The sequence below is a fragment of the Cynocephalus volans genome, chromosome 5 (assembly GCF_027409185.1).
Source record: "Cynocephalus volans isolate mCynVol1 chromosome 5, mCynVol1.pri, whole genome shotgun sequence".
NCBI lineage: Eukaryota > Metazoa > Chordata > Mammalia > Dermoptera > Cynocephalidae > Cynocephalus > Cynocephalus volans.
Genome location: NC_084464.1, coordinates 128408680 through 128480768, shown reverse-complemented (window position 1 = coordinate 128480768; position 72089 = coordinate 128408680). Strand labels below are relative to the sequence as shown.

Sequence of the window (72089 nt, the reverse complement as noted above, 5' to 3'; positions counted from 1 at the left end):
CAGTTCATAATAAAGTAGTTCTTTATGTCCAGTCAATTTTTTATGGATGCAACATATAATCAATTTCTGTTCTTGGATTCCTTGAAGATATATATATGTATATAGGAGGTATGCAAGTAAGGTGGTAAGATTCTGAGCCAGACTTCCTCATCACCAAAAAGTTTGAAGTACTAACTTTGATGTACTAACTTCTCTTAGTTCATGCTTGCCAGTTCACTACTTTAATGATGTCTTAATGTAGAACATTTTTAATGTTAACCAATTTTTCAATTTTTTCCTTCATTATTTATTCTTTTTTTCTGGTTTTAGATAAAATTTCTATACCAAGATTATAAAGATATTCAAACTCTTGGCAGCTTTTTGTGTGTGTGTGTGTATGTGTAAACTCAATTTTTCCCCAATGTTCCATTTGTCTTGCATGAGTACTATAATGTCTTCATTGCTTAGGTTTATAATAAGACCTGCTGCTATCTAGTATTGTAACTCATCCAAATTTGTTCTTCATTTTCAAGATCATCTTAGCTATTCTTGACCCTTTGCAGTTCCCTACAAATTTGAGAATTGGTTCATTAATATTTACCAGTGGGAAAAAAATGTTGGGTACTGGATTGGGATTCTATTAATCTATAGAGAAAATTAGGGAGAATTTGTATCTTTACAATACTGAGCTTTACCCCAGTTATTAGGTTGAACCATATGAAGTAGTTAATACTCAACTGTTTTATCTATAGAAATAGCCGTTTCATGTGATTAAACCTAATTTTATATTTTTAATTTTTTCCAATGGTATTTTGTAGATTTCTGTGTTGACTTTTTAAAATGTCTTTCATTGGAACTATCATATGTTTGATTATTTTGTTATTGCTAGTAACTATTGATTTTTCAATTTAATTTTCCACTTTATTTTTACTGGTATATTTAAAAACATGTGAAGTTTTATGTAACTTTGTGTCCAAAGATCGTGCTATATGCATTTATCAATCCTATTATGTTTTGTGGCGTTTTTCTTTTATATTCTATATAAAGAGTTTACTGTGTAAATACTGAGTTTATTCCTTTTAAATCATGACATATTAATTTTGTCTTATGGCGTTGCTGTACAGAGTCGAATAAAAGTGATAAAATGAGGTTTAAGATTTTGATAGACAACTTTTGTCAGATGGCACCTGCCCTTATATTCTTTGCTTGCTACAAATTTTTTTCATGAATGGATATTGAGTATCATTAGACAATTTTTGCATCTATTTAGAAAATCATGATTTTTCTACATTTTTCTGTTACTGTTAAAAATACATTATTTGATTTCCAAATAGTATATTAACCTTCCATCTCTGGAATGAACCAAATTGGCTATAATGTATCCTCTTTTTAAATACATTATTGCATTTGATAAACTAATAAGATTTACAGCTTTGCACCTATACTTTTGAGCAAGATTGCCCTGCAGTTTTCTTTTGGCTGTAAAGGACATGCTGGCTTGGACAGTGAGTTGAAAAGTGCCTCTCTGGAAGATTTTGTACAAACTTGGCATAATTCCTTTCTTATATGTTTGTTAGACTTCACTAATGAAGTCATATTTTTTCCAAGAACCAATTTTTGACTTTGAAATTCTATTTTAGTTTAATTTTCTATTTCATTAATTTCTTCTCTTTTCTTTCTCTTTCTAATTTATTTTCATCTGCTCTCTTATTTTTATTCACATCAAGAGATGAAAATTCAGGTAATTTATATACCTTAAAGACTATAGATTTATTTCAGGTGTGGTTTTACCTATATACTACAAGTTTTAATATACCATATTTTTATTAATAAATATAATTTTGTAATTTTCATTGTAAATTTTTCTTTGCCCATTTTAATATAGTATTTAATTTCCAAATATACAGTTTGCTAGTTATGTTTCTGTTATGAATTCATTGTGATGCAGAAAAACATTTCTGTATAATTTTGATCCATTAGAATTTGTTGAGACTTGTTTTTTGGCCTAACATGTTTTGGAAATATCCAATGTTCACTCACTTGAAGCAGGTGTCTTACAAGATACTTATAGTGATGCATTGCTCTTTGTCAAGTTTGATAATTTGGAGGGTTTTGTTTCAACTTTGTTTTAGTATTCACTTTAAGTAGTGCATTAATGAGATATTAATGTTTAATATAGGAACTTTACTACTTCCTGAAAATGGCCAGAACCTAAAAACATTTCAAATCCATTTATCCTCTCCCACTTATGTACCATTATCTTAATGTACTATGATAAATATTATTATAAATGATTATTATTTTATAAAGCAAAATTAGTTTAGATGTACCTACATATCTATTTTTCCATTCCTCTTCATTTCATTCTGCATCTCTAAATTACCGTCTGGTATATTTTCCTTATTCTTAAAGGAATCCTTTTAGAAATTGCTTTCTTCCAGATCTGTGGTGAAAAATTCTCTCAATTTTTGTTTGTCTAAAGTATTCTGATTTTATCTTTATTTTTAAAGAACATTTTAATAAATTATATTGAATATTTTATGAAGTTGTATATTCATGTATACACATGTGTATGTGTACGTATGCATATATATAGTTAAATTTTCTTTTAGAGCTTTTTAGTTTTTATTCAATTTCTTCTGACTTCCAGTTTTAATGTTTAGAAGAAAGAAAATTTTATTGTTAATACATTTTAGATAATATTTTTTTCAATTATAAATTATTTCCTTGCCTTTTCTGTAATTTTACTTTTATATGCCTGGACATATTTGCTTTAATAAATCTGCTTGGAATTTGTAGTTCTTTTAGAACTTGTAGCTTGAAGTCTTTCCTTGTTTTGGAAAATATGCAGTTACTAACTTTTCAAATATTGCTTCTGTTCCTTTGTGTAAATTTTCCCGTTTGAAATTTTTCTCAATTTAGAATAATCCTTTTCTCTATGGGCCATAGGTCTCTTCCACAATTTTCTGTACTTTCCATTCTCTGTTCTCTTATGTACATATTTTCTTCTGTCTCATCTTACAGTTCATAATTTAGTTTTTTTTTTGGTTTTTGGTTTTTGGTTTTCTGCTATATCTACTATGCTGTTAAATTGACCTATTGAGATCTTAACTTGTTTTTTGCATTTTTATTATCGAAACTTCCATTTGATTGGTTTTTATATTTTAAGCTGTCTTCTGAAGTTTGTGACTTGCCCTTTATTATCATAGCTATTTTAAAGTTCATGCCTGATAGCTCCAACATATGGATCTCTTTCGGGTCGTGTGTGTGTGTGTGTGTGTGTGTGTGTGTGTGTGTGTGTGTGTGTGTGTGTGTGTGTGTGTGTGTGTGTTTCCTCTAGCTTTCCAGCTAATTGCTATTTTCTCATTTGCATGGTTACTTTGGATTGTGTGCTGGACAGTACAAGTAAAAATTGTAGAGATAATTTCTCCCTATGGATGGTATTATCTTACTCCAGGGAGAATTTATTTTTACTCCTGGAAGTCAGGCTAGAAAAACGTCATCTTAATACAAATAGAGATTATGATTATTCAAAGATGGATTTAAGTCTTTGTAAAGACTTACTATTTGTTGACTCAAATCCACCTTGTGTTCTTTTGTGGTACTAAAAAAAAAAAAATATATATATATATATATATATATATATATATATATATATATATATATAATGTCCCTATTTAGTTAGTTGTTAACTATAATTTTTTCTTCTAATCCACAATTCTACCAATAACTCTTCTCATCTTCTCAAAATTTGAGTCACAGTTTCAAAATCATCTATTGCTTTGAGTAGAAAAATATTTACACATATCATAGTCACCACATGGCTTCGCACTTTTTCCTGGATTTTTATCTCACGATTTTCCAAAACTTGTTTTCTCTCTGATGCCATTGAACATATGTCTTTAAATTTTTATGAAGTTTTTATAGTTATTCTCAGCAAAAAAGAATTAGCCTGCCATTTAGTACTTAAAAACTTTAATTTGGATTGAATCAAAAGAAACTTTTACTTTTTGTTCGTTTCTTTTATCCTTGGACTCTGACATGAGTTCTATCCAAGAAGGTGTTTTAGTTACTGTATTAGTCCATTTCTGTTGCTTATAGCAAAGTACCTGAAACTGTGTGACTTATAAAGAAAATGAAATTTATTGCTTACAGTTTCTGAGTCTGGGAAGTCCAAAGTCCATCTGGTGGTGGTAACAGCGACACAGGGGTCTCACATTGCAAGATGGTGGAAGCAGAGAGTGCAAGAGAGATAGAACCCCCTTATCTTTTAAAGCCCTAGGAACCATGCCCCGCCACCATTTTTAATCCATTCACTACTGCATGGTCCTACAATCCAATCACCTCTTCAAGGCCCCATGTTCCAATTATTATAATAGGATTTCCCACCCTGTTAACAGTCACAGTGGGGGCTAAGTTTCTAATACATAAAACTTGGGGGACACAATTCAAGCTTCAATGAGTTTTTGGGGGACATACTTCAATCCATTACAGTGGTGGTGACAGTGATGTCAGGGTATCACATTGTGAAATGGCAGAGCAGGGAGAGAAAGACAGACTCTCTTCTCTCTTTCTTTTAAAGCCCTCAGAACCACACACCTGACCACCATTTTTAACCCATTCGCTATAGCACAGTCCTACAATCAAATTACCTCTTCAAGGCTCCACCTTTTAATTACCATAATAGGATCACCCACCCTTTTAACAGTCACAATGGGGGCCAAGTTCTGAGACATACAACTTTGGGAACACAATTCAAGCTTCAGTGTGTTTTTGGAGGGACATAATTCAATCCACTATGGTTACTATGGCAAATTCTTAATCCGTTTCTTATTCCATGTGAATTTTTAAAAACTCTAGTCATATAAATGCAATAAACATTAATCGAATGTATTTTGTTACGGAATTCTCAGAAATTGCTATTAAATAACCCTCTACACGTTATGTTGGCTTATTTTACCCAGTCTCTGAGCTTCCTCTGTGAAAAAGAACTGATGCGAGGAGAAGCAAGTAGAATAGAAATAATACATAGGAGAAATGCAATAAGAATAAATCTGATGGAAGTAGGAGAGGGATTTCTATAATTTTTAAAAATTATAATTCAAGTTTTAGCCTTTTCTGTTGCTGTTCAAGCAATTTTCCAGCCAGGCACAATATAGAAGATATTGTGGGGATTAATTCTATTATGCTAAAATTATAGATTCTGGTGAGTAAACTATTCAGTAAATTATATAGTAACTCTAAGGAACATAAGAAAACACATTTGAACTAATTTGTTTTGCTAATTATGCTCTTTTAGATCATGACGTTTTTTGGCAACTAAAAGAGATGTCACCAAGGACTTTCTAATTGCCATAGAATTTTGTGAGGCAGCAAGATATCACCCATACTTTGAAAGTGCAGCAGAATTTCTAGTGGGTTTCATGCATAGGCCACTCACAGACCAAGATGTTCAAATTCTCACAAATGACTTCAGAATATGGAAAAAGCACTTTTGGCCTCGGTAAAACTCATCTCAAGCATAAATACAGTCACAGGTATGATTATGAACTATAACATGAATAAAACTTAAATGAATCAAAGTCATATAAGATCTGAATATATTTAATAGTTTATTCAATGAGAATTATTAAGTATCTACTATATTTTAGGTAAATTGAATACCGTTATGACAATTAATGAAGCTTGCCTTTCTAAGACCTTGCCTTGGGTTGAATGTGTCCCCCAAACTCAATTCCCACTGTTACTGTTGAGGTTGGGAAATCCATTGATGGTAATTGAAAGGTGGGGCCTTGAAGAGGTGATTGGATTGTAGGACTGCGCTATAGTGAATGGATTAAATATGGTGGTCAGGTGTGTGGTTCTGAGGGCTTTAAAAGAAAAGCATATGAGAGGTTAGTTGCTCTCTCTGCTCCACCATTTTCTACCATGTGAGACCCCTGGATCACTGCTGCCACCACCAAGACCCTCACCAGATGTGTTCCCTGAACTTTGGACTTCCCAGCCTCCAAAACTGTAAGCAATAAATTTAGTTTTCTTTTCACATTACCTAGTTCTCTTTTGTTGTAAGTAACAGAAACAGACTAATACAAACCTCATATCTTAATAGATAAAAAATATATATAGTAGTGGATTGAATTATGTACCCCCAAAGCTCCGTGAAGCTTAAATTGTGTCCCCCAAGTTCTATGTATTAGAAACTTGGCTCCCACTGTGACTGTTAAGAGGGTGGGAAATCCTATTATGGTAATTGGAAGGTGGAGACTTGAAGAGGTGATTAGACTGTAGGACCGTGAGGTGGTGGATGGATTAATAATGGAGGTTAGGAGTGTGGTTCTGAGTGCTTTAAAAGAAGAGAGTATGTCTTTCTTGCTCTCTCTGCTCTTTCTTCTTCCACCGTCTTGTAATGTGAGACCCCTCGGTTGCTGTTGCTACCACCAGATGGACTTTGGACTTCCAGGCCTCGGAAATTGTAAGCAATAAATTTCATTTTCTTTATAAATCACCCAGTTTCAGGTACTTTGTTATAGGCAATGGAAATGGACTAATACAAATATATATAAATTATCACAATGTATTTTCATCAGTGCAATAATATAAGTATACTCAAAATTTACTTTTATGACAAAGCATATGAAAAAGAAAGGGGGAGGGTGTTAAAATCATTTCCTATATAAATGAGAAAGTACTTGTTTTGATTGTTCTGGGTTTTCCCACCCACCCCCCTCAGTTTTTCAGAATGCTGTCTGTCTTCAGCCTCCTGCTCTTTTCACTCCTTCCAGATGAAACATCAGAGCGCATTGTTTGAATTAGCACTGTGCAGATTATTGTTATCTGCAGCCAAGACCTCACTGCTGAACATTAACGCTGAGACATTTTCACTTCAATATCTCACAAATATTTTACATTATGCATATCATGTCATGATTTCCCCATAAGTTGTTTCTTCTAAATTATGAGTTTCTAGCATTTTGCCTCCTTCTCAAAATTGATTTTGTTCCCCCCTCTCCAATATCTGAATTTCCCTAGAGCAAATTTTTATTGCTGTAGGGAATAAAACATTTTTTATTTTATCTCATTTCAATCACTATTCCTCTAAGAGGTCTAAACAGATTTTGTTTAAAGTATCCTCAACATATCATGCAGCTACTGCAGTAGTAACGTTTCTAAAATAAGTATCTTTACATGTTTTTTCTTAAATTTTTATTGTTTTCCTAATAGCATTCTTGTTTTGAGATTAAGATTCAAACCCATTAGGCTGTGAAAATCAGGCCTTTCACATTATTGATGTGTCACTTTCCCTTGCCTCCTTGAACCCTTGTGGTCAAACTACAGGAGTTCCCTAACATGTTGTGCTACTTGGAATCCACCTCCTCTCATTCTTTGAATGACTGGTTCCTGCTTCTCTTTCAATTCCTCTGTAGGTTTATTTCCTCTGACTGCAAGGTAGCTGAGGACGGAGACACTAGCCAGGGAAAGGAAGAAAGGAAGATTTTATTAGCAAGTGGCAAGCAGACTTGCTGGGCTGAGCCAAAAAAATGAAATCAGTGCTGAGAGGCAGTCGGGAGTCTGCTTATACAGGGTTAAGATTGGCATCTGGCCTAACCTAGGAAGAAAGTCACAATGTTCCATTCCAGGTACAGCTTGCTCATGGGAACAGAGACTTGGGGAGACAGAAACCTGGGCTTTGGAGGGAAACAGTTACAATGTTACACTCTAGGTACAGCTTGCTCAGCCTGCCAGTGGGAAGAGTAAATTTAGGAAGAGAAACTTAGAGGAAGGAAACTTAGAAAAATAAAACCGAAGGGTGGTGCCTTTCCACAATTACTTGAAGTTGATAGACAAGCAAACAGAGGGGACATTGGTGGGGGGTAGGGGAGGAGGGAGAAGGGAGGAAGGTTTTGGTGAGGGGCAATAATAATCAGCCACAATGTATATCAACAAAAATAAAAAAATAAAAAAAATAAAAGTCAGGTTCTCAGTTCCAGGGACCTAACACTGACTACTACCCTACTGTTCCACTGGTTAACCTATGTCAACATCAAGTATTATCACTCCTTATATAAAGATGGAATCTCAATATTGCCCTTCTAATACTGTGCAATAATCATATAATGATTTCCTTGCTAGTTTCTCCTTATGGACTAGAAAGCATATAATTTTTGTTATTGTTTTTACTCCAGTACCAAGGCTAAACACTAACTGGCTGGGCCTAGGTCAAGTGCCCAATTATTGACCCATAATTGAAATACAGGAGAAAGTGAATGGGTAAAACATTGACATTCCCATTTAGATCATGAGCCTAAAGCAGGGGAAGAGAAGTGGTTTTCTTAAAGATGAGAATATGTAACTGAGGGAGCCACTGTAAGTAGCACAGTCTCACATTTGAACTGACTACAGAAATGCTAAGAGCTTTTAAGCAAGAAATGATGTGATTTCTCAGTTTAAAAACTTAAAGACTAGGGATATTGGAGAGTGATTTTAAAAGTCTGAATCTGGAGCACTTGCTAGGGCTCACAAGGACATTGATATGGCAATAGAAGTGGGAATCAATATGACAGGATAAATTTGAATGGGCATACAGCCATCATCAGATCAAGAGGACTTGGCAATCACATAGTGGGAGAGGCGGAACGATGGCTCGGTGATTTTCGGTTTTGTTGGTGGAGTGTGAAGTGGCATATCATCCACCAAGATGGTGGATATAATCAGTAATAGAGAGGGTTGGGGTGGAAAAAGAAAGACCAGGTGTAGAGAAGGCAGTTATATAATATTTATTGAGCCATCTATTAAATAATGGTTATGAGGCTCACGGTCTTCACACATCACTTTTTAAAATGGCCATAATAACAATATGAAATGGTCGACATTATCCTCATTTTTGAGAAATAGAATCTATTGAAATTAAATAACTGCCCAAAGTCATACACCTTGAATTAAATCTGAACCAAATTTTAGCTAGGAGCTGTCTAACTTTAATTCCTTTTTCCACTATGCAGTATTGCCTTCCTTAAAAATTTTAAACTATCAATAGATTAATGCATATTATATGAGGGTACTTCAAAAAGTTCATGGATAGATTTGTATTGTCTTTTGATTCTATTAAAACTTTTTGAAGTACCCACATACACTTAAATCTCAGCATTTTAGAATTAGAGAACTGTGTAGATTAATTAGTTTCAGTCCATCTTTTTAGGGACTGACTCTATAAGGCCCAGGGGTATTGAGTTGCCAAATATCACACAGTTTTAGTATCAATTGGACAAGAACTAGGCCTCCTTCCTCCCAGGAAAACATTCACTTCAATAAATGAAACATTGTAAGCAGGAGTAGCTAGGGTCTTACCATGAATCTTAAAATTCTTTATTTGAAATAAAATAATAATACTTAGAAATTATCCTTTATTTATTCCATTCAATATTGTGGCTAAAGCATTGTTTGATAATTTTTGAATATGTATGATCCTCAATTAAAGTAATTCATTCTTCATTTATGCTGTCAGACTGCCCAACCCAATGCATTTTCTTATATACCTTGCCAAATCTAATTGCCAAGTACAGCTACCAATATATTGGAAATTCTATAATTAGAAAATTTAATTTAATTTATTTTGTAAACTTTCAGATTTCTAAATTGTACTCATATTTTTATTAACTAACTGGAAACATAAATGTTTCTATTTTTATAGGAAGTGGCTTTTTAACAATTCAGAAGGTGGTCATGAATTCTTCAAAACTATTTCAGGCCACTGGATGGTTTCTCATTTAAAGGCTACTCAATACCTATTCTTTAGTAGTGTAAATTTATGTTATGTCTTAGTTTAATTCCATAAAAAAAGCAATTAAATGCTATAATTGCTATTTTATGAAAGTTTCTATGGTTCCTTTTATCCCCTTTGTGTCTTTGCACTTATGAATTTACCAGCCGATAATCCCTTCTGCCACCCCATTTTAGTTATACATCTGGTGAAAGTCTAATTAATTCTGTACAATGCCTGAGTTACACATGAATATGCAAATTTCTATGTGCAAGGCAGGTTATAACACTTAAGGTTTTGATTTTTTCTCAGTGCTTGCTCATAGGCTGCCTGGTAAATGGCAATTTTTTTCTTTGGTAGATTATTCTCACAAGATACAACTTTGGATACAGGAATAGAGATTTTAAGCACTTTGTATTCTAGGACTGAGTTAAAAGTTCCTTGTAATATGATCACAGTTGTCAACCCACATAGTGAAAGAGGCTTAGAGTCTGAGTATTGGAAGAATCATTTAACCATCCAGTTGGAAACTTCTGAGCTACTCCAGTGCGAATAACTCAAAACTTTGAACATGTAATTTTTCTTTCTTTTTCTTTCTTTTTTTTTTGCTACTGTTGGAGACCCTACATAGAAAAAAGCATACATTAAAGTGTACAAGGAGGAGGTTAAAGTTTAATTCCCTCCACACTGAAAAGATACTTTGAGACTGGAGAAGGAAGTGGTTAGGTCCATCTGGTAATCAGAGATAGTTATTAATGAGGGGGACTTACATATAGAAAAGACTCACAGTGAAGAATCACATCTATAGCAGGTTAGAGCTCTAGCTTTCTAAGGTTAGATGATGTTTATATAGTGAAAGTCCCTGTTACTAGGAATAACTTCAAGGAAGTATCTTATGAAAAATAAGTTGAAAACATTATTCACCAGGTGTCTTCTGATTCATGAAGCAGGGTGTCTTGTGATGTTAGTGCTCAGACCAATGATGCCACTTGCTGTAATAAATCATTCACTCCCTGAAACCTATGTTCCCTTTACATTTGGTTAAAGTGTAATAAGCCAGTGAAGCAAAGGAATGAGGTTAAACAGAATTCAACATGGGAGGTGGGGCACAAAATGATGTTGATTTTTTTTCACCCTCTAACATAAAGGTAAGAGTTAAAAATTATCTAAAACTTACCATCTTCAGGTCTTTGCTGATATCACTAATAAAATAATTATATGAGGAAAAGTATCTTTTGATGGCTATTGGCACCAGTTATACTTTTCCCTATAATGTGTCATGCCTCTATTTTCCCTCAAATCTCAATATTCTTTAGTTGCTTTCCATCCAAAATTGTCCCTTATGAAATAATATAACTCTTTAAAATACTATCATTGTTCCTTAGGTGAAGGCGCTATTAAGCATGGTCCAGTGTTAAGAAGTTAAATAACAGGTTAATCAACATCTATATAAAAATGAGAGAAATAAAAACAATTTAAAAAATGGAAAAAAGTATGCAACAAGTAAGTCAAAAATGAATTGTCTTTGTACATAAAGAAATATTATTAATCAATAAGAAAAATACCAATAGTCCAGTGGAAAATTGGGTAAGGAATATGAAAAGGCAGTTTACAAGAAAAAATAATGCATGTGGCTTTTTATGTTTAAAATAGGTATGATCAAAAAATTGAGACAAGAGTATTAACAAGTTTATGAGAATATATGCACTTTCCATCACTGTTGGAAAAAAAGGAATATTGGTGATATTTTTAAAAATTTTATAATTCCACATGTAGTATTTTATCATTCATATACTATTGTACTATGGAAAAATAAACTCTACAAAGTTGCTCATTGACACATGCTTGTTTGAAAAAGAATAAATGCACAAAACTATCATTGAAATGTTCTTGATAAGCATACGAAGATACTTCAAAAAGTTCGTGGAAATGGGATCAAAAGATATTAAGAATCTTTCCATAAACTTTTTGAATACCCCTCATGTAGGTATTATCATAAATTAAAACAAGATAATTTTATGCTCACTATGAAAAAGAATGGGTAGGCTATTATTTACTGATAGATTAAAATCAAGTTTTAAAAACTTTGTTTTTTAAAAAAAATTTTTTTAATTGTGTATTTCTATTTGTATTTTTTAAAAGATTGGATAAATTCATATCATGCAATACACACATACATATATACATACTGAAAAAACAGGAAGGGTGGAAGACTTGCTTTTCAATATCTACCTTTTGTCTTATTTTACCTCTACACCAAGAATGGGAAATTAATAGTAGGAAAAGAGTAAAGATTTTCATCTTGTTTACAAGTTGTCAGCTTCCTACTTATTTTTGCTAGGCAGAATAATGAATCACAGACTTGGTGTACAAAATTTCTTCAGGGCAAATTCTTTACAGGCTCCAACACATCCTATTGAGGATGTAGAGAGTGTAGTTTTAATTATTTCTCTATTGCTGCAGTCCTTGGCATACAAAGTATATATGCATATTGAATGATCAGAGCTATTCTGAAAAATACTAAAACCCATACAATTTCCTGCAACTTTGCCTGAAAGTATAGCAAGAATTCCTGCTGAAGCTCTTAAGCATGAATTAACAGATGGTATTTCACAGAGTCCTCTCTCTCATACATATCTAAGATATTTTTTTCCTGACTGCTCAATAATTGTGACAAGAATTTTCTAAGGATTCTTCAAGATTTGCTATGAGATCACATTTTATTACTACATTCTAACATGATTGTTAATTATATTTTTAATACTTACCAGGCATATTATTACAATTCTTATAAAGCAACCTCTCCAGTCTTTCGTGCACAAAAGCAGACTTGCAGTAACTTCAACAGCCATTGGAAACTGTATTATCCAAAAAGAAGTTTAAATTTTCTTAAAATAATACATTAACCATGAGCATAACCCTCACAAGTATTCTTATATTTGTTTACCAATTAAATTATTCTTTTTCACCTATTATTCACTGATAAGTGTACCTTTTCAGTACAACAGAAATAACTGCATATGTAACTTTTCCAGAAGTAAATTTACTTTCTTCTCTGATTAATCAGTGTCCATTGTTACTATATCAACTTGGATATTTTAGGGTTTTTTTCTTAAAATATCTATTTGTCTTTATATAACATAATTCTCATTTAGTGAAGTTATAAATTCTGCTTTACAGCATATATACAGTAACAAGTAGATTAATACAATGTTTATTACACCACACATCAGTTAATATTACCATGCTATTTTTCCTACATTTCCACACAAAAAAATACTCTTTCCACATATGCCATATATTTCCTGTTACCAAGATAGTTACTACAGGCTACTGCTTAGTAAACTCTGGGTTTCATCTGGCCTGAGAGCATCACGATAGCCTAGCCACTAAGAAACACATTTTCACCAACATAAGTGCTTTTGTGTCATTGAGAAGCTTCACCCATCTGCCTTACATGGGGACAACGCATACCAATTTTGGTTAAAAACAGTGTGATTCAGAGGTACATGCATTCCTTTTAAATTCATGGCATTTTAGAAATGAGGGAGTACCAGTTATAACCATATTTTTCCAATGACTTTTTATCAAATTTAAGTATGCTCTAAAGTTCCCCAAAATGTAACCTTCTAGTTTGAGTCTCCAGCACACCTGGCCACTGTCCTTTAACTATTAAAGATTCTGTTATAATCAGAAAGTTCTTCCACCACGTGGACACATGCTATGGAAAGTTGAATAATGGCCTCCAAATATGTCCACATCTGTTATGGATTAAACTGTTTCCTCCCAGAATTTATGTATTAAAGTCTTAACCCCAAGTACCTCCGAATCTGACATTAAATGGAAATATTTGGTAATATTACAAAAGTAATAATAAAAATAAAGCAATAAAAAACCTAAGAAAACATGTGGCCATTTTGGTGGAGACTCTTGAGCCTACATAAAACTTTCATTTTGGCAGGCATAGCCCTGTTTCAGTTTAGCATATAGGTTCTAGTCTATTTTTGTGGGCTTTAGTTCCAATGACAATTTAGTTTCTGCAGTCCTTACGATGTTATTGTGGTCTGTTTGGTTCTTCTGGTGCTATTGGGCTCCCACTCAATCTCTGCTGTAGCCATCTGTGGGGGTTGAAATCACTTCCCTGATCCTCCTCTTGTCACTGAGCAACCTTCTGGGTGGGGGGAAAAGTTGCCACGGGCCCCTCACCAGATGTGCCCCCTGACCTTGGACTTCTCTGCCTCCCAAACTGCAGGAAATAAACCTCTTTTCTTTATACATTACCTAGTTTCAGGTATTCTGTTATAAGCAACAGAAAACAGACTAATACACCTCCCTACCCCACTGCCAGGGTTCTCTAACATTAGGATGGTTCTTCCTTCTTTGCATTGTTCTAGTATTGCTTATATGTTTAGTTCTCCTCTATGTAATAATAAAAGACAAATTATAAAAGGTCAAATTGAAGATAAAATGTATCTGTCACACATCACATTACTTTCTGTCATTAGGATTTACATTTTTAAGTAATACATTGTTCAATATCTCAAAGACAATATCTTTTCTACCCTGTTCACCACTGTAGGCCGGTGCTGATGCAACACCAGGAATGATGTTACTGCTCAATAAATATTTATTGAATGAAGTCTGAGGCTTGGCCAGGATTTTCAGAGAGTTTTCTGGTAACTCACAGAGATTAAAATAAACACAAAGTACATGCCTACAGGGAAGGGCTGGGCCTGCGTGAATTCATAGCTTGCATATTCCTGAAGGGCTCATAATTCATAGCGCAGGGGCTCTGAATCAGCCATCTCCTGTGCATCACTCCTGAATTCTTTGGGCCTCTTCCCTGCCTGCAGGCCCTGCTGCTACGAGCACTTCCACACAGGCTTTGACCTGCTTCCTGTAAGTGGAACTCCACAGCTTAATTTCACTCACTCCTGTACTGTTTACCTACTGCCTGGGCTTTTATACCTTTGTTGCTACCTGGGACACCTGCAAAAATCCACTTGGCACACAGGATTGTGCAACAGGAATTGCAAAAGAATTTCTACCCTTTGGGCACCTTTGACCAGTGGATGATGAGAGCAAGTGGGTAAATCCTTCTCACTTCCATCCCTCAAGTCCAGTGATTCTGAGATGTCATTCATACTATCCTCATTAGGCCCACGACAACATTAAGCATGCATACCCTTAATGGAGGCAAGCCAATAATATCTCCTTGTATTAGGTTTTCTTCCTTTTCTGTTTTTAATCTCTCCTTTTCTTTCACTGTGTAACCTCCAAGTAAACTACCTGTGCACAAGTCTTTGGCTCAGACCCTGCTAATGTGGAATTTGGTTGACAAGTCTGACATAAAAGTCTGAGATTTTGCATTCACTGAAATTTAAAAGATATTTGGTGAAGTCTCAAATATCACCAAAATGCCTTCCAATTCTATCTAGAACTGTTTACTTTTTCATTTCATGTCTTTGAAATCTCACCAATTAGAAATTAATTTGAATCAACAGCCATCTTTCTTTAAAACACAAGTACCACGGTAAGGACATAAAATTTATTATTATAGTTAATATTAGAGACAAACAGGCAGAAGACAGAGACATAAATAAATTCAGAAAGAAGGCAAGTCTCACTAAAATTTCTGGAAACTGATACGTAATCAACATTGTTTATATGGGAGATAATTAACAAGGCAGGTACCCTATTATCTTTGGAAAGGCATTCTTAGCTCCACCTGTCATTACTAGGAAAGGGAATTAAATGTGTTTATTGGCAGAGGTGTAATAACTGAGATGACTTCCTCCTCCATTTCCCAATAAAAGTCCTGTCATAATCTCAATCTCCAGTTTACGCACCATGGCTTTCAGTCCTTTCTGGGCCTGTGCAATAGTCAGTTGTGTTTCTGCTTCTTTAGCAAAAGCATCCAGTATCTTGGATGAGTATCCCCCTCTGTGGAAAGAGAGCCCTGGTCAGTTTAGTGACTACAGAGTGGAAAACGGAAAGTACATCATTAACCCCTGGAATTACCGTGAGAGAATAGGGATGTATAAAATCCTGTTGAATAATACAGCAAGAAACTTTGAAAAATTTTCTCCAGAAAATGAACAAAATATTTTATGGGGATTGCCTATACATCATGGATGGCAATATTATACAGGTAAGAATGACTCTCTTTTTCATTACAACATTTTAACTGTAAATTAATTAGGAAGCAGTACCTTGTATATATAACACCACCTTTTCCAAAATGGATTATTTTCCTCTCTCTTTCCCCTTTCTTTTTCTTTTCCACCTATTCTTTTCTTATTCCTCCTCTTCTATTTTTTCTTCTCATTCTTCTGTAATCTTTCTTTATTGAGCATTTATGAAATTCTCTTGTGTGCACAGGTTTTCCACTGGCACTGTTGAATAGAATTGTGTGCAATGATGAACATTTTCTATATTTTCATCCTAGCATGGGAGCAGGAGCCATACTGTGCTCACATGTTCTTACATGTAGTTATTGAGTACTTGAAATGGCTAATGCTCTGCAGAACTGAATTTTTTATTTTATTTTATTTCAATTTATTTAATTTTAAATAACCACAAGGGACTAGTGATTACCACATTCACTTATATACAACATATTAGATTTAGTTCATTCAGTACCAACTACTATTAATTGAGGTACTATTAGGTACTCAGTTCAGTTCTGAGTACTGTGGATTATATCTAAGAATAAATCAGTCTAGGTAATATACATTAAATATACAAGGATGTATAGGATTACTTTGCATTATCCACAGAAATAAATGTAGATTGGAGTGACACAGGAGAAAAAACACTTCTGTAGAAGAATGCTTCTGAAAATAATATCTACACTTAAGAATTAGAATGGAAATTTATTTTGAAATAAGAACATCATAATTTCAAAGCTATCTTGTTCTGGCTAACAAAGGTATTCAGGAAATAAGGGACCTTCACTATTACTTTCCAGAACACAGTATTGGAAGAAAGGAACCCATGAGAAAACGGGTGCTGTTGTGGAAAAGACAGGGGAGGAGACCCTGCAAGATCTGAACTGTGATGACACTGAGCTGGCACTACAATCTAGCTTGTCAGGGGAATGTCCTAATACCCATTATAACTCCTGTTTGTAGGCTGTCCTTGGCATAAAAAAGAAGAATATCTTAACTCCTGAGACATGGTTCAGGAGGAGCCCAAACATAAGGTCTACTCCAAACAATAAACAACTGGACATATGACCCAAAGAGTCATATGTCCACTCCTAGGAAAGTTTTCTACCCTGGATCCAGTGGTGGACAAATGGGAAGGTAGAATGTTAGATCGGTACCTTTCAAAATTTTATTTTCATTTAACACTGCAATAAATGGGTTTCTTTTTGTTTTAAGTGGCTGGTTTTACTTAGTATTTAATTGAATTGAAGTCTAAGATATAAACAGAGATAATCAAAACAGAGTTAAAAATTATAAAAATAGTCCACAAAAATATTTCTCCAACAGTATGCTAAGTCTCAATGACGAGATAACGACCATAAGTACAAGAGTAGCTCAGGAAAGAGAGTGGTAACCATGAGCTGAGATTATGATGGGAAGGAAGTGGCAGGACCGAAAAGGTTGCTGGAGGCATTTCTGGAATAATATTTACAAAGATGGCAATGAATTGCGTTGCGTTGGGAGCAAGACTAGCAGGTTGACAGGGCAACTGGAATGTGAAAGAGAAGAGTGGGTGATGAAAATCAATCATGGCCAGTTTAAGAAGTGTCTTCAAAGTCAGACTGAAGAGTTTTTATTGGACTCTTATGCAATATGGTTTTGTTTTGCAACACAATCTAATGTTTGCACAATACTTAAGCACCTTAAATATTTGCTTCTTGCTTGCTTAGCAGAGTTTTTTTTTAAAAAAACAAACCTTTATTAATGTAAAATAAATATACAATTAACTGCACATTTTAAAAATGCACTTTGATAAGTTTTGACATGTGTATGTAGACTGAACACATGGCCAAAGATAATGACCATTTACATCATTCTAAAAACTTGCTTTTCCTGTTTGTTTTCTCATCTCCAGGAACTTCCCTACCCTGTATGTCCGCTTTTCCTTTGCCCTATCTACTGCCCCAACCCTTACCAGCCCACTTTTCAACTTCACAGACAATGACTGATCTCTTTAGCACTGCAAACAGACTGCATTATTGTAGAATTTTCATATACACAGCTATGTATTCTTTTTTGTCATGTTTATTTCAGTTGTTATAATTATTTTGAGATTCATACATCCTGTTTTATATGTCAGTAGTTTGTTCATTTTTACTACTTAGTAGATAATTTAATTGGAAAAATGTTGGAACTGGGAGAGAATATTGGGAGTCTGCAGCAAGGTAAGGAAGTTCCACCAGTGAGAAAAAGGGACAGCTGTGGCAGGTGTAAAAGAATTTGAGGTAGATTTCATGCCTTCTCTCAAAAGGCTTACAACAGGGTTAGGAAGAAAAGTTAGAAATGAAACAACCAGAGGACAATAAAGGACCAAAGCATAAGATAATGGATAAAAGTGAGAATGTTGTGAACTGGGAAAATCTGGGCCTAGAATAAGGTTTGAAGTAAATTGTGAAAAAAGGACAGAAATTGTGATGGATTAAAATAAAAGTAACACATAAAGAAAGAAATAAAATGAGCTAAAAAAAGAAATTAGTATGGCAAGTGTGAGAGAAAAAGAGGGAGAAAGAAAGAAATGTTGGGAATATGAGAGATACATTACTTGTGCTTGGCAAATAATATAATTGAAAAATAGGATAAATTTAGGGCAGGAATTTGGGTTTGAATAATAATAAATACAGCACTGACTTTCTTCTTGAAAAAATTGCTATGACAAAACACAGTATTTAGTCAAATTTATTGAGAAAGATGTATTTTTTTCCCATGGGAAGGCCAAAAAAAAAAAAAAAAAAATCTTCCAGGGATAAAACAACAGGAGGAGGTTACACACTGGCTATAAAGAAGGAAGCAGTACTGAGTATATGGAGAAGAGTAGTGAAACTCCTCTGCTCCAACCCTCTCAAAGTTTATGAAGCAGCTTTGTTTGGCTATCGAGATCAAAAGTTCAGTCTCAGGCATGCTCACTCAGTTGGAGATGACTTGGAATAGTCAATAGAGGAGCTCTGTGGGGATTGGACAAAAATGGACCTGGAGCATAATGAAAGATTCAGGACACAAGATATGGAAGACAGCAACATAGGCAATCCTTAGATTAGCATAATGTGTGAACATTCTCAGAGAGTGAATGGGTTTAAAAGGAGAGTGTCTTAGAAGCAGATTCAAAACACTCCCAATGAGACAAAATCTAAGAACTAAGAGAGGAATGTTTCACATAACTGAATATTATTTTAAATATTTTAATATTATTTTAGTTTAAAAAGAAATAATAATTTTGAGAAATTTATATCCCCTACCAGAACTATCAAGATCTTTACTCCTGCCCACTTGAGGGTAAGTCAAGAAGAGCTGAGTGAGAACCTAGAATGAGAGAAAAAGGAAAAAACAAAATAGGTTCATGAGAAATGGACAGGCAAAACTTGAGAAGAAAGAACATGTGTGTGGGGGAAGGGAATGAGAAAGAAGAAAACTTGTATATTGCAGAAAAGGAATGGTCTAGAGAAAAGAAAGGGCTGGACTAATAGGTGTGTAAGGACTGAACCAGAGAGAGGTGGAAGGGACATGGAAGAGTCAAAATACTGTTGGGGGGATCTAGAAAAAAGGGGAAGTTAGCAAGAGAAGAGAAGAAGCCAGGTATAGAAATGGTTGAAAGGGGGAGAGAGATGGGCATAGAGTCAGAAGATAGCTGAAAGTATATGCAGGGAGTATGTGTAGAAGTTACAACATACGACAAAATTAAATGTGGAATGAACCGGAAAGGGAAGTTTTGAAAGTAGAAGTTAGGGGAGGATTTGGGGGCAGGGGAAGAAGGGACATAGAATAGAATAATGGCTAATATTTATGGAGCACATGTTCACTGTGCACTTTGCACACCCATCTTCATGTAATGCTCCTCAGTCCTCTATGAGGTAATCATTTTTAGTATCCCTACTATGTTGATTAGAAAATTGAGGCTTACAGAGGATATCTATCATGGGTCAGAAGTGGGTAAACAACTAGGATTTTAGGTAAAGAAAGTCTAGGTTTTGTTTAATGTACTTAGGGATATTGACTCTCTAACTCAGAATTAGCAAAGAGTAGAGGAGTTAGTAAACAGGAGAGACAAAAGCTACGGAGGATAAAAAATTAATACCTAGGAGAGAGAGTACGGAGTAGGGATATTAAAGAAAAGGAAAGAATATGAACAGGAATTGGGAAGCAGAAAGTTGTGAAGCGAAGAAAAGAAAGTAAAGGGAAGGGTGACAGCTTTTTCAGACAATAAACATTTTGGGCATTCTTGAAAAACAAAGTATCTAAGTTTTTGTGTATGCAGATTAGAAGTGGGTCTAATAAACCCAACTCTGCATTGTCTCTTTTCTAGGCAGATTAGCTGATCCCACCCAAAGGACAGACTGTGGCCGTGACTCTGGGGATCGTCTGTGCATCTCCGTGGACAGTTGGTGGGCCAGTGAGTTTAACGTAACAAACCTCAAATCGATGACCTTCCCAAAAAGGGTAGTTTCAACCTAGACTTCCAATTATAGAAACAAAAACAAAGACCAGAATTACCGATCTAACAAAAAGAATCTGTTTGACCTAAATCTTCTGAATGCTTTGAAATGAGATTTTAGATAGATATTTTAAAAATTATACTAGTCAGTATATCCAACTACAAAAATGTCAGTTGGAGGAAAGTAGTAACTTCAAAACTTGCTTGAAATACACAGAAGTAGGAATTTATATCACATTATAAAATAAAATTTTGTCGACAAGAAAAAAATCTAGATATATATTAGAATATTTTAAAGACATTAGATTTTCGAATTTAGAATAAAAACTTTTCATAAAAGTATAGTATTCTATAAAGTTTCTAATTTTTTACACTTATTGTACTTCAAAATTTATTTTGTAATTGAAAATTGCAGTGTAATTATTATCTGTGACTTAAAATAATATATCTATAACATAAATCCATTTTGCATTATGGCAGTATGGTTTTTAAGAGAAGTATATTTAAGTTGCATATGATCCTTAGGGAAATTTCTGATATAATTTCCAAAGTGCCCAGAACTATTGCTTAAATTTTATGACATTTCTTTTATAAGAGATTTCTTTACATCAAAAACAACCTCTTTTTGACATTAACAATATTTATAATAACTTTTTGTTTATACAGACCTTAATTATTACCTTTCGGCAATGCCCTTCCTTGCTGCGGTTGATTCTGGCATAATGGGGATATCATCAGACAATGTCATCCTTTTGCCACCATCCAAGGATCTGATGAATTTTTGTTATAACATTTCTAGCTGTCATTCAGCCTTTCCAGAAGCGATGAAAATGTGGAATGAATTTTACCAGGTTTTTCTGTAATGCTTAAATTAATAATCTTCAAAGGTAGCCAAATAATTTTTGAATAATGTATTATGCAGGATTTTTTATGCATTGAACAATATGTTCCTAAGAAGTAATTCTTAACACAGAAATTTGTATTATGATTTAGCAATATTAATATAAATAGATTGCTGCATGACATCATATCTTGTTATTCAATACAATACAGGATTGAGGCAGTCCTATGCACTCTTCTCACACCAAAGAAATTGTACACAAACATGTGAGCACAGAGAAATTATGGCTTGGTGGTGCATAAAGTGTGAAATCATAATTTGATTCATCATATTATGATAATTCATCATAATTTCAGGTCATCATAATTTCAGGTCAACTGAGCAATAACCTATATAGAAATACAATTATGGAATAGGTTGTGGTGAATTTGATCAGCTTAATTCAACTCTCTTGCTAGTCATATATGAGTTGACAAGCAATTATTGGATGATCAAAATCATGTATTGATGTCCAAAGCAAAGTGTCATAGATGAAAGGACAGATGACCGAAGATCAAGTTTTCCTTTAAAGAACTTGCTCACTGTATTGTATATGGTCAGATTAAGTGCTCGGTCTCCTCCCACTACCTCCATTCCTAACTCTTAAGACTTTATGAACAGTTAATTACATGACAGCAGAAAAACAAATAAAGTACTAAAGGTCTGGTTCTGAACAATACAAAATTTTGAACATTTCAAAAACAAAGTTGGTTTGTTCCTTTCAAATGGATTCAGTATTACTGGTAATTAATAAAACTACTGCTAAGCTCAGGAACTATTAAGTATTAAATCTTTCATACCTTAACTCTGAGAAACAATTTTCTCTTCTCATTTAGAATATTGAAAAATTATATTTGTAAATACAATTGATTTTCAAGAAGAGAGATTGTTATAAATGCCTAAACATTAATAATATTTTCTTTGTTGAATAGCATGTAAAATTACCTTCTAGTAGCTTTGATGACCTATTGAAGTACTTATGGGCTGCACATGTCTCATCCCTGAAGATTGCTCGTAAAAATTTTCGCAGTAGGTAAGAATGGATCCAAAGTTATTTTGATATGGTAACACTCTTTCTATCTTATGCTATGTTTTTCATTGAATTCTTTTTCAATTTATCTGTTTACTAATATTTCAACCATGGGACACTATATGATGAAAAGAAAACTGACAAGAAAATGTTTTACTGAATAGGTTTCAAAAAGTATTTTATAAGTATGGAGATAAAAGTATAAAGAAAAGTAGCCTGTACCACAAAGCATAACAAAATAAAAAGCAAGAAAACAAAACGCGAAGAGAAGTATAGGAGAGTCGGGTTTTTTTAAAGGGCTCTTTTCACACAAACTGGTGTCTATAAACCAAAAAATAATAATAATGATGATGATGATGATGACCAGGATCTGCATCATTTTGATCAGAGAATGTAACTTGGTTAACACATATTTAGAAGAAAATATCCAAGAACTATCTCTTTTATTATGCCAAATAGCTAAAATAATGTAAAAACTCTCCTTGTGTTATAGCAAATGAGGTTGAATGAGGCAGCATGACTTGGTAGGGAAGTGAATGACACTATGTCAGGGATGGTATTTCCTACCCAGAGTGAAAGAATGGGTGACTGGTTTTAAAAACATATGTAAACACAGGCATGCATGTTTGAGGATTCCTTGTTAATCACCTGCTATTGTCTTTCCCATTGACTCCATATCCCATTTAGGTAAACAAATCAGTCAGAAGACTTGCATTGCTTTGCATATTTTATCTGTTAGTATAGCTTCAAGGGCTGATATACATAGTGGCCAATGGAAGAGTTCATCTGTGAGATGAATTAGGATTGTAGCCATCATAGTAGATTATTTCTGTGACTCAACTGTTCACCGTATTTCTGATGACTGCCAAAGAGGGGTGAGGTTATTAGCCAAGGAAGTAGAGAGGTGGTTGTCAACATCAAGATTAAAAGTGTCATTATAGTTATAGAAAATAGTTCGTAAAATACTATTTTTTCAGTTGTAGACTTTTCCAAACACATACTTGTACAAAACTAAACTGCTCTAGAAAATAACATGGCGGGTATTTTTAAAACTTAATTTAATTTAGTTTTTAATTGACATGTAATTATGGTACATATTTATGGGCTACAAAGGGATATTTTGATACATGTATGCAATGTGTGATGATCAAATAGAGATAACTAGTGTACCCCTGACATCAAACATTTATCATTTCCTGTGTTAGGAACGTTCAAAATCTTCTCTTCTAGCTATTTGAAAATGTGCAGTAAATTATTGTTAACTAGACTCACCCTTCAGTACTATAGAACACTAGAATTTATTCCTTCTGTCTCATCGTAATTTTGCGTTCGTATACATATCTATCCTTTCCCCTCCTCCCCCCCACCCTTCTCAGCCTCTAGTAGGCACAGTTCTACTATCTACTTCTACGATATCAATTTTTTAAGCTTCCAATATGAGTGAAAACATGCACTATTTATCTTTTCGTGCCTGACTTCTTTCACTTAACATAATGTCCTTCGTGCTGGTCTATGTTGCTGTAAGTGAGAGGATTTTGTAATTTTTCATGGCTGAGTACTATTACATTGTGTTTAAATACCACATTTTTGTCATCCATTGATCTGTTGGTTGACACTTAGTTGATGCCTGTATTAGTCCGTTTTGTGTTGCTGTAACAGAAATACCTGAGACTGAGTAATTTATAAGGAAAAGAGGTTTATTTGGCTTACGATTCTGGGATGTCTGGCACGGGCCTCAGGCTGCTTCTACTCATGGCAGAAAGTGGCAGGCAGCAGGCAGGTGCAAGCAGATCACATGGTGAGAGGAAGTGAGAGCGAGAGGGGGTAAGTGCCAGAGTCTTTTTAAACAACCAGCTCTCTCGGAACTAATAGACAGAGAACTCACTCATTAATTCCCTCTCCCCCAGGGAGAGCATTAATCCATTCATGAGGGATCCAACCCCATGACTCAATCAGTTTCCAACACTGCCACATTGGGGATCAAATTTCCACATGAGTTTTGGAGGGGACAACACATCCAAACTCCATCAATGCCGTATCTTGGCTATTGTGAATCGTGCTTCAGTAAACATGGGGGTGCAGATATCTCTTCCATATACTGATTTCCTTTTCTTTGGATAAATGCCGGTAGTGGGATTGCTGGATCGTATGGTAGTTCTATTTTTAGCTTTTTGCAGAACCTCCATGTTGTTTTCCATAATGGCTGTACTAATTTACATTCCCACCAACAGTGTATAAGAATTTCCTTTTCTCCACAACATTGGCAGCATTTGTTACTGTTGTCTTTTTGATAATAGCCATTCTAACAAGGGTGAGATGATATCTCATTGTTGTTTTGATTTCCATTTCCCTGATGATTAGTGATATTGAGCATTTTTTACATATTTGGCCATTTATATGTCTTCCTTTCAGAACTATCTGTTCAGATCATTTGCCCATTTTTAATTGGATTTTTTACTGTTGTTCTTGAGTTGAGTTCCTTGTATATTCTGGATATTAATCCCTTGTTGGATGAATAGTTTGCAAATAGTTTCTCCCATTCTGTAGGTTGTATCTTTACTTTGTTGATTCTTTCCTTTGCTGTACAAAGCTTTTTGGTTAGATATATCCTTTGTCTATTTTTGCTTTGTTGACTGAGATTTTGAGGTCTTATCCAAAAACTATTTGCCCAGGCCAATGTCTTGAACTGTTTCCCCTATGTTTTCTTCTAGTAGTTTTATAGTGTAGGGGTCACACATTTAAGTCTTTAATCTATTTTGAGTTGATTTTTGTATATGGTGAGATATAGGGGTTTAGTTTCATTCTTCTCCATATGGCTATATAGGTTTCCCAGCACCATGTATCAAAGAGGCTGTCCTTCCCTAAGTGTATGTTCTTAGCACCTTTGTAAAAAATCAGCTGGTGGTAAATACAATTTATTTCTGCCTTCACTATTCTGTTCCATTGATCTATTTGTCTGTTTTAATACCAATACCATGCTGTTTTAGTTATTGTAGCTTTGTAGTCTATGAGGGGTCTTTGAAAAGTTCATGGAAAGATTTATATTATTTTTCAATTCTATTTTCCACGAACTTTTTGAAGTACCCTTATATATTGAAATCAGGTAGTATGATGCCTCCAGCTTTGTTACTTTTGCTCAGAATAGCTTTGGCTATTGGGGGTCTTTTGTGGTTCCATTTGAATTCTAGGGTTTTTCATTCTATTTCTGTGAAGAATGTCATTGGTATTTTGATAGGGATTGTACTGAATCAGATTGCTTTGGGTAGTATGATCATTTTACCAATACTAATTCTTCCAATCCATGAATGTGAGATGTCTTTCCATTTTTTGTGCCTTCTTCAGTTTCTTGCATCAGAGTTCTATAATTTTTATTGCACAGATCTTTCTCTTCCTTAATTAAATTTATCCTAAATATTTCATCTTATTTTTTTGTGACTATTATGAATGGGATTGTTTTCTTGATTTCTTTTTCAGCTAGTTTGTTACTGATGTATAGAAACACTGCTGATTTTTGTATGTTGATTTTGTGTAATGCAACTTATTAAATTTGTTTATTAGTTCTAAGGATTTTTTGTTGGTGTCTTTAGGTTTTTCTATATAAAAATCATGTCTTCTGTAAACAGTAACAATCTGACTTTCTCTTTTCCAATTTGGATGTGTACTGCTTTTTTTCCTCTTGTCTAATTGTTCCGGCTAGAATTTCCAATATTATGATGAATAAGAATGGTGAAAGTTTCCATCCTTGTTTTGTTCCCATTTTTAGGGGAAAAGCTTTCAGCTTTTTTCCATTTAGTGTGGTATTAACTATGGGTTTGTCATATATAGCCTTGATTGCTTTGAGATATGTTCCTTTTATACCTAATTTGTTGCAAGTAAAATACTCTCAACATCCATGAAAGGATGTTGAATTTTGTCAAATGCTTTATCTGTATCTATTGAGATCAGCATATGGTTTTTGTCTTTCATTCTGTTGATCTGATGTGCCACATTTGTTGATTTGCATATTGATAGAGTTTGGGTGTGTTGTCCTCCCAAAACTCATGTGGAAATCTGATCCCCAATGTGGCATTGTTGAGAGCTATTTGATTTATGGGGGCAGATCCTTCATGAACAGATTAATGCTCTCCCTGGGCGGTGGGGGTAGTGAGTGAGTTATTGCTTCATTATTTCCCACAAGAGCTAGTTGTTTATGGGACCCTGGCACCACTCCTCTCTCTCCCTCTTGCTTCTTCTAGCCATGTTATCTGCTTGTACCTGCCAGCTGCCTGTTACTTTATGTCATGAGTAGAAGCACCCTGAAGCCTACACCAGAAGCAGCTGTCTCAGAATTGTAAGGTGAATAAACCTTTGTGCTTTATAAATTACCCAGTGTCAGGTATTACATTATAGTATAGCAACACAAAGTGGACTAATACACATATGTTGAACCATTCTTGCATCCTGGAATAAATTCTGCTTGATCATGATAAATAATCTTTCAGATGTGCTGTTGTATTTTGTTGAGAATTTTTACAGCTTAGTTCATCAGAGATAGTGGATTTTAGTTTTCTTTTTTTTGTTGTGCCCTTGTCTGGTTTCAGTATCAAGCCAATGCTGGCCTCATAGAATGAGTTTGGAATAATTCCTTATTTTTAATGTTTTAGAATAGTTTGAAAGGAATTGGTGATAGTTCTTTAAAAGTTTGGTAGAATTCAGTGGTGAAGCTGTTCAGTCCTGTGCTTTTTCTTTGCTGGGAAACTTGTTAATGATTCAATCTCTTTACTTGTTATTGGTCTGTTCAGATTTTTAATTTCTTCTTGAGTCAATCTTGGTAGGTTATATGTGTCTAGGAATTTACCCATTTCCTCTAGGTAATCCAATTGTTGGTTGTTTGAAATAGTCTCTATTGATCTTTTGTACTTCTGAGGTATCAGTTGTAATGTGTCATTTTTTAGTTCTGATATTATTTATTTGGGTTGTCTCTCTTTTATTCTTGGTTAATCTGGCTAAAGGTTTATTGATTTCATTTATCTTTTCAAAAAAACACCCTTTTATTTTGTTGATCTTTTGTATTTTCTTCTAGTTTCAATTTTGTTTATTTTTGCCCTAATCTTTATTATTTTTTTTATTTTTACTAATTTTGAGTTTGGTTTGTTCTTGCTTTTCTAGTTTCCTGAGATGCATGGTAAGATTATTCATTTGAAATCTTTCTATTTTTTTTTTTGAAGTAGGTGTTTATTGCTATAAAGTTCCATTTTTATACTATTTTTGCTGTATCCCATAGTTTTGGTATGTTGTGTTTCGATTTTTATTTGTTTCAAGAAATATTTTGATTTCCTTTTAATTTCTCAGTTGACCCATTGATTGTTCAGTAGCTTGTTGTGTAATTACCATGTATTCATACAGTTTCCAAAGTTTCCCTTCTTACTAACTTCTAGCCTTATTTCATGTGTTCTGAAAAGATACCTGATATAATTTTGATATTTTGAAATTTGTTACAACTTGTTTTGTGGCCTTTCATATGTTCCATCATGGAGAATGTTCCATGTGCTCTTAAGAATGTGTACTCTGCAGCTGTTGAATAATAGTTTCCATAAATATCTATTAGGTCCATTTGACCTATAGTGCATTTTAAGCCTGAAGTTTTTTGTTGATTTTCTGTTTAGATAATCTCTTAAATATGGAGTATGGTGTGATCTTTCTTGTTGCTTTCATAATTCTCTCTTTGTATTTGATTTTTGGCAGTTTGACTATAATGTGTCTCAAAGAAGACCTTTATTTATACTTGAATCTATTTGGGGATCTTTGAGCTTCCTGAATCTGAATTTCTATATCTCCCCCAAGACTTGGGAAGTTTTTGGCTATTATTTCATTAAATAGTTTTCTTTTGCCTTTTCCCATATCTTTTCCCTCTGAAACATTCATAATGCAAATATTTGTTTGCTTAATGCTGTTTCATACATCTCATTAAGTTTTCTTCATTCTTTTCATTTGTTTGTTTTTCTTTGTCTGTCTTGGTCATTTCAAAAGACTTGTCTTCATGTTCAGAAACTCTTACATTCTGCTTAATCTAGTCTATTGTCAAAGCTCTCAACTGCATTTTTTATTTAATTCATTGAAATTTTCAGTTCTGAGATTTCTGTTTTATTCTTTTTTACGATATCTATGTCTTTGTTGAATTTTTTATTCAGGTTATGAATTATTTTCCTGATTTTGTTGAATTGCCTAGCTGTATTCTCTTATATCTCTGAGTTTCTGTAAGGTAATTATTTAAAATTCTTTTCCAGGTGAGTTTTTCTTTTTTTGAGGTGCTATGTTTTCTTGCTTTTTCATGTTTTTTGTGTTCCTACATTGATATCTGTGCATCTGGTAGAACAGTCACTTCTTCTAATTTTATGAAGTAGCTTTTGTAGGGAAATTCTTTTTCCTGTAGATGAGTTCAATAGTATCATTTGGGTTGTGCTGACTTTGATTCTGGGTGGGGCACAGTAGTGTAGTCTCTGTGTAATTTCTTCAGCTGTAATTAATGTCAGCAGTGTCTGTGAGTGTCTCAGTAGTCTAGGCTGCAGATGTTTGTGGAGGCTGTGGTGTGGCTTTGCCAGATGCTGAGTCCACTGGTTGCAATGGTCCTTGGACCTCTGAGGGATGGTACAGGCATATGGGAACTCTGCTGCTGGAGTGAGTCAGGTTGCCATCTGCAGCATGCCACAGGTAAGCCAGTTCTCAGGCCCCTGGGGAAGGGGTATGTTCTACTGCTGGTGTGGACTGGGTTGCCAGTGGAGATGGGCCCCAGGCAGTCAGCTGTCAGGTTCCTGGGGGCATGAGCCTATTTTCCTTCTGTTTGTGGGTCATCTTCCTAATATGCTGGACCACCAATTCTGAGTGCAAATTGTCACATGGGATTGGGTGCTGAGGTTGGGACTGCATTGCTGGGTCCAGCTGGGGTCCTTGCCCTGCAGCCTTCTTGATGGGTGAAGTGGGATGATGGTGGGGCCCCAGGGCTGTGAAGATACAGGGGCTGTTGGGCCCCTGGGCAAGATGCATCATAGCATTTGCTCTATCCTTAAGATGGCAGTGTGCTGCAGCAATCTGAGTCCTGGGGTGTGGGGGGACTGTGTGAGTTTTCTCTCTGGAGTCACATAGACTCCACTCCCTACACTGAGCTCAGGGCCTGTGAGTACTGTGATGATTGCAGGTGTCCATGGTGAAAATATGGACTTCTGGGGATCTTCTGCTTATCTTTTTCCCACAATAAGGATTTCCTCTTGGCTTTGAGCAGAACTTGGTTAAGTGCTTTGCTTCCTTTTCTATGTAGAAAATAACATTTTTGATAGTAACTCTCAAAGGATGGTGATATCAACACTCATTATTTGAAGTGTATATTGCTTGTGGGGGTGAAAAACCATGCATCCACTTTGGAAAAATGTTTGACAGTTCCTCAAAGTGTTAATATTTCTTCTTTCTTAAACTTGAGAGTTGTGATGTTTTGATAAAAGCATGGAGTGCTAACCAATTTTTCTGTAATCAAGGGCAAGATTAGTTATTTCATCCTCTTTACTACCATAGCTCCATATGGATCACATATATACAAGTGTGTTTCTTTCACAGCATTGACCAGGGGATATATTCTCGTTGCTTTCTGCATCCATCACACCTAGTTCCCCACATTGATATTACTTAGAGTAATACCAGGGGAAGTTTAATAAACCATGTGACTTTCATAATAAGTCTTGAAGGACGTAGGGCATGATGAGCAAGTTATAGGATATAAAGCATCACAGAGGGAACATGGTTGGTGCACAGCAGCAAGTTGTTCACATGCTCAGAAGATTGATACAGACTGTCTGTGTAGATGTAAAATGATTTACTATAAACTTAAAACTAAAATTTTTCCTCAGTAAAATGAGGAAAATTGTCTTTCTACCATACTTCAGGAAAAAATACCAAGCCACCTAAAAGGCAAGAAAAATTCCCTAATTCATTTCATTTTTTAGTGGTCACCTGACATGAAGATCATATGTTTTTTCAAAAGATGTCCAAGTTCAGCCGAAGTTTTGCCTTATAATCTTTGACTTTTATCTTTACATTTTAAAATAATGAAACTAGTCACATTTCAGAGCATATGCAATTATAGCATGCTTGATGGAAAAGGCTAAACATTTGAATAAAAAATACATATCTTCTGGGATAGTAATGTCCAGATTTAAAATTCTAAAAATGTCTCTTCACGTCTTCAAATATAAGGGCTAAAATCAACACCATGTTGGTACAATCTGTATTCTAAAAAGTAGAATAACAGCTTTTGAACAGATCATCTGTTTTGAAAATTGGGTTGGCAAGATTCTGAGTACACTAATTTTAAATGCACTTTCCCCCCACCCCCATTTGTCTATTAGGTTAAAATATTATTCTAAACAAGAAGCAGATTTTCAAAGAAACTGGGCTTTATTTGTGGATTATTTAGCTCCACCACTCTTTCCTACAACACTGAATAGAGTATATGAATTCCAGAAGGGCCTGCCATCACGAATACTTGTCAGAAAGGATAGAGCTCACTTCATCAATGACTTTACTAACTTTCAGAACTTAGTCCTGCTTGCTCTAAATGCTCTCCACAAAGTGCATAAGTATACAGGTAAGAGACACAGAAACTTTATTTTTCACAAATTCTATACATTGTTTTGATTTCATAAGTGATGAAATAGCATTAGAATCGTAATGATATATCATTACAGCAGATTGTCTAAAGAAGGAAATGTTGGCTTCCTATAGGTGTCTTTTTCAAAGTTTTAACAATAATCCTGTGGCTTTATGATAGATTTCACTTAGTAGGCACACACTAGGAGCTCTTCCTTTCTTGGCACTTCCTCTCCCACAGAATCTTTGCACAAATACAGTAGATCAATATCACCACACATTAGTTTGGCAAGGAGATAATGGAATCTCTATTTCTTTTTTGGATAAGTTTTATTTTAATTTATTTTACTTCATTTTTCATTTTAAATGAAAAACATAATAAACATAACAATAACACTGGCCATGACTAACAGAACCACAAAAGAATTGTGTTATACAAACCTTCCTCATCCAGTTCTACTGGTTACAACATGAAGAAATCTGTTCCCAAACTCTGACCTCAGAGGAGGTATATTTCTTCAAAATTTTCAAATCCTGGGTTTATTATTAGTAGAAAACACAGAAGAAAGTACATAGCAGGAAATTTGAAAATTACTATATGATTTGATTCCCAAGATATCATTTACCATTGTTCTATTGAGAGAAAAAAATATGTATGTGTGTGTGTATAATTTCTATTCCCTAAAGCAAAATTCAAAAATTAGATGTGAGTCAAATAAAAAAAAGGAATACATTATATATTAAATTTTAAAACTATGTGCATTACTTAGGGTAACACTTGCTGTTTAAATAAATAAATGTTCGTATTTTAAAGGCATAACAATGTCCATCATCAGATGAGTGGATACGGAAAATGTGGTACATCTACACAATGGAATACTACTCAGCTATAAAAACGAATGAAATACTGCCATTTGCAATAACATGGATGGACCTCGAGAGAATTATATTAAGTGAAACAAGTCAGGCACAGAAAGAGAAATACCCCATGTTCTCACTTATTGGTGGGAGCTAAAAATTAATATATAAATTCACACACACACACACACACACACACACACACACACACACACAAAATGGGGGGGGAAGAAGATATAACAACCGCAATTACTTGAAGTTGATATGACAAGCAAACAGAAAGGACATTGTTGGGGGGGAAGGGGGAGGGAGAAGGGAGGGAGGTTTTGGTGATGGGGAGCAATAATCAGCCACAATGTATATCAACAAAATAAAATTAAAAAAATAATAAAATAAATAAATAAAATAAATGTAACCCAAACTAGAAAAAAAAAAAAACAAAAAAAAAACATACGCAAATCAATAAATGTGATACACCATATTAAAAAAATAAATAAATAAAGGCATAACAATAACATTCTATATCTGGCTGACAGAATCATTCAGGATGTTTACTCCATTGACAGGAGGCTTTCTTACATGGTAATTCAGGGACCTAGGACCCTTTCATCTGTGACTCCATCAGTCTTTACAGCCTCACCATTGTATGTCCCCTGCAAAGTAAAAGGAATTAAAGAGCTTAAATAAGGCCTCTTTTAAAGGCCTGGGCCAGAAGTGATAAACATAACCTTATCTCACATACCTTTGGCAAGAATAGTCACACAGCCCCACTAGATGGAGGATGGGGCAATTTGTAAAAGGTAATTTTTACCCGAGCCTCACTGATAAAAGAATCACAAAATTTGGTGTTCTGCCAAACATCTTTGCCATACTGTCAGCTATAGAAAGTACATTCTAGACCCAGATGATATAAACAAACTCAAACATCTAGTACATAAAGAGCGAAAGATTGAATGGGTGGTTAGAATTGATTATATTTAAAGATTATAAATAACAGATTTCTAGATTTTCATTAGCTCTGGTTTTACTAAAATTAGCTTTGTATTTTTTAATGAGTTTTTAATTAACACTATATGATACAATAAAAAGAAATGAAGGGACAAATTAGAATGTAGTTAAACTAGGTATCTTGCTTCCTAGCCTCGTCTAGAAATTGCACAGTTCTGTTGATGCTCAGAATTCAGAAAAAGAGCTGAAAGCTTTGGCAGATGTTTTAAATTAAATCAAGTATAGAAAAATAATAAACAATACCATTAATAAAAATGTTTTTACACGAGCATGTTTGGTTTATAGTAAGTGAAATTATATTAAACAAAGTCCTTGACATGATATTCAACTGAATTTTTGACATCAGAAAATTTAAGATTTTGCTTTACACCGTAAATGAGACTGTATATCCTTGTATTTAAACCTTTATGCCTTAAGATTCCTAAGGATTCAAGTCTCCAATTTTTTCTTCTTTTGGCATTTTTAAAAATAGTTATTTATTTACCTCAATCACAGTTGAGAAAAGCCACCCAAGGGAAAGTTAAGTGTGCAGAACAATTATCTAACATGGCTTTCCTGCCTTACTGCGAATGCAGACCTCAGCTCAAGGCTTTTGCATTTTTCCTTCTTGCACGTTAGCTGATCAGTCCATCACGACACTTCTACTCAAAATCCACACCATTACGAAATACTTTTTCTCCATATTTTAGTAGTATTTAATTTTTAAGCCTTACTGAACTTACTTTATTTTGAAAAAAATATCCAATATATGTTTATTATTAAAAGTTCAATTGCTACAGAAAGTTATTAAATGCAAGTAAAACTTAGCCTTTCCATCATTACCTTCTAACCTCCATACCTTGATTCTTGACTGATATATTTTTTAAGTTTTTTTGTAGGGCTCACTCCTACAAAAAAAATATATGAACTCACGAATATAAACAAATTAATGAATTATTTGATAAAAACTTTGTTGTCTGCATAAAAAAGAGACCATATATATGAATGACATTGCTCTGTGCTACACATTTTTTACTAATCATGTGTCTTTGGGATATAAGCAAATCAGCCAATATTGACACATATTATTCTCATTAAATAATATGTAGCTTTCCATTGAAAGATTCATATTCTTTCCAGTTTTGGCAATGCAAAAGTGACATTCAATGTGTACTTTTATTACCTTAATTTTTTGGTGTGATGACAGAGTAAAATCCTAGAAATGAATTCAGGGATCAGATATTGCTAAATGGCAAAGAAATGCTATAAATTACGTTCTTGCCAAAACAAAAACAAAAACAAAAACAAAGCAACACAAACTATTTATTAAGATTCGTGTTTCTGCATAGACACCAAAAACGAACATTAGCAAGTTTTTTAGTTTGCAACAGTCTGATATGTAAAAAATGGCATTTCCCTTTTTATCAGTTTTTACTTCTTTAATCATCACTGTATTTATCATCATTTTCTTTAGTTACTAATGTATCTTATAAGTTTGAATAAGAAGACATAGGATATAATTTTAAATAGCAAAACATGGTATGCTTTATTACAAATGCATATGAACATATGCTAATTTGATACTAATTAAACCAATTTTGTTTTAAGTAATTTCAACATTTGGAATCAAAATGAAAATTTTACCTACAACTTTTTAATATCCTTACTGTTTTTCTAGGAACATTGTCTTTCATTGCATGGAAAACTTTAATGAAGTTAAAAGTTGCAAGAAAACTTTTTCTAGAGATTTTGGAAATTATCCTTCATTTGTTAAATTAAATGATTCTGGAAATCTATAATGAAAGAAAAATCTGCAATGGAAATTTCTTGAGAAATGGTACTCTCAAAAATTCATCTTTGGTCTAAAATATTTACATAATTTTGTCATTATCTATGCCTGTATTTTAAAATTTGAATTATGTTGCTGTTAATTTCCCTAATTAATAATTATTAAATCAATAACAACTAAATAATCTAAATAACTAAATAACAATTAAAATGTTTACTCTCTGATGTAGAATCAGTTGAATGTCAAGTGCTGATAAATCAATAAATGCCATTAAATTTGATTGGGTTTTTGGGCGTTATTCTACTAAATTAATTTCATGAAATTTGGAGGAATAGATTTTATGGTCTAGAGTCAAAAGGCACACAATTTTTTAAATTTTTGGATTTCTAAGATACTTAAAAATGTACTGCCTCGTTTATTGGTATTTTGAGAGGGTGTTAATTATCTCAAAGTTTGAAAAATTATGTTATGAACATCTCATTTTTAGTTCATACTTTTTATGGAGTACTTCAGGGTCACGGAGGGCAAAATTTCTCTGCTTTCATAAGAAACAATGAGCACTGACAAGAAAGTGGCTCTCCCTCTTGCTTGTCTTCTTTGAAACTTCCCTTCAATTGCTTTTATGAAACTTGTTTACCCAAGTTTACATAGGGCCCTATCCACAGAGAAAATATATTCACTAATAAACTATTCGGAAAAATAAAATGAATAAACTGAGCCAAAGTGTGGTAAAATAACATAGACATCGAGATCAGAGAGACTTAAGTTTGCATCTAAGTTCTGCCAATTTCAAGCTGGTGTCAGCTAGTTAAACCTATACAACTCAGCAAATTCCCCTGTACTTCAATATACTTATTGACAAAAATGAAGATTATTGAAGAGTCCACAAGATTTTGATTATAAAAGGTGACTAGTTCAATAACCAGAAGGTAGTGAGCATCCAGTATACCACATACAATGCTGAAACTGTCGCACAGAGTATACGTGTTTGATGAACAAGACACCGTTAAGATAACTTTGTTGAATCAAAAATCAGTTATTACTATAACATACAACTATACGTATTTAATTTAAAACCAGGAATTTAAAACCATGAAACATACTGAATTAGTACAACTTCACCATTCATAGAAACTATCTCCATTTGTTAATAACTTTTTAATCATCTTTATTAGTTTCTTTTTGCTGCTGTAACAAATTCCCACCCACTTGGAGGCTTAAAACAGCACACATGTTATATTCCAGTGGTGGAGATCACAAGTGTGAAATGAGTTCACTGGATGATAATCAAAAAGTTGACAGGGCTGAGTTACTTCTGAAGGCTGCAGAGGAGAGTCAATTTTTTTTTTTTTTTTTGCAGCTTCTAGAGGCCACACTCATTCTTTGGCCTCATGACCCCTTTCTTCACCTTCTAAACTAGTGGCATAGCATCTTCTAATCTCTCTCTGACTCTGACCTTCATGCCTCCCTTTTTTCACTTACAAAGATAATTGTGATTATAGTGGGACAACTGAGATTATTCAGGATAATCTCCTATTGTAATACCCTAACTAAATCACAGCAGCAAAATTTCTTTTGCCTTAAGTTAATGTATTTATCTGTCCTGGGTATTCAGACATGGATATCTTTTGGAGGACTTTACTTATGCTACCAGATCATTCATTAGTTTAACTCTGTTTTGTACATATCCAAGGATAGATATAGGAAAATGGCACATTAGTAGTTGCAGTGCAAGAAATACATGATACATTTCTGAGTGCATCATTATAGAGTAATATATGTGTTTTCTACTGATGGTTTTAATACAATAGGAATTATTCTGTTTCATATCAGAAGTGGCAGTTGGCCTGGAGAAACTTATGCTGAGTGAAATAAGCAAAGCACAGAGGGATAAATACCACATGTGCTCACTCATATGTGGTAGCTAAGAGAGAAAGAAGGAAGGAAAGAAAGACCACAGTGGTGCTTTGGACTTGCAGAGGGAGAGAACATTCCTTGAGCTACAAAGTGGAGTGGGGGGGAAAGGGGGAGGGAGATTGGGGATAATTGGGTGGGGGACATGGGGTACAAATGCAATTTGTGGTAATGGGTATACAGCCAGTATGAATCTGGCCTCCACATCATGGGCACGAGGGTGACAATCAGCTTTTTATCTCATGAATATTCATAACCAATAAAAAAAAGAAATGGTGGTTGGCCGTATCTTAATTAGTAATTAAGTTTCTAATTAAAAATTCATTCATGGAGTGAAATGGGTAAAATAAATTAAGAAAAAAGGGGGAGGATTTATGTAAAGAACACAAGCATATTGCATGGAAACAATGGGATGAAAGGGTACATGGTTTTCATTGGATATTAGAATGAAGAGCTGAAAAATCATTTAGGAATCAAATAAAATGCTATTTATATTTCTTGGGCTTTATGAGAATTTGTTTCCATTTCTCTCTGTACATTTTGTTTATTCTTCTCTTGGTATATACAGACTGGCTTCCTTTGCTCCGTTTGCACATGACTCATCCTTTCTGCCCAAAGCTCTAGAGTATGCGTCAGTTTACAAGTTATGGCTCACAGCCCATAACTAACTGACTCATCCTTGTCAAAATACAAATTTCCTGGAGACAGGTTTTGTCTGGTAGAATGTAGACTCTAAATTAGTTTCCCTATGTTAGTGTGCAAACTGGCTCCGATGAGATGTGGACAACTCAGAGGAAAAAATATTAACAATAACATCCCACTTTTTGCAGAGACTATATGGGCTGTTTGCAGGAAGGAATACATGAACTGAATAATTATCTACAAACTAATGAAAGAGGCTCACCCACGCTTGAGGTTCAAATCAAATAAAAAATTCTGAAATGAATTATTGGTTTAGACAAATTATTTTTGACCTTTATAATAAGTTAATTTTTCAAAATACGTAGCCTAAAAACCCATGAAAGATGACTTCAAAAATGCTTTCCATGTTTTGTGTGTTCTCATATTTCTACTATTATTTTAGGAAAATCAAATTTCTAAGTAGAAAATTCTAAAGCTTGGAATTTTTACAAAATTAATATCCTGATTATTTTCTTTTGTCTTTATCTTTATCCCTATCTTACCTTTATGCTTATCCCTATCTGATGTTTACAGCATATAATTGAGTCTCGATTTTTTTTTTAATCTAAGCAATCACAGTCTTTAACTTATATGTTTAGGCCATTTACATTTAATTCAATTTTTATATGTTTAGATTAAATCTACCAACAACAAAGAAGTGTGTCCCTTTGTTATCACTTTTACCTCATTTTGCCTTATTTTGCAGTTAGTACTTTTTATGATTTTATTTTATGTCTATTAGCTTACTGTCATCCATGTCACTTTAAAAATACACACTGATTGTCTAGGGATTGCAGCATAAAACATTTAATTCCAGTTTATTGTCAAATAATATTGTGTCACTTCATGTGTAGTACTAGAATATTACAACAGAATACTCCCATTTGTTCCTCTTCTTTGTTCTATTGTCATACATTTTACTTTTACAGATGGAATGAACATATCGTTATCATATTTGCTTTGCAGTTAATTGTCTTTTAGAAAAAAAATACTAAGTATGTGAATCTTATATTTGCTTTGCTTTTTATCATATGTAGCACTCTTCATTTTTTTGAGTTTCTTTTGGTATCAAATTCCTACCTGAAGAACTTTAACATTGTTTTGTAATATAGTCCTGCAATAAACAAATTATTTGTTTTCTTGTCAATGATGGTAATGGTAGCAGTGTGGTGGTGTTTGGTGTTTTTGTTTTCATTTTTTCACTGAAAAAGTCTTTATTTCTCATTCACTTAATTTTTCCTTTTTTTTCTTTAATACACAAATTTCTGATGAGATGTCTGTTACAATTCTTACGTTTACTCTTCTGTGTAACTTTGTCTTTTTTAATCTGGTAACTATTAATATTTTCTTTTTTTCTTTGAGTTTATCATCAGTTTGAGTGTCTTAGTGTTTCGGGGAGATATTTATCCTGATTGGTTTTCTCTGAGATTCTTAGCTCTGGGAGCTTGATGTCTTTCGTTATTTCTGGAAATACTCCACCAATATTTTTTCAAATATTTCTGCCCCATTCTCTCTTTCTCCTTCTGATATTTCAGTTATACCAATGTTAGGTTTTTTTGATATTATCCTACAGCTCTTTTGTTCTCTGTTCTGATTTTTCACTCTTTTTTCTCCTTAGTTTTATTTTGAGTAAGGTCTATTGACCCATCTTTGAGTTCAATAATCTTTCCTCAGCTATATGGGATCTGCTGATAAGCCCATCAAAGGCATGTTTCACCTTTATCACCATATGGATTATTTAAAAATTTCTAATATTTTCCTTCAATTATTTCTCACAGCTTTTATCTCTCTATTGAAATTACACTTTTATTCATGCTGCTGTCCATCTTTTCCACTAAAACCTTTAACATCTTAATCATAGTTCATTTTAATTCCCTGCCAGATAGTTTCAACAACTGGGTCATATATGGTCTGCTGTCAGTTGATGTAAATAAAGTATTACTGGAACTTGGCTGCATTCATAAATTTACATATTGTCTATTTCTATTTGCAATACAATGACAGAGTTGCCCACAAAGCGTAAAATATTTGCTATCCGGCCCTTGACAAAAAAAGTTTGTCATTCTGCTTTAAGGCAATATTAGTAAAAATGTGGTAATTGATGACAACAAAAACAAAAAATTTTCCACTGATCTAATAATAATAATAATACACTCATAACTCTCCCTACTCCACTGACAATTAAAATCGTTTCTCCTTCTTTGCAGGGATTAAGCACTGCTTATGTATTTGGTTCTTCTCTATGTGATTGTAAGAAATAAATTGCAACAAGAAGTCAAATTGAAGGTAATATTTGTCTATCACACATACAAATTGCCTTCATTAGAGATTATATTTTTATAGCAATTCTTTTTTTAATATCTCAAAGACAATATCTTTTCTACCTTGTTCACCACTGTACACCAGTGCTGATACAGCACCAGGAATGAGGTCGTGGCTCAATAAATATCCGTCAAATAGGGTCTGAGGCTTGGACAGATTTTTCTGATAAAGAGTTTTCTGGCAACTCATTGAGATTAAAATAAATACGAAGTGCATGCATACAGGGAAGGGCTGGGCCTGCATGAGCTCATGGTCTGCATATTCCCGAAAGGCTCATAATCCATAGTGCAGGGGTTCTGAATCAGCCATCTCCTGTGCATCACTCCTGAATGCTCTCGGCCTCTTCCTGGACTGCAGTCCCTGCTGCTGTGACCAGTTCCACACATGCTTTGATTTGCTTCCTGCAGGTGCATCTTGCCAGCTGGATTTCAGTCACTCCTCCTTCCTCTTACCTGCCACCCTGGGCGGTTACACCTCTGTTGCTACGTGGGGCATCTGCTAGAACCTGTTTGGTACTCAGGCTTGTTTAACTAGAATGGCAGGAGAGTTCCTACCATTTAGCCACCTCTGTTCTAAAATTAGACCTGGATTTAATTCACAGAGGTATGACTGAGAGACAATACAGAGGGGCCAATGCCATTGAAAGAAAAATTTATGACTTACATTTTCTGAAAGAAAGGAACGTCACATCACACAGGGTCACAGGAAAAACTTCAGGACAGTCAGGAAACAGACAACAGGAGCAAGGGGAAAGCATAGGCCAGAGCCCTTATTAAAGTTTCCACAGAAAAAGCGAGATAGGGCAGAGTAAATAGTTTAGCTTTGACTAGTATGAATAATTCCAGCAAGCTCGGAACTATAGGAATGATCTCCAGTTGTCTCGTACCTGGACTTGGAATGATTTAGGGCAGGGGAAATATTGGCTTGGTGTGTGAAACTTACAAAAGAACATGGGTGGGGGCATGACCTTGGATTAGCCTGTCTGCACATGAGAAAGGCGTGTTTCAGGCAAGCTGTCCAACACCCTCAGGAATTAGCTGGCCTTGGGAGGAGCAGTCTCTCCCCAGGTCTGTAAGGATCCTGAGAGATTATAAACATGTCCTTCCCTTTGCAGATCTATTATCTATCTATCTATCGATCTATCTATCTATCTATCTATCTATCTATCTATCTATCTATCATCTATCTATCTGTCTATATACCTATCTGTCTATAATTTTCTTTCATTTTAAACATAGTTCTGTAAAATTCCATAACATGGATATGTCGTTATTTATTCAACCAATAATTCATTAATGAATATTCAATAAAGTTGCTACAAAATACTAATTTTTTACAAATACAGAGGAATACGTATCTACATTATTTTGTAATCCAAACATTTTTTTTAAAAATTCTACTCCAATGAGCTAGGTATCTGTTCATCTTATGAGTCACCCAGTGCTCACGTCTCTGAAGGTTATGGCTGTACAGGAAACGTTAATAGCTGATTGAATGAGCCCCATCTTCCTTTTTTTTCCAGAAAAAAACTTTCTGGCTTTTTACAAACTTATTTATTCAAGCTAAGCACAGTCAGCATTTTCTATAATGAGACAAATAGTAAGTATTTTAAGCCTTGTGAGCCATTAGGTCTTTGTTACAACCACTCAACTATGCCTTTGTAGGGCAATAAAGCAACAGCCATTACTGTACATAAAAGAATGGGCATGGTATGTTCCAGAAAAATTTTATTTATGAGAATAGGTGTTTGGCTGGATTTGACTCTGAGCCAAACTGAGGATTACCATCCCCTGATGGATATGCAATATATTGGCTAAACATAATGTATTGGGCTCATATCAAAACCATCATGACAACTCAATCCTTTTTCCTTTTCCTCATTAGGCTATATGTCAGCTTTCATGACCTGGTCAATCATCTACCTTAACTGTCTTATTTATCACAATTTCTACATATATACTCTAACATACCAAAATACTTCTTGGGCCACGTTGTGATCTTTCGTATCTCCATACTGTTGCTCAGATCATTTGCCCTTTGAAAGTACTATTTCCTGCCCTTTGTTTCTCTGTTGAATACCTATTTATCCTTTTATTTCAGATAAAACATCTATTTTAAAATAAATTTTCATTTGTCTTAGTTCCACTCCAGTGCACATAGCTTTTTATACTTTGAGGTATTAGCACTGATGTCATTGACCTTCATAAATTTGTTTGCAAATATGTGTAGCTCATCTATGAGCAATAAATAAACTAATTTATCCTTTTATAACAGTGTTTGGCATATTAATAAATGCTGTATATAAATATTCACCGAATAAATGAAATCATATTTACCTCTATAAATATATTAAATAGTATAACTCTATTTAGATAAACATTATACTCTTGTTCTTTTGGAAAAGAAAAGAAAAAGACATGGTTCTGATGGTTATTTGTTCAAAAGAAGAGCTATAGAAAAAGAAAGAATTCAGCCAATCCATGGGAGAGATGTCTCTGAGACACACTGGTGGAGGTTAGGTATTTCTCTTGTATACATCATAGAGCCAGATTTTACTCTGTGAGTCAATTTAAAAAGCTTTCCTCATTTTATGGTGAATTAGTTTTTTAAAATTCATTGATATGCCTATATGTTTGTCATTAACTTTGTTATATTTTTTCTCTTATGATCTCTCTCTTCCCCTTGTTCTCTCTCTCTCTCAGTCTCTCTCTCCTCTCCCCCACCCCATCTGTTTATGTCCACCTTTTGGTATTTAAAATAGTTCCCTTATGTTCTAATGGTCACATTTATAAAATACCTTTTTAATGCCTTTGGTGACTTCTTTTTATACTTAACCTTACACTATTTGGCTTGACAGTTTTAAATATTACCATTTAACTCCCAATTATGTGATAATCAATGAAGGTTGTCCAATTTCCCCCTTCGGATTTGTTTCTCCTCTTATTTTCATTAGTTGCACTAAAGATATTATATCAGAGTATATGGCATTTATAATTATTCTTCACATGTTCTCATACTTTTTTCTTACATATATAATTCAATATATATAATGACCACCATCAGTCATTCTGCCATTTTACCTGTAGTTTCTTGATTGGATGAGGTTTGTACTGCACTGTTTTCCTCAGAAAGTTTCTCCTAGTGAAAGGAGAAACTGCATCTCTTTCAGTCTATACACTCTGACATCTGCTCACCCTCTATCTGCACAACAGTGGCCTCTAAACAAAGTTTCGTAGCTGATGGATTACGGATGCCAGTTGATAGAGAAAAACAATTTCGTAGCTTTCTTTCAGATACACAAAATCTGTCTCCTGTAAATTTAGATTTTGACATAAGTAGGTTAGTCATGTGGGCTATATTCTTGTAGACTTATGATCTTTAAAGTAATATACATTCCTGGCCTTAGAACACGTTTTACTGGCAGTGATGATGAGTCAGGTGTAATTGCAGTACTGAAAGAGAGACTGGAGATAGCCAGAGAATGATGGAAATGCTCAGAGAGAAACAGATGAGCTGGCATGTAGTCCCCAGGTATAGAAAGAATAACTTGCTGACTTAAATTATTCATTTTTGACAAGAATACCATAGAAACAATTTGTGTCTTTCTTAGTGCACCATTAAGAGGTACTTAATGTCAATGTGTTTTTACTGAAGATGTCAGTTTTGATCATCTAGTTAAGGCGATTTTCTCTTTTTTCTTACGAAAGTGCTTTTTTCGCCTTAACAATGTGTTCTGGAAATCATTCCATAGCAGCTTATAGCAAACTTCATCACTTTCTTTTACAGTTGCATAGCATTCCTTTCATTTGTTTTTTTAACGCAACCACTCTTCTATTTGGGGTACATATGTCGTTTCCAATATTTTGTCATTATAAATAATGATACAAACATAAACTTGTATATTTCTATTTTGTTATTGTGAAGGTATATATCTTCATGATAGATGCCTGGAAGCATGATTGAGGGTCAAATAGTAAGTGCATGTGTGATTTTACTAGATCTTGCTGACTTTTCCCACTGAAGTGTCATTCCAATTTGCATTCCCACCAGCAATATATCATAATACCTGTTTTTCCACAGCCTCACTAATGGAGTGATTAGCACATATTCTGATTTTTGTCAGTCTGATAGCTTAGAAATAGCAACTCAATGTTTTAATTGCATTTATATAATTATAGGTGAGTTTAAACATTTTTTCATGAATACCATTTTTATGACTTTTTTGTATCTCTTTTATGTCATTGTTACACTTTGTTGGTGAATCACCTGTTCATGTCTTTTCCCATTCTTTTCTATCAGGTTTTTAGTCATTTGTCCCTCAAGTTTTGAAAGTTCTGTCTATATTAGAAATATTTGTACTTTGTCCATAGTTTATGTTATGAGTATTTTCTCCCAAATAAATTATAGTCCTTCTTTGTTTATGCTGTTTTTGTCATGCAAAAATTTTATTAGTATGCTGTCAAATCAATTATTTTTTATTGCCTATAGATTTTGACTTATAGTTGAAAAGCACAGCCTTACTTTCTTTTAGTATTTTTATGTTGCATTTTTTGTTTGTCTTTTATATTTATATTCTTTCATTTTGCCTTTTTTTCTTCCCCCAGAAGTTATGCTTTTGGAAGACCGTGACTTGAAAGTGCCTGTCCTTTGAAATCAGGGTTGCCCTTTTAAGTAAATTACCTCCATTTAAATTGCAGGCATGGCCCTTTAAGATGCTCCTGCTTTGAAATCTGTCCCCTTCAGTTGTGCCCTGAGGTGCTCTGATCTGCTCATTGCTTTTTAGTATTTTCAGAATAAGTTTGGATTTAATCTTTTTGGTTGTCACTCCATCCCACACTCAATGTCCTTTGCTAGTGTCTCTCCCTCCTGTTTTTCTCTGCCTTTGTTTGCTGGGATGACAAAGGACTGTATTTGTTGATTTTTTCTTTTCAATCCAAGTTATTTTGATGTTTAAGCATTGACTGTCTTCAAATAATATTGCAGGTTTAGTTTCGTGTAGATATTTTATAGGATGTGTAGTTATTTCGCATGCTTGGGGGAGATTTGGGAGGGTGTTTAATACATTGTTTCCAATGTCTACAGCTACCAGGAAATTTGTGTGTTTGGGATTCAACCAAAATTTACTCAGGGTTTTGGCTCATCACAGATGCTTTTACTGCCCCACCCATGGAGCATGCACCCATCTCTAAACACAATTATTGTGGCGATTGCTACTTTTCGTGGATGTCTAATATGTATTGGGAAGAGTATCAGCCATATTAAGTTTATGTTTTTATTAACTCCTCAAAATAATCTTGCAAAGGAGATCTTATAATATTCATTTTAACAATAAGTGTACTGAAGCACAGAGTAAGCTAGAAAACTTGCTCAAGCTCACTCAGCTAGCAAACGACAGAGCTGAGACTTAAACTACATCTTTTCTACTCCAATACCTGTGGTATTCAAACTTATTTATCCAATTTTATTCCCCAATATTCGGTGGGTAGATTTAGTCTGTGGATGAGGCTTTGGGAAAACCTTCATAAAAAAGCTTTGTGTCACCTCAGGAAGTCACCATCTCCTTGCCAGTGTGCTGTCTCTCCTAAAAGAGAGCAACCCTACAGATGTGACTCTGTAGCATTCATTATCAAGTGTGGGTCAAAGAAGGGAAACTCTGTCATGTAAATTGCTGTAAACTTGTGGTCAGGAAAAACACAGAAAAAGTGACAAATCAGTTAGTGTATTCTATTTGCCAGTTTAGTTTCATGAGTTTTAAAATTGACTGTCAGTATTTTATTTCAAATATAAATATTTGGATTTGGGTTATAAATCAGCAAGTTATATTGCTCTAAATTTTATGAAATTAGGTTATGTAGATTATAACAAAAAACATACAAGTTTAATATCTTTATTAATTTCTCAGTGATTTTTAGTAGCTTAATACAATCATAGATCTTTAATTACTTCATTATTATTTTAATTATTTTATTAATTTTAATTATTAATGATTTCAGATATCAACAATTATTAATTGGACAAAATAATTATAGTATTAATTTGAATTTAACCTTAAGAATGCATGGATACAATCCTAACAACCTAGCATAAGTCAAAAACAACAGAAACAATAAAACTACATAGATATGAGTATATTTGTTTTGGAAATTACTGTTTGCCAGCGGGTTAGAGTTGTTCATTTTTAGTTTACTAATCATTTCCAGTTTTTAATTAAACATGTTAAGAATTATTTCAAAAACCTCTAGAGTTAGCGCTCTTATATCTGCTGTCTTCATTAAAATTTTCCATGCAGTCAAAAATGCTGAACCTACAAAAGATACAAAATTATTACATGTAAACCACTGAGAACCTTTTATAGTATCATTTGGCAATATACAACTCATCCATTTTATTTTGTTCTCTTTCTACTAATTTAGTAGTAAAATCATAAATTATACCAAGAAAAGTAAACATGGCATATCTTTGCTGCATTATTGGCAATACGACTTGGCAATATCTGACCTACCAATTTTATTTCAATACCCTTCTATGAATTTAGAGGTAAAATCATAAATTATTGCAAAAAAAGTGTACATGGAATGCCATTATATTATTGGCAAAAGCTTATAACTATAACTAACGTCCATAATTATGGTACATTTATTAAATGAAATGCTATATACGTATTAAACAAAATGAGTTAGATCAACTCATTTTCTGGGAAAAAACTCCAAGAAAAATTTCTGCAGATAGATGGATGCTTGGTTTGCCCCTAATTGTGTGAAGGAAAGCTGTCTACTGACTGAGAATGCTGTGCTAGGGCCATTAGTGGAGGAAGAAGAAACTTCATTTGCATAAAGTTCCTAAAACGTTTGGATGTTTTTATTACTCTAACTCAACATATATTTTAAAACAAAGGTTTTTCAAATCATATATTTAATTTATTTAAAGGTTTTTAAAAACATGTATTTATTTGTTAGTTTGCTTTGTTTATATCTTCCAGATTCAAATTTTTTGCTTTGAAAAACACTAATAGTATAATTATGTTTTGGAAAATGGAGACGACGTGGTGATTTGCAAACTTGTAATTATTGAATCCTGTTGTTTTTCGCTCTGCTAGGAAACCCAGGATTTTAAGGGCTGGAGCAGAAGACTTCTTCCATAATTAATAGTATTGTGTCGAGGAAACTCAGATAATTCAAATTCCTAGTAATTTCATTAATAACAGTAGGTTTTCTTTTGTAATTCCTTTATTTGCCTTAATTTTAAGAGCAAATTATAAAGTTAAGAAAAGGTCTGCTGAGCAATTTTAGGAATATATCTGGATGTGTGGAACAAAAATTGTGCTTCAGTTGGTTTGCTGACTTCAAGGTTCAATATGGATTCCAGATGAAAGGACAGGCCATGAGTGTGAGGACCAATATTTGTGCTCATTAAATGGTCTTGCCATAGGTCAAGAGTGACGATTGATAAATAAATAAAAAAGATACCCATAGGAAATCATTACTTTCTTTTGGAGGTATGTGTTATAATGTCCATATCTCTATTTAATTGTTATTTCTTCCTCCATCTGTTCAACACAATATTGATTTCTTAAAGTTCTTTTTTATGGTCCTTACCTGTATATTTATTCACATCATAAAGAATATTCATACCAAACAGGACTGCATTCTGCAAATCAGTAAAGTTACTGATGTAGGGGGCCACATCAGTAGCAGCAAGGATTCGTGGTGGCAGGACCTTCTGGAAGTCATGCACTACAAACAAGGTTGTAGGAAAGAGCAATGCAGCTAAATATTCCACAGCCGTATACCAACTTCTCTCGAAGTCTGCTTCTGGTTTAGAATAATACTCATATCTAAAACACAAGTGGAAAAGTGTAAAATTATAATTAGTCACCTCATAATTTTAACTTCACTGTCTTCAGAAAGATTGTTTTGGGACAATAAACTAAATTTCTAATTTCACTGTTCACAAAATAGATTTCATAATGTGATGACTTTAGTCCTTTCCTCAGGAGATGTGAAGATAGCTAATTAAAATTTTGAATCCGAAAAAGATTATCCCATTAATTGTATCTTATTTCTTTGAATTAGGTACATTATACTTGAATACCATATCATAACCAGATGTAAGGCCATGTATAAATCATACTCCTTGGCAATGTAGAGATAAATATCAAGAGTCTAAGGCAAAATTTTTGCTGGACTCAGACATCCCTTGTAAAACTGTTCATTTCCTAATGATGGGGGTCCCCAAAACATTGAGCATCCTAGAGAAGTAGATGTCTGATTTTCTTGTCTAATTTTCTAAAAAACTGGGGGGTTTCTAGTGGAGGAAGTTTCCTAGGGAGCTAAACTCACTCACATATTTGGGGGACAAATCATCACAGCAGAAAAGTTAAGGATGCAGTAAATAGTTTTATAACTATATAATTCATGGTTCCTGTCCCAGTCAGCTTTCTAAGCATGTTGACCAACTTGCAGTTTTGCAAACCAACTTGTTTCCCCTGAAACACTGTATACCCCCCACATGTCTCTCCACGTACATTCTCTTTCAAGTCTCATCATAGATATCACCCCCTTCACAAAGTTTCCAGCTCACCTGAGGTGGAATCAACCACTTCCTTCTCCTCTATATTTCCTTCATACCGTATCGTCCACATATTTGAAAGTTTGTTCTCCCATTGGACTATATTCTAATATCTAGTGTTTAATTAGGCTATCTAATTTCATTTTGACAGTACATGTGGAGGATCCATTAAACAAAATCTGAGAACAATATGCTTGCCAACGTTAAGAAAACCATAACATAACCCAGAGTGCACTTGCTGTCCTTTTGAATGCCATGCATGTGGGATCCTTCTTGCCCTCGTGCCTGGAAATAGGAAAGTGGGCAGAATAGGACTGTTGATGAAAGAAGTGTTTAATTTGGATTCAATGCCCCTTAATACATCACAGTTATCTGTCAAGTAAAGATGAAAGGAAATGTGAATTCATAAGAATTTTGAGCAAGAGTCACAAAGCCCTAGTAACAGTGTACTAAAAAAATTGCAAGGGAATCAGAAATACTAGGAGAGGAGAAAAGAGATTAGGGCACCAGTTAGATATGCAGAGATCACAAAAGCAGAGGTGAAATTCAATAGAAAACTTTTCAAATGCTTCAGTTGAGTGATTTTATTGGTCAGTTCATCTGAGTCAGATAGAGTGTGATCATTAAAAAAAGATAAAAATACACATTCAATGGCTTGTCTAAATTTAAAACAGATATATATGACCCAGCTAATCTTAGTATCTAGGACCACAAAGTTTTATTTGAGTAAACGTAGTCTACACAGTATTTAGTATTGTCACTCTTAAATAAACGCTTCTCAATATACTTTTGCCTAAAGAAAGTAATGATGAGATTTTAAGGTTGTTTCCCAGTGTATAGTAGATTGCAACCATGGCCCTGATTCTTTGCCACTCCCTGTATTCCCAATATTTTTTGTTCCTGTAATCCCATTTTTTTTCTCATATAACTTTCAAGTATCCCATCTTCATACATTGTGTAAAAGGCAGAAATTCCTGTGTCTGGCTCAGTCATGTGATGTGATTTGAGTGATACAGTATTAATTAATTATGACATAGTATAAGCTTGAAATGTGTTTTCACAGTTTGGTTTTTCTCTCTTGCAATTCTGCTATCGCTATGAAAAGCAGCCAGTCTTGCCTGATGGAGAATAAGAGACAAGTGGAGCAGAGCTGAGTTTCCCCAGTCATTTCTGCTGGGGCTCATCAAAATCAGACAACATGAGAGCCCAGGAAATACCAGCAGAGCTTCCCTGCTAATCCTCAGACCTGTGAGCAAGAAACACTTACAGTGGTATGACACTGAGGTTCAGTGCTTGTTGGTTGTGCTGCTTTCTTTTAACAAAGCTGACTGAAATACAGAGCCACACGTCAAATAAATTACACAACCAGGTTTAAACCCTGGTAATCTGCCATTAAAACTCCTGTTCTTTACTACTGTTCTCTACCACTTTTGGTCATGGTGAAAACAGTTACTTTATATTGAATGTTTCTCACGTGCCAGTAATATGTTGAGAACGATGTGTAGATTTCTTAATTAATCCTCAAAATTACCCTATGTGGCATGTACTATTATTGCTATTATTAAAACAAGAAAATGGAATTTATCATTGTTTGGATTCCCAAGTCAAATGGAGTCAGAATTTAAAATTCAGATCTGTGAAACTCCGAAGCAAAAGATCTTAATTTTTACAATATTCATTTATTTCAAAGAACAATAAATAGCTTAGAATATCCCAACATGAATTTGTAAAACTTGACAAACTAGAGACCTCATAAACAGGTATATTAACAAATCAGAGGGCACAAAAACAGGCATTTGAAATCTTTCATAATAATAATCATTAAAAGATTTACCTTTCATCAATATAGGGTTTCAGAAGGATTCTAATGGAATAAGTAACTATTATAAAACTTTCCAGTGAAGTGGATTGGCATAAAAGTTGTATTTTTAACCTTTATGAATAGTGAATCTATATATAAACTTATCTATAATACAAATACAGTATTCTAAAATGATCCCAATTAAAGAAACAAAAGAGAATTTTCTAAAGATTTTTTGGGTAAGATGATGATTTTAACAAATATTTCTACTTTGGCATCCTACCCAAATCCTATTAAAATGGCAGTAAGAAAAAATTGTACTTAGAGAACAGGATAGGAGCAACAAAATTTTAAAAGCTAAAAAACAAACAAACAAACAAACAAACAAACAAACAGACAAACAAACCACTAGTTGAAAAGATTTAATAGAATCAAGGAAACTAAATTCTAAGCCAGAGAAGAAAACTGAGAAATAATGCTAGTATAGCATTCCCTCAATTTAAAACTGAATAGTACACTCTGGGTGAAGGGAGATTACTAAAATTAGAGTGATTGAAAGTCTGTTAAAGACACAGTCATACACAAAGATTCCCTCCCAGACTTCGAATAGTTGATGACTGCCACTCTGCACACTAAAAAGGTTAGAGCAGAAGGTCCCTGGATTGGGTACTCTAGTCACAGCTGGAGGTGGAGACACCACCTTGAAAACAGGGGATGTAAGGAAATCTAAAATATTGGATATTAAGATCCCCGCCACCCCCGCTCCTTCCTTCCCTCTCTTGACTTTAAGAAAACTAATAGCCTGGTCTTCACTTTTAAAGCAGGTGACTGAAAGTGTCTCTTCTAAAGAACTGGGTGTGCTCAAGAGAAAAGGCATAAAGTTATTGGCACTATAATATCGATAGTTAAAGGATCACCTAGTTAAACAACCCAACAGGATCACCCTAGAATCGTGTCTGTAGTAGAAAAATTTCACTCAAGCGCTCAGAACTTCTAAGAGTTCCTTCTTAAAGACAAGTGGATATCCAGGTATTACGGGTTGAGTATCCCTTATCTGAAATATTTGGGACCAGAAGTCTTTCTGATTTTGAATTTTTCCAAGTTTGGAAAATTCGTATTATAAGATACCTTGGGGATGGGACCTAAGTTTAAACACAAAATTTATTTTTGTTTCATACACTCCTTATACACATAGCCTGAAGGTAATTTTACACAATTATTTTAAACAATTTTGTTCATGAAAGAATGTGTGGGGAGATCTGGGTGTGCATGGAAAAGAGATATCACAGCTGAAGTGGGCTGGGAGGGTCTTTTTTCCTTTGGGAATGCTGAATAAACTGTTTGCCGTGTGTCGCACTTTGCAACCCATCACCTGAGGTCAGGTATGTAATTCTCCACTTGCGTTGCTATGTCAGTGCTCAAAAAGTTTCAAATTTTGGAGTATTTTGGATTTGGGGTTTTTGAATTAAGGATGGTCAACCTACACCAGATTCCTGGGGAAAGCCTCTCACGTGGATAAGAGACACCAAAACAAAACGACGATCAGAAAAATAAATAAATAAATAAGAGAAACAGATTACGTACAAAGGATCAGGAATCAGATTGGTTTCAGGCTTCTAAACAACAAAAGTGAAGCTAAGAATCAATTTATAAATGACTTCGAAATGCTAAGAATTATCAGCCTAGATTTCTGTATTCACCTAAAGCCTCAATCAAGAATAATGGTAGAATAAAGATATATTTAGATATGCAAAGTCTTAACCAATTTTACCTATCAATCACTTGTTCAGAATCTACTAGAGGCTGTGGTCTACCAAAAAAAGTACACCAAAAAATAGAAAAATATGAAATATGGACTATGGAAACACAAAAAAACAGGTATAGAGAATCCTCAGGACAGCAGTAAAGAAAGATCACAGGGTCCTATCTGGCTGCCTGGACAGATTAGCGCAGGTAAATGGCTCTGAACCAGGCCTCTATAAGAAGAAGGTATAGATAGAACTCTTAGTGCCCTGAGCAACTTGAGGAAACAGTTTATTGGTTTGCCAATTTGGGGTGTATTCACGTAATATACATGGTATGCTAAGAAAACAAATACGCAAGACAATGATCAACTCTAAGGAGAATAGGTGGTGAGCAAAGGTAAAAATAATCAGTTTAGTACATGCCCAACAAGTGAGTAGTGACTGTAGCCAAGATAGTGTAAGCTCTGAACAGCGACATAACGAACATCACCAAACAGCTACACAGAGAGAGTACTGGTTGGGAGGGTATGTGTGGGAGGTGAGCAAAACCATAATTTTCCATAGTGGTGATTGAAAGGATATCTAAAACTGAAAACGTAATAAAAAGTGTGACAGGAATATTTTTAGGAAATACCACAGCAAATACATAAATAATCAGGAACAAGTGGTCATAGTGCTGGTCTCTCTGGATACAGTTGTGTTTTTTTGGTTCTGTTTTTTTAAAGGAGGGAGAATGTCAAAGCCACTTGATTTTTTAAACGATTAGCTTGTAAAAAGGTGTATAATATACAAAAAAATAAAATAAAATAAGTTACACTTCTTGAGATTAATGTAAAAAACAAAGAAAAAACAAACAGAAAGAAAGATCTCTGGGGAACTCCTGAAGTTGAACTAGCAGCATCTGCAGAAAGACTCTAAGGACCATCTCCTCGCTTCACCGACTCCTGGAGCAGAAAGGCGCTGCTTGCACTCACCTGCCCTCTAACCTACGTGAGAGGGCGGGAGGAGAGGTGTGAACTGGCATTTTGTTTAGTTAAGTGATGCATCTGCATCTTCAGGATTTAAAGGATCTTCATAAAAACAAGTGAAATGTATGTTATTTCTCTTTCATTTTTTCTGCTTTATTGTACATTGCAAATGTTCAAGCATATTTTTGCTGTTTAATACAGCTTTTAAAAATAAGAGAAAACCCTTAATAGATATTGATCTTTGAAATCTAGTTTGCAGGCCACATACATTACAGGAAGTACAGCATATGGGGTAAGAGAATGGGCTGTGGAGCCACCAGGAATTTGAATACTAGTTCTGCCAATCATTAGCTGTAAGATTTTAAGCATGTTACTGAACAACTCAGGCACAGATTTATTATCTATTAAAAGGAGTTATTTTAAGTGATGTTACTTGAAATACTTAGAGAAATTTATTTTACTTATTCTTAATATTTGAGTGTTCTTAATTCTTTTTTTTTAAATAACAAATGGTAGATTTGTTAAAAATTCATTTAGGAGAAACAATTATTGACACCTAACAGAAAGGTAAAGTAAGTAAGATAGAAGTTCAGGAAATAAAATGTTAATTAATCAAAACCAATTTTTGTTATAATTAGTGAAGATGGGGATTCTACTAATAACTAATAAAATGGATGCCTTTATCTTTGTAATTAAAATAGTCATACAAATTGAAATTTCTTTATCAAAAATTTTACGTTGTATGATTTTGGCATATTTTTAAAATAAACCTGCCCTGTTAAAAATATGGGGTTTTTTCAAAAAATAATTTTATTGCTCCAATGGGAATAAATACGACCTTGAATGTCTAGGTCCATAAGAGAAAAAAATACCCCTACAAAGAAAAAGATCTGCAATCTCCATAAATTTAACTATTTAAAATACTGTTATGTTTCCTATTTCAATGTTGTGTTTTTCGATTGATTTACTTTTTTGATATAAACCTGAAAACCCTATAAATGAAAAATTAGTAATCTATAACAATAATTTGCTAAGAGTCAAAATATTGAGGTTGACCATCCCCACTCAAGATGTAATCTCATCTTTATTACCATCATCGGAATAAAAAGAGCAGTTGAGTTATAGCTGTTGTAATGGCTGCAACCCCAAATTATATCACAGACACTGCCAAGGAAAGTTAACTCCTCCGTTTCTCAATATAATACCCAGTTATTGAAGCCATATTAACAAGAAGAGGAGACCATATCCTGTGAATGTGTCAGCCAAGCTTTTTACCTTGCTGGATGCTGGAGTTGGTGGGAGACACAACAGTTGAGTGGAATATGAACTATTCAAACATTCCTGCATGAATTTACATATCTACTTAAACAGTACCAATGAATCTGAATTTCTTTCTTTATGCTTTTTGCCCTACCCAGATTTCTACCCCATACCTCACTCTGGGTGTTTGATTTCACCTCCTAGATCGTGACATTCACTTCCAATCCAAATCATTCTTACAGTTTCACTTCTAGGTGTTATAGTATGTAGAGCAGTTTAATAATCTTTTAGGCTATCTTGTGTGCTAATCTTGATACCAACTGATTTTTTCCCTAAGTATGTGCCACTATATTACGTGCTTTTTAAATTAAATTAAATTTGGCCTAAAGCTGCCTCCATATATAGCAAACTAACAAAGAATATAAACAAACTACAGCCTAACCCATCTATGATAACTTCTTTAATAAACAATGCTGTGCACCTGATTTGGTGAAACAAAACTTGTATTCAACTGGATGTAAATCCATTGTTAAGTGTGGATTCATGGAGAGCCTGGACAGCCACCTGGTCGTTCCTGAGTCCTTAAAGTTTCTATTATTAAAACCTCTACACCTCATAACTCACTACAGAAGAGGTAAAATAAATGATTCAAATTATGGAAAAATATTGGTGGGGGTGACTCTTCTACAATGGTTTATAACCAATGTTTTGTTTATCAAATCCATAATACTGGTAAGACAATAAAAACTTAGGGGATACATTTCTGGAATCTGCTGAATTATCTGAACACTTACAGTTGGATTTTATTCAGTTGCCATCTTCAATACATGTTTTCTGGTTATACTGAAGCTTTCCCATAAAGGAAGGACAATCCTATAGCAGTGGCTATAGCAATGCCAAGTGGAAATGTGGTGTGAGAGTTGCAGAATAAAATCCCAAGATGACCATGCCTAGTGGCACTATGGGAGCAGGACCACAATGGAGACCCCAGAATTGTGGAGCTGCCAGCATGAAATGCCAGCCTGTGAGAGCTAAAGCATGACCTCAGACCAGGAAAGTCATAGAAGAAGAGCAGCCTAGGGACTTGGGGCCCAACCTCGACAATAACATGTTGACCGTGGAGTCAAGATGCATGATTCATCAGCTGTAAGATTTGATATCTGCCCTGCTGGGTTTTGGACTTGCTTAGGATCTGTTACCCCTTTCTTTTGGCCTATTTTTTTCCTTTTTGAACAGGAAGATGTACCCTATGTTTGTCCCACCCATTGTATCTTGGAAATAGATAACTTGTTTTGATTTCATAGATGAGACTTTAAATTTTGTACTTTTAGTTAAAATAAGTTAGACTTTGGGGATGAAATGAATGTATTTGTATGTGAGAAGGACATAAGTTTTCAGGGGCCAGGGGCAGAATGCCTTCAGCTGAATGTTGTGTTAGTCCATTTCTGTTGCTTATAACAAAATACTTGAAACTGAATGATTTATAAAGAAAACAGAATTTATTGCTTACAGTTTCTGAGGCTGGGAAGTCTAAAGTCCACCTGGTGGTGGCAATAGTGACCCAGGGGTCTCACACTGCAAGACGGTTGGGGCAGAGAGAGAAGAGAGAACAGAGAGACAGAAAGACAGACTCTTCCCTTCTTTTAAAGCCCTCAACCACTCCCCTACCACCATTTTTAATCCATTCACTACTGCACCGTCCTACAATCCAATCACCTCTTCAAGGCTCCACTTTTCAGTTACCATAATAGGATTTCCCACCTTCTTAATAGTCATAATGGGGGCCAAGATTCTAATACATAAAACTTGGAGGACACAATTCAAGTTTCAGTGAGTTTTGGGGGGGCATAATTCAATCAATTACAAATGTCCTCCCAAAACTTAATCCCTACCATAACAGTTGAGGGTGCAGATCCTATTAAGGTAATTGAAAGGTGGGGCCTTGAAGAGGTGATTAGATTATAGGGCCATGCTGTAGGGGATGGATTATTAATGGTGGTCAGAGGTGTGGTTGTGAAGACTTTAAAAGAAGAGCACATGGGAAGTTCTCTCTCTCTGCTCCACTACATTCTGCCATGTGAGATCCCTGGGCCACTTTTGCCACCACCAACACCCTCACCAGATGTGTTCCCTGGAGTTTGGACTTCCAAGCCTTCAAAATGGTAAGCAACTAATATTGTTTCTTTATAAATCAGCCAGTCTCAGGTATTTATGTTATAAGCAACAGAAACAAACTAATACACGAACTAAAGTTGTTTTAAATAACAGAACTGCTTTGAACTACCTGTTGACTAAACAGTGGGGAATGTGTGCACTAGCTAACACCTTTGCTGTACTTGGGTAAATACATAAATACATCTAGTATGATTGAAACTCAACTTCAAGAAATCAACAAATAAACTACTTGGTCAAAACAAGTAGATGCTTATTCTAGCTCATTTTTGATATATTTGGTTTTGGTTGGTTCAATTTGTGTTAATGAGCATAATTCTGTCTCTTAATTTTGCCCTCTTGATAACTATCATGATAGTCTCCCTAGTGTGCCATATCCTCTTAAGAGTCTTAAGTGCTCTTATAAAGCCAGGTATTATATGTCAAATGGCTTGACAAAAGTTAGAATGATCAAAACACAAAGAAAACATAATGAATCAATCAACTGACTTGACATTGTAAATTGTTAATTCCATACTGAGGCCAAAATAGTCCATTCTGAAGGTGAAAGAGAGGGGTGTCAATGCCCAAGATTTTGGTCCCTCTCCCAACATTAAGAGGTGGACTAAAAAGGGGAATTATTTAATTAAGTTTGGCATAAAGCTGCCTCTATACATACCAAACTGCAAACTAACTTAGTATGTGCTAAGGTTTGAATGTCCCCATTCAAGCTCATTTTGGAACTTTACCCTCAATATGGTGGTGAAAAGTGGTACCTATAAGAGGTGATTAGATCACAGGGACTATGCCCTTGTGAATAGATTGATCCATTCATGAAGTGATGGGTTGATGGTTTAATAGGTTGTTGGGGGGTGTGATTCGGGTGGCTTTATAGGGAGAGCAAGTGGGAAGGTTAGCTCTCTTGCTCTTGCCATTGCTTGCCATGTGACAACCTGTGTCACCATGGGACTCTGTAGAAAGGGGAAGGCCCTCACCAGATGTGACCCTTGATGGTACATTCCCCAGCCTCCAAAACTGTAAGAAATAAATTTTATTTCTTTATGAATTACCCAGTTTCAGATATTCCATTATAAGCGACAGAAAACAGACGAATACAACATGTAAACAAACTGCAACCTAACCTAAGAATATATTCCTGTAACAAGTAGCTGAGTCTCAGCAAACACAACAGCTGAGTTCCATCCAATCACAGGCTGCCAACTGATCAGACCACATCCACATAAGGCAAATGCCCTATCACACAATGCCCAAATGAGGCAAATGCTGAGCTGTTTCTACATGTCACTGCCTTTTTCTTTCTGTAATTATTGCCTGCCCACATGGCTGAATGCATCTCTGAATTTCTACTGGTTCAGGCTGCTGCCAACTCAGGAATCACATTGCCCTAATAAACTCTGCTAAGTTTAATTTGTCTAAAGATTTTCATTTCACAGCATCTATAATCAAAATAATAAAGATCACCCACATATTTGTACTCTATTGTGTTTTCTACAATTAGAGATATCTGTTGCATATAGTTTGTTGGCTTGTTTTTTCAGGCAAGACTTTTTTTCTCATATTTTTATCCCCTCTTTACAAAACAGTTTAAAATTGATCATGCTAAAATATTCACACCTCATGACTATAATCCCCAATGGTTAAATTTATTACTTAAATTAACATTGGAAAGCACTCTAGAAGAAGACAAAAATGTATAAATAACACCAGAAATCACTTAGCATATTAAATAGAGGTGACTTTGGATCCATTCTTACCTATCTTCAAACTTTTTGACAGCATCTTCCAGGCTTGAGGTATGTGCAGCCCATAAGTACTTCAATATATTATCAAAGTTACAAAAAGGTGACTGTAAATACTAAAGTAAAGGGGAGAAACCAATTATATTTGATCAACTGTAACAATTTCTTTCCCTGAAATTCAGTCCTGTTCAAATATATAATTGGGCAATATTCTATGTGAAAAGAGAATTTTGCTTCTAAAAATTAGTATGTGTAAAACCTTAAAGCCTAACGCTCTGTTAATGGCACAAAAAATATTCATTACTTTTAATAATAACACATGCATCTAGAAGAAACTAACTTAAATATCTTCAAAGAGTTCATATTTTATACTAGACAGGAAGTGTTTATTTTTTGTCTTTTTTTTCACTAACATTGTTAAAATTACCATAAAATCTTAAGAGTAAGAAGAAAAAAAGCTTGTTACAGTGTTTAATTGAAGTAATACATTAATAATCTAAAGAAGAAATAAATCTATTTTTTGCCATTGAATTTAGTCCATGCCTATATTTAACCAATGTGTTTTATTTTTGGTCATCAAATATTTGATTTTGAACAACACACAATTGCTTAGTTCTATCCATATGTGATCATTTATTGATATAATTGAAGTTGATTAACTGTTCTAAAACCAACTTTATAATGACATTTCTCCCAAGATTCCACACTTGACCTGAAGTTTCAATTAACTATAATATCCTGCTCACCATTCAGCAGAATATCCTTTATGTTTAGCATTTGGGTAAAATTAATTTGAAGTGAGAATATTGCATATATTTTGTGTTAATACTGTATTGGGGCAGTGTGTATTAATGATACATACTCTACTACAACATATGTTATTAATATATTTTGCATAAATTTATGTTTTCATACTAAAAAAAAGTACAATGCACAAAAAATCCTAGACAAAAAGCATTGTACAACAAAAGAAATTCTCTTGCCATCTTGTGAGAGTATTAATTATAAAACCTAAAGAAAGAACCTGGTAAAAGGCATTCCACTTGCTCATTGTCTCAGGGAATGATGAAAGACAGGTAGAAACATCATAACAAAACTCCATCTCATCTTTGGGTGGGGGTAAAAGCACAACTTGGTCTGATGATATCCCCATTATGCCAGAATCAACAGCAGCAAGGAAGGGCAATGCACTCAGAAAATAATTCATATCTGTAAGAACAAAAGACTTATTACTACCACAAGAACTTAACAGATGTCAAAGAGGACATTTTTAAGGAAGCCATAAGTCATTACGGAAATGTGATAAAAGAAGAAAAAAAATATTGAACAAAAATCTCCCTAGGGATCATAATTATAACTTTAATGTGCTTCTATTAATAACCCTATAATCATAAATATATATTGGTTAAAAACATGACTATAATATTTTAAAACAAAAAGTAATTTAAATGGATTTGGTAATATTTATTTTTTGAAGCATGAAGTAAAAAAGGAAAAAAGCTATAGATTTGTCCACAGAATGGCACAAAACCATTGAGGTTTTATGGTGAGTTGAATTTTTTTCTAAAATATTTTAACATAATTATAGCTTTGATATATTGGTATTTTCTATTTTATATGTGTTTCATTTGTAACTATGATATTACTAAGTCCTTGCTTTATCCTGTCTCTAAAGCAAAACTTTTCAATAAATTTTGGCAATAGACCATTGAATAATCTGATTTACAATCAAATAAGACTTTAAAATTTCTACCTCCAGATAACCGATTTTAGCAGATTTAGAGATTTTCATTTAGTTGAATATTATGTTTATACTGATTTCCCCTGGAAATCATTGATGCAGAATAATTTTCATTCTCGACGTGCATTTGTGAATGCAATCCTGCACCCCAGAAAGGTAGGCTGATACTCCCAGCTACTAAGCCAGTCTGAGAATAACAAACTCTGATTTCTAGATCTGTGGCCACAACTATTTGTGAAACTTTGAAATGAAGGACTTATAACACGTAACAAGGAAAACACATCAGGGTACACATGACCTGTGTGACCCTGAGAAAGTGAAATTTAATATGGTCTTCTTTTTAATTATTGGGAAATAGCCCTAAGGAATTGTTGTGTAAATTAGTTTTATTACTGAAACAAAATTAAATTTAAAAATTATAAAATACCTTGTGGTTATTTTAGCATTAAGTATATGACTAAAGTCTTAGATTACTGATTAATATATTGAATTGTAGCAGGTATTAATCTCTGCCATATTTATAGGTTTTAATATTAAACACATCTGGTCTGAGCAAAATGAAAATGCGTCATTTTTCTCAGGGCTTCACTTCTCAACCTTTCACATTCTGGAGACTCTCTGTCACTAGGGGGACCTCCCACTTCACTGTCAGTGCTGCTCCCTAACAGGCCATTGCCCTTTGCAGTTCCTTGCATCTCTTTCTGAGAAAAGCTGAATATGTCCTAAGGAATCATTATTGACATTGTGGCTGTTAAATCCTATAATGTGACATAAAGTCCACAGGTATATGGTGACATAGATTCCTTCTTAAAAAGGAACAGGACTGGGTTTTGTTTTGGTTTGTTTTTTGTTTCTGTCCCTAAGTTTGTGGGTTGAATGCTTTCTCTGGGGAAAGGTTAATATCTATTTTGCTTTTTAAGTGAACCTACCAGCCCACCAACTGTCCACAGAGACACACAGATCACCTCCGGGTTTGTAGCCACAGTTTGTCTTTTGGCTGGGATCAGCTAATCTGCCTAGAAGAGAGAGGACACACAGTTGTATTTATTATGTGCATTTTGAAACTGGTTATAATTATCACTTAAGTACATTTTGTTTGTAGACGCACAAATATTTATTTCTGAATGACTTGTATTCGTATATCCATCCCTCTTTATCTTCTATTTTCCATCACTCAACCTTTTCTTTTTTCGAACACCATCACGATTTTCTACTTTTGAATTATAGATTTTAAATATTCCTGCTTATATTATATTCACTCTTGTACTTCTTTCATAACCTCCCGCTCAAAGTTATGAGAGCAATATTAAAAGAGATTAAAAGAGATGGTCTAGAGTCAAACCAAATCACTGCTGCATCATTCACTAGTTTGACTTTGTCTAAATAAATTCACCTCTTATGCCTTAGTTTTCTCATCTATAAAATGAGAATAATAATATTAACGACATTGTTGTTGCATGAAGTGAGAAAAAACATCAAAAGTTTTTACCAGTAATATATATTACATAAATATTAGAAAATAATTTTTCTTTTCTTTGCCAAATGAAATTGCTATTTTCTTATCTCTCTCTCAGTAATTTCTTTATTGGCTGTTTTACAGTGTGGGGCTGGCAACAGGCACCACTCTTTCTTATGAGCTTCTGTCAGCCAGAATAAAAATATCTTTTGATTCGTGAGTATTTTATCCCCAAACATATATTCTGTCTATACACTGTAAGGTAGCTTATTTCCAAGAGGAAGCAATAATTTGCAGAGAAAGATCCTCATGAACAAGATGCTGCTCCTTTATAACCTCATATCTATGATCAGGTAATCATAATTAGAACTTTGAGAAATTCAAACTAGTTTATCACCTTTTGTTTATAATGTATATCCCCTTCACTGTTCTCTTCATCTCATTGCTTAGAAAGGAAATTGATACTTACTAGGAGTTCAATAAATATTTATAAAATGCTCAATAGATTAAATGTGATGTCTTTTTGTGGTTGGTAACTATGCCATATGCCTCACTGAAGTTTCTAGTAGATACAGACAACACATTAAAAAAAAAGATATGTAGAGAAGGAGAAATAGAAGTAGAAAAGTAATGATCATGAAAGGAAAACAGGGAAAGAAAAAGAAACAATTTTCAAAAACATGATATGGTATGTACAGAATTTCATTTTCCAAATGCTTTATAGTTAGAAGTATAGATCATTAGAATGGAAAAAAGAGTCATTCCTACCTGAACTATACTGCCAGCCATACTGCAGAGGCAATCCCCATAAAACATTTAGTTCATTTTCTGGTGCAAATTTTGCAAAATATCCAGCTGTCTGGTTCAATAAGATTTTATACATCCCCATTCTCTCAAGGTAATTCCAGGGGTTAATGATGTACTTTCCATTTTCCACACTGTAGTCAGCAAACTGACCAGGGCTCTCCTCCCACAAAGGGGGATATAGATCTGAGATATTGGAAGTTTCTGCTAAAGAAGCAAAAAAACAACCAACTATTACACAAGCCCAGGAAGGAAGGAAAGCCATCATGCCAAAGTGGAGGATTGTGTCAGGGCTTTTATTGGGCAGAGGATTGTGTCAGGGCTTTTATTGGAGAATGAAGGAAGAAGTCATGATGTTTTCTTAGATCATAGCCTATTAACACTTCCCATTCTTTTCCACAGATAGGGTGAAAATGTAGAGGAAATTGATATATTAGCTTACACCCAACATAATAGAATTTTGCAACTTTTTTAGTGCCAGAACAATATGTCAGAACTTAAATACAAGGTTAGGCTTGCCTATAATATATTGGATAAAATTATTTTTCAATAAAAACCTTCCAGAAGTTCCCCAGTCTATACCAAGATTACAAAATATATCACAAATGACATTAGAATGCTTCCCTCTTGTAAAAATACTTTAACATATGTAATGATAAATATTAAATAATTGAAGATGGAAATACTAGGACTTGTAATAATGTTCAAAGGTGTACTAAAAATATGTGTGATCTAATTATAAGTTTTTGCTTTAAGAAAGAAGCTTAAAGTATATCGAAATAGAGAAAGTCAGGGTTTTGGAAAATAACTGCTAGTTAATTCCTCATTTCCATTCCCCATTCTTTATCAGTAAAAGAACTTTAGAATTTAACCAGGAATATGATCTCCCAGAATTAAGACTCAGTTTCCAGTGTCCCTTGCACAAGGAATCTTGTGACTACTTGTTCACCACAGAGACATAAAACAGAAATGGTGTCTACAACTTCTGAGATACGTGCTTAAATGAGAGATCCATGCTGTTTTCTCTTCCCTTCCTCTGTGTTGGGGCTTGGAGTAAAGATGTGATAGCTGAAATTCAATCCTGACCCTTAAGCACAAGGCACTATTTGATAGACTGCAGAATGCAAAGCTAGTTGTTGCCTGAGTCCTGGAGGACGGTGAAGTCATGAAATGTCCCTGAATTCCCACATCGGAATTTTACCTGACAGAGAAACATCTTGCTCTCCTGTTTCAACCACTGTTATTTGGGTTCCATTCACCAATAGTCAAAATGCTTACCTTATTAATAGACAGTGTATCTGAAAACTTCAATTGTTAACATAATTAGAATCATATGTTTCATAGTAGGTCAAGGTCATAAAGGTCACTCCTGTCATGGTCCAGACTAAATATCCCTCAGCATAATAATACTCCTTATTTCTGTCATATTATTTTCCCAATAGCCACTTGATCATTAACTATTCAATTTTTCAGATGTATGAATATAAAATAAAGTGGTGGAAATTGCTATTATGTTTTGAATCAAGAACCCAAGCATTTTGGATATTAAAAAAGTACATTCCATCTTTATAAATCATAAATACATAAATATGTACTATAAGATGTGTTTCTCTAAAATCAAATGCCAGGAGAAACTTTGAGAGCATCCCCTTTAGCATCAGAAATAAGATAAAAATGACCACTACCATTATAATCCTTTAACTTGTCTCTGAGGATACTATACAATAAAGTTATTAAAGATAAAAAAAAATTAGAGGTATAAAATTTACAGTGAGGAAGTGATAATATGATTTTTGCAGATGATGTGAAAATATTCAGAAAATATGAGAGAATAAACAGGAAGGTAACTAAAAAGAAAAATTTAGTAGAGTGGCTAAGAACTAAATTCATATTTATAAGTCAATAGCTTTTATATATAAAGGCAATTAGGAAATATAATGAATGAAAATATAATGGAAGAAAAGTACCCATTTATACTGTCAACAAAAGGGCCAACGTATTTGGGAATAAATGTAATTGTGTTATATCCATATGGAAAAAATCTTTAACAATACTAATAAAATTGAACAATTTAAAAGTCATGCCATTTTAATCTATGAATTTACACTGTAAGAATGAGAGTGGTTAACAGGGTTTTTAGAAGTACAACAGCTGAAACTAAAGTTTGTCTAATTTTTATATATTATTTATTTTAATAATTAGGTAAAATAAGAAAACTCTAAAAATAATGAATAACAATAATGAAAGGAAACTTTCCCTAACAGATATTAAAACTTATTATTATAAATCTTCAAAAATTAAAGTAACACATTATAGTCATTGAAGCAATGTGACCAGGAACACATAAAAAGACAGATCGTTGGACTGTTCAAGAAAGGTTTTTAAAAAATACCCCCCCAAAATGAGAATTTAATGAAGAATTATACTGAAATGAGATCTAGACACTGTTTATATGTCTATTTTTGGGATAGTTATTGGAATTCCCATTCACGGTGGAAAAAATAAGAGTACATCTTGATGTAAAAATATTTGTTGAAGATATAAAATGAATGATACTTAAAATTTTTTTTCAATTCCTTGTTCAATCCAGTGTTGTGAAGTGTTTCCCATATGCTTTTCTTCCAGTAGTTTCATAATTCCATGTTTTATACTTATCTTTAATGCATTTGGAGTTGATTTCTGTATATGGTGAGAGGTAAGAGTCTAGCCTCATTCTTCTACATGTGGATGTCCAATTTTCCTAGCACCATTTATTGAAGAGAATGTCTTCTCCCCAAGGTGTGTTCATGGCATCTTTGTCAAAAATCAGTTAGTTGCAGGTGAACTTATTTCTGGGCTCTCTATTCTGTTTCTTTGGTCCATGTGTCTGTTTTTATGCCAGCACCATGCTGTTTTGGTTACTATAGCTTTTTAGTATAATTTGAAGTCAGGTAGTGTAATGCCTCCTGCTTTGTCCTTTTTGCTTAGGATTGCTATATTAGTCCATTTATCTTGCTTATAACAGAAATACATGGAACTGGGTGATTTATAAGAAAAAAAAAATTTATTGCTTATGGTTTCAGAAGCTAGGAAGTCCAAAGTCCAGAGGACACATCTGGTGAGTTTTCTTTGGGGTGGCTTTGTAGCAATGTGGGGCTCTCAAGTGGCAGAAAATGGTGGAACAGAGAAAGGCTCTCATATGCTCTCCTTTTAAAGCCCTCAGAACCATGCCCATGACCACCATTGTCAATCCATTCACTACGTCATGGTCCTATAATCTTATCCCTCTTCAAGGCCCCACCTTTCAACTACCATAATAGAATTTCCCACCCTCCCAGCAGTTACAGTGGGCCAAGTTCCCATATCTGGAACTTTGGGAGACACAATTTAAACTTCAATGAGTTTAGGGGGGACATGCCCAGCAGGTATATGAAAAATGCTGAACATCACTAATTATCAGGGAAATGCAAATCACAACCAATGAGATACCACCTCACTTCAGTTAGGGGATATTATCAAAAAGACAAAAGAAAACAAATGTTGGTGAGGATTTGAAGGAAAAAAGGGAACTCATATGTTGGTGGGAATTAGTACAGTCATTATGGAAAACTGTATGGAGGTTCCTCAAAAATTAAAAATAGAACTATCATATGATCCAGCAATCCCAGTATCAGATATATAACTGAAGCCAATTTTATTAGTGTGCAGAATTTGTTACTTCCTTGTGAACCTAATCTGAGCAGACACTCTAATTATGTCTTTTAACATTTCTGTGTCTCATTTTCCTAAACTGTAATATAGAAATAGTGTTACACTGCCTAAATCCACTAATTATGACTCCATTTCTAGTTGTTTAGAGTTTGTAATATTTGGGTAAATAGCTTGTATTAGATATTGGATAAAAAATATGTGTTTGAAACACACATATAAAAACAATTACTCAAACTCCAAAAGATCAATGCAAAATGAATACTAATTATCCTAATTTATGAATAAGAAAACTGAGTTTTATCAGGGTCAAGGGACTTACCAAAGTCATACAGGTTTCAGATGTGAAAGGCTAATTTTGATCTCAGGTCTGCCTGATGTCAAAGCCAGGACTAGTGTAGGCTATGTGTATTGTGGTGCTACAAAATAATGATGCAAATAATATTACAGGGAAATTTAAACTTATTTAAGGGAAGAAATTATGTTTAAAAAATTCAGCATTTTATGCATTTCAAGACATCTTATTTCTTTGTCTAGAATGCTGATTGCAAGTATATCACTTTAGATGGCCATAATGTTGAAACTTCCAGGAAATTAAAGATAGGAGATCTGTAATCTCATCTTAACCTTGTCACAAGCAATGTGAACTTGGGGACTCTCTAAATTTGCTTTCTATAGAACAAGAACAATAAAACCAGTCTTTCCTATTACACAGAGGGATTGGGAAACCTAAATGAGAAGATGTAGACAAAAGGAGTGAAAGTATGAAACAATGCAAAAATTAAAAACAAAACCATTTTTATTAGAATTAAACAAACACTCTGGAATACGTTTGATCCACTTCCATATTCACTTAAATATATACTTTTACTTATAAATGATTTGGTTATATTCTTGAATATAACTGGCTGACACTTAAGAAGCAGTATATCTTATAATTAATTTTTTGTTATATTAAATATATTTATACAAGCATTTTATCATATCAGGATAATTATACTTTTCCTGATTAAATATTCTATGGGTGTGCTTTTTTTTTCTTAAAATGATTTTTTGTTTATTCCAGTGTAAAAAAAATTTTTGCTCTCCCCTATGGTATGAAATATACAGGAGAATAAAAGAAAAGAAAAACCACTAAAATGGCATCTTCATTGGAACAAGGATATGGATATACTTGCAAATTACAGAGAATAAAACATATTTATCACAGTATAAAATACACATGAAGACAAAGATATATGTGGAATTCCTCGATGTGCTACCGGTAAAGCCTAACTTCTTGTCAGGTTTAGAGTCACAAATGTGATATATAACTAGAGATCCTATTAAAAATAACATGTGACTCTGATTTTCTGTAGCCTTTTCCCCTTAATAGAGGACACTGTCAGATGTGAAGCTAGATAAAGGAGAAAAGAAAAGGGGAAGTCACCAGATCATAAATCTGAGAGCTGATCAGGTGAGTTTTACTGTGTACTCCCCCAAATATCCAGATCCAGTCAATTATCCAGACAAAATCTAAAACATCTGTATTCAGACAATAGAGGAGACACATGGCTGAGGAAAAAATAAGTACAGATTTGGTAGGGATTTATTATGGGAATGATGCTTAATCAAGGCTTTCTTAGCTCATTTTTCTTCTGTTCTTTTTTCATCTGCTTTTAAACCGGCCCCATTCAAAATAAACACAGTCTTAAGAAACAGCTATGGGACATAATAAAAACTGGAAAACATAAATTAATAAAAATTTTAAAATCTTTAAGAGATTAAAATGGGGAAAGTAATATAATCAAATTGTAAACAACCTATATCACAAGAGAAATTGTGCAAGGAGGCAGAAAAAGTTCAGATAAATAATCATGTATAATCTCAGAAGTTATAGACACCAAAAGCTAACTAAGGTAAAGTGTTCAAATAAGTGATACAAGCACATAAAGAAAAAAAATAAGACATTAGAAAAGATGATAAATAGACTTGAGGAACTCTACAGATGAAGAAAAATAAAATAGTTACAGGAAACAACAAAAATAACAAATACAAATTTACATAGTGTCAGGTACTTGATATTCTGTCTTGAGGAAGTCATTCAAAATGAAATAGAAAAGAATAAAGATAGGAAATAGAAACGTGACAATGATTAAAGAAATGATATACAAGGAAAGAAAAAGACCAGTACACATAATGTTCTTTCTTATCTGAAGAAGAATAAGCAAAGAATGAATAAAAACTTCTAAGAAAATTTCTTGAAAATAAGAATGTTTTGAATTGGCAGCGCAAAATGTCACTGAATAACCTACACTGAACCATATCCTAACATAACTGACTATGATAGCTGAAGACGGATGTAAATAGAATCCAAGCACAGTGAACAAGCCACAAAGACAGAACAAACCATACATTCACAGCAATACTCAATGCCAGAAAATAGTGGAGCAATTTCCACAGAAATCACAGAGAAAATAGGTATCTCCTAAGAGTTTTGTTAAAATAATAGCAATCCTCAAAAATTTCCAGAAAATGCACATCATGTTCAAAGGATCATGAATAAGAAACCCATTGAGCTCTTCAGGTAAAACTAGGAGGTAGAGAAAAATAAAGCACCATCTATAAAAGCCTGAGGAGCTAGAATTGAATACCCAGCCAAACTGTCAAATGTGAGGATGAAATATAAATAGTTTTGGCATGCAAGATCTCAAAAAATTCTCTTCTTCTGTAACTTCCACTGGAAGCTCCTGGAATATGTGTTCTAACAAATGAAGGGAGCAAATGGAGAAAGACAAAAACATTGAGTTTACGAAACAGAGGATGTGAAACAGATTAGAGTCAAGGAAGGAAGATGGATCTAAGGAGCAATCATCGAATTTTGGAGCATGAGGATGGAGGGTTCCAGAAAAGGTACTTTCAAAAACATCAAACAAAACATATATTACCTGACGACTCTGATGATATTGGAAGAAATTTTAGAGTTTTATGAAAGTTTGTGGGTGATTTGTGTTCAATGTAGAGAAAACTAATAAAATAGAGGGAAATTAAGTAATTGTTAAAAAAGAAGAAAACAGTTACATAAGAAAGAAGTATATTATGACTATATTATGTGGGTCAGGAGTAAATAACATTTACATCATCATCATAATAATTTAACAATGAATATTATTTTACCAAAAATTGTTAGTTTACAATTCTAGTAATATTGGATGAAGAGAAAGGCATGTGGGGATTGAGGGGATGGGAGATTAGGGGGTTGGAGGTGTGGGGTCATGTGTACTACCTAGTAGAAGCATTTTAAATTTTCTGAAGTGTAAAGTTCAGAGATAGCATCTAAAATAAAAAACAAATAACAATATATCAGTACAAGAAAAACATTAAGAAATATAAAAGTGTATGTATATGTATACACATATGCACATGTGCATACCTCTACATTATTTTGATTAAAAATTAAATCAATAAAAAATCTGACTCAAAATAAGAGATACAAGAAAGTAGCTGCTAGGGACATAAGATGAAAGAATTTGTTCACATTTTAAATGAGGCATTTAAAATTACTTAAATATTTTTTAAAAGAAGCTCATATCTTCACATCCTCAAATTTTTGTTCTCTATTTCTTCATTTCAGTAAGAATACATACATGCCAATATTTTATTTTTTAATTTTAATTTTTTATTGATTATACATATTCGTGGAGCACAGAGCTGACCATTAGCACCTGTGTCCTAGATGTGATGATCAGATCAATACTATCAGCATGCCCATCACTTCAAATTGCAATTGTTCCCTGAGTCCCCCACCCAACCTTTCCCCAAACCCCCTCTCCCTCCCCCTCCCAACCCCCAGCAACCCTATGTCTGTTCTCTTCCTCTGCAAATCCAACACACTACTGTGGTCTTTCTTTCTTTCTTTCTTTCTCTCTTAGCTCCCACTTATGAGTGAGGACATGCAGTATTTTTCCCTCTGTGCCTGGCTTATTTCACAACATAATTTTTTATAAGCTCATTCATGTTTCTGTGAATGGCAGATTTTCATTCTTTTTTATGGCTGAGTAGTATACCATTGTGTATATATTTCACATTTTCCTTATCCAGTCATCCATCAATAAATATTTAGATTGGTTCCATATTTTGGCTATTGTAAATAGAGCTGCATATGGGAGTGCATGTATCCCTTAGATATGATGATTTCCATTCCTTTAGGTAAATACCCAGAAGTGGGATTACTGGATCATATGGTAGATATATCTGTAGTAGTTTGAGAAATATCCATACTGTTTTCCATAGTGGCTGTACTAATTTACCAATTAGTGCCACCAATAGTGTAGAGGAGTTTTCCTTTCTCCACATCCTCTGATCCTCACTAGCATTTGTTATTCTCAGTATTTTTGATTATAGCCAGTCTAACTGGGGTGAGATGATATCTCAGTGTGGTTTTGATTTGCATTTCCCTGATAGTTAGTGATATTCAGCACTTTTTCAAGTACTTGTTGGCCATTTGTATGCCTTCCCTTGGTTAAGGTCTACTCAGCTCTTTGTCGATTTTTTTTTTTTTTTTACTGTGTAGTTGTTTGAATTCCTTGTATATTCTGGATATTAATACCTTGTCAGATGTATAGTTTGCAAATATTTTCTCCCATTCTGTAGGTTGCCTTTTCACTCTGTTGATTGTTTCTTTTGCTTTGCAGAAGTTTTTAGTTTGATACAATCCCTTTTTTTATTTTGTTGCTTATGCTTTGGGGTCTTTTATTCATAAAGTCTTTGCCCAGTCCTACTTCCAGAAGTGTTTCCCTTATGTTTTTCTTCAGTGATTTTATAGTTTCAGGAATTTTGAGTTGATTTTTGTATATGGTGAGAGGTGCAGGTCTAGTTTCATTCTTCTGCTTAAGGATATCCAGTTTTCCCAGCAACATTAGTGAAGAGGAAGTCTTTTCCTCAATGTATGTACTTGTTGCCTTTGTCTAGAACAGTGAGCTTTAAGTATAGGGGTTGTTTCTGGGTTCTGTATTGTGTTCCATTGGTCCAAGTATCTATTTCTAAGCCAGTACCATGCTGTTTTGGTTACTATGGCTTTGCAGTATAATTTGAAGTCAAGGAGTGTTATGCCTCCAGCTTTATTTATTATTTTACTCAGGATTGCTTTGACTATTTGGGGTCATCTGTTTTTCCAAATGAAGGTCAGGATTGTTTTTTCTATTTCTGTGAAGAATGTCATTGGTATTTTGATGGGGATTGCATTGAATCTGTAGATCACTTTGGGTAGCATGGACATTTTCTCAGTGTCAATTCTTCAAATCCAAGGGTATGTAATGTCTTTCCATCTTTTGGTGTCTTTCTTAATTTCTTTCCGTAGTGATTTGTAGTTCTCTTTGTAGAAATCTTTCACTTCCTAGGTTAAGTTGATTCCAAGGAATTTTTTTTTTTTTTTTTTTTTGGCGACTATTGTAAATGGGCTTAATTTCTTGATTTCTTTTTCTGTTACTTCATTATTGGAGAGTAAAAACACTACTGATTTTGGGGTGTTGAATTTTTAACCTGCAACATATCTGAAATTGTTAATCAGCTCTAAGAGTTTTTTGGTAGAGTCTAGGTTTTTCTCTATATAGGATCATGTCACCTGCAAACAGGGACAATTTGACTTCGTCTTTTCCAATCTGGATCCCCTTTATTTCTTTCTCTTGCCTGATTGCTCTGGCTAGTACTTCCAATACTATGTTAAACAGGAGTGGTGAGAGCGGCACTCCTTGTCTTGTTCCTGTTTTAAAGGAAAAGCTTTCAGCTTTTCCCCATTCAGGATGGTATTGTGGTGGGTTTGTCATATATGGCTTTTACTGTGTTAGGATACTTTTCTTCTTTATCTAATTTGCTGAGAGTCTTTATCATGAAGGGATGCTGAATTTTGTCAAATTATTTTTTTTTACCTCTGTTGGGATAATCATATGGTTTTTGTCCTTTATTTTTTGATGTGCTGAATCACATTTATTGACTTGTATATGTTGAACCATCCTTGTCTTCCTGGGATGAATCCTATTTGATTACGGTGTATAATTTTTTAATGTGTTGCCGTATTCTAATTGCTAGTATTTTGTTGAGGACTTTTGCCTCTATATTCATCAGAGATTTTGGCTTGTAGTTTTCTTTTTTTGTTGTTTCTCTGTCTGGTTTTGGTATTAAGGTGATGCTGGCCTCATAGAATGAGTTTGGGAGTATGGCCTCTGTTTCCATTTTTTGGATAGTTTGAAGAGAATTGGTATTAGTTCCTCTTTAAAGGTTTGGTAGAATTCAGAAGTAAAGCCATCCAGTCCTGAACTTTTCTTTGTTGGGAGATTGCTGATTACTGCTTCAATCTTGTTGCTTGTTATAGGTCTGTTCAGATTTTTAATTTCTTCTTGGTTCAGTCTTGGTAGTTTGTATGTGTCCAGAAATGTATCAATTTTCTTCAAGTTTTCAAATTTGTTGGCATTTAGTTGATTGTAATAGTCTCTAAATCAGTCAGAATGTCTCCTTTTTCTTTTCTGATTTTTGATTTTTGTTATTTGGGTTTTTCTCTCTCTCTTTCTCTCTCCCTCTTTCTCCCCGCCCCCCACATAGTTAACCTATCTAATGGCTTGTCTTTTTTGTTTTTCTCCAATAAACAACTTTTTGTTTTATTGATCTTTGTATCTTTGGGGGGAGTCTCTATATTATTTAGTTCAGCTCTGATCTTAATTATTTC

The 72089-nt window shown here is 34.1% G+C and overlaps 2 protein-coding genes across 2 annotated transcripts; one reads left to right on the top strand and one right to left on the bottom strand.

Annotated features, from left to right (window-relative positions):
* The first annotated feature begins 15586 nt into the window (after positions 1-15586).
* On the top strand, positions 15587-39950 carry LOC134379152 (protein LEG1 homolog). The gene is made up of 6 exons (XM_063098358.1): positions 15587-15887; positions 20243-20329; positions 21038-21222; positions 22184-22284; positions 30657-30895; positions 39856-39950. The coding sequence occupies exons 1-6, from the start codon at positions 15587-15589 to the stop codon at positions 39948-39950; spliced, it is 1008 nt and encodes a 335-aa protein (XP_062954428.1).
* A 2663-nt stretch (positions 39951-42613) lies between these two features.
* On the bottom strand, positions 42614-61967 carry C5H6orf58 (chromosome 5 C6orf58 homolog). The gene is made up of 6 exons (XM_063098357.1): positions 61667-61967; positions 60372-60458; positions 58726-58910; positions 57717-57817; positions 47044-47282; positions 42614-42759 (listed from the first exon to the last, which is right to left on the bottom strand). Exons 1-6 carry the CDS (start codon positions 61965-61967, stop codon positions 42614-42616), a joined length of 1059 nt encoding a protein of 352 aa, XP_062954427.1.
* Positions 61968-72089: the final 10122 nt, after the last annotated feature.

What these genes read in the sequence shown, in the direction of transcription:
- LOC134379152 (XM_063098358.1), top strand. Translation starts at nt 15,587, where the DNA reads ATGGCTTTCAGTCCTTTCTGGGCCTGTGCAATAGTCAGTTGTGTTTCT. An exon ending in TGGATGGCAATATTATACAG is followed by an intron (nt 15,888 to 20,242) that starts GTAAGAATGACT and finishes TCTCTTTTCTAG; the next exon opens with GCAGATTAGCTGATCCCACC. An exon ending in CGTAAAAATTTTCGCAGTAG is followed by an intron (nt 22,285 to 30,656) that starts GTAAGAATGGAT and finishes TTTGTCTATTAG; the next exon opens with GTTAAAATATTATTCTAAAC.
- C5H6orf58 (XM_063098357.1), bottom strand. Translation starts at nt 61,967, where the DNA reads ATGGCTTTCCTTCCTTCCTGGGCTTGTGTAATAGTTGGTTGTTTTTTT. An exon ending in AGTGGAATGCCTTTTACCAG is followed by an intron (nt 57,818 to 58,725) that starts GTTCTTTCTTTA and finishes CCTTTACTTTAG; the next exon opens with TATTTACAGTCACCTTTTTG. An exon ending in GTCAAAAAGTTTGAAGATAG is followed by an intron (nt 47,283 to 57,716) that starts GTAAGAATGGAT and finishes CTTGTGTTTTAG; the next exon opens with ATATGAGTATTATTCTAAAC.